Source organism: Mobula birostris, chromosome 9 (genome assembly GCF_030028105.1).
Source record: "Mobula birostris isolate sMobBir1 chromosome 9, sMobBir1.hap1, whole genome shotgun sequence".
NCBI lineage: Eukaryota > Metazoa > Chordata > Chondrichthyes > Myliobatiformes > Myliobatidae > Mobula > Mobula birostris.
In genome coordinates, this window is record NC_092378.1 from 111,124,992 (window position 1) to 111,197,080 (window position 72,089).

A 72,089-nucleotide genomic window follows, 5' to 3' on the forward strand; every position below is an offset into this window, starting at 1 on the left:
CAGGAAGGGGCAGACGAGCCATCCCCCTCGGCAAATACATGGCTACTCCGTAGGGAGTTAAGTACACCATGTTCCTGGGAGTTCACATCACCGATGACCTTACCCGGTCCCTTAATATTACCTCTCTGAACAAGAAGACACAGCAGCGCCTCTACTTCCAAAGAAGATTGTGGCAAGCAAGCTTTCCCCACCCCAACCCCAACCGCCCATTTTAATTGAATTTTATAGGAGCACCATTGAGAGCGTACTGATAAGTTGCATCTCCATCTGGTATGGGAGCAGTTGAGCATCAGACCAGAAGTCCCTACAAAGGACTGTGAGAACAGCTCAGAGGATCATTGGAGTCTCCCTACCATCCATCAGGACATTTATCAGGAGCACTGCATCCGCAGGGCCTTAGTATTATTAAGGATCCCACCCATCCATCCAGCATCCTCTTTGACTTTCTACCATCAGGCAGAAGACTCCGATGCACAAAAACAAGAACGGTTAGAATGAGAAAGTTATTTCCTCCAGGCCGTCAGAGTTCTGAACTCCCTGACACGTTGTATTCGAAGTGACACTGGCTAATCTGTTCTGTACCTTACTATATTTAATATTAATACACTTTAGCTCACTATTTATGCACAATTCATCTGTAGATTTTATCCTTACCTTCATAAGTTATCATGTACTATGTGTGTTATGTGTACTACTGTGCTTTACATCCTGTTTCAAAGAGATGTCTTTTTTCTATACATATTATATGGTAATAATATGTATATAGTTAAATGACAAGAAACAACACGTTTGCGTTAAAAAAACAACTTCATATTTGGTGCACAGGGGTACAAACTGGTTTCTTATTTGAACTAAAGAATGAAACCATGCATTGCAAGTATTATCAGATATCCCAATTCCTGAACAATTACTGCATCATAATATCAATGTCCTGTATGACCAACATTGTTAAAAACGTTACCATCTTTTAATATTATAGGCTCCAGCTTTTGGACCGCTGAAACAGAGTTATAGCCCCATCTAGTGGAATCCAAAATCTATGACTACAGAAGTAGAAAATTCCTCCCAATTGTTGAGATGGCCAAATACACCGGTTTTCAACTTCATTACAAATCTTACTTCCTAGTCACTGGTTTCATTGTTGCAACCATCATAAACCGAACCAAGTTGTTTTTCCATCTGTAAGTATCTAATTCTAATGTTCCAGGCATATTGTGTGTGATGACTGTTTGGTGATACACTTGTCCTTTTCTTGCCTTCAATGTTATGCATTCCATTTAGAACTTACACCTTGATACAAAATTTAATTTTATTAAGCATGACTAGCATGTCCATTAGCAATAAAAAAAAGGCATTTTAGTCCATTAATATCTCAGAGTGATATAGTTTTATTACACTGGGGTACCCTCAGGTTGTTTCTTCAAGTCCAAATTTTTAAAATAGTCCTTTGGAAAGTGTCGAATTCTCTGCAGGTCAATCATGGGCTCCTCTCCTGTAGGTTCCTCCACTTTCTCTCTCTGAGCCAGTATCATGGCACGGAGCAAAGGAGGATAAGGGACATAGCGGATAGTCACCTCAGGAGTTGGGGTGAAGCTCTTGAAAGCTTCTTCCTCGTGTTTCGGTATCAAACGCCAATCATGGTACATGACTTTGTCCATTTCTTTAACGGTGTTCTCAGTCTTCCCTAGATGTGAGAGAACAAGAGATTTAACCCGCTTCACTGAACACAAGAATCTTAATAGGATTAAGTTACTCAAACCCAAAAATTAAACACCTACTCTATCAGCTGCAATATTAAAGTATATTAACTTAATTCTTCATGTTTTCTGAAATGCTGCTTTTGTCCTTTAAGAAAGTTACTGTTTTGATGACTTTACACTTTTCTATCCAACAAATAACTCCGATCAAAATAGAAACATGGAATAGCAGAGCACAGGAACAGGCCATTCAGCCCACACCAGCTAAAAAACAGATTTTTAAAACTTCCAAACACTAATCCCTCCTACCTACACAACATCCATCTTCCTCCATCTGCCTCACATTCACGCGCCTATCCAAACGTCTCTTAAATGCCTCTAATATATTTGCCTCTACCACCATATCAAGCAGCACATTCTAGGCATCACCACTCACCAAGTTAAAAAAAAACTTACCCCTCACATCCTCTTTGAACCTACCCCTTCTCACCTTCAATGTATGCCCTCTGGTATTAGACATTTCAAACCTGGGAAACAGATACCCTTTGTCTACTCTATGGATGCCTCTCATAACCTTGTAAATCTGTATCAGATTTCCCCTCAGCCTCTGGTGCTCCAGGGAAAACTACCCAAGTTTATCCAACCTCTCATGATAGCACATGCCCTCCAAACCAGGCAGCATCCTGGTAAACCTCTTCTGCATCCTCTCCAAAGCCTCAACATCCTTCCTATAGTGGGTCAACCAGAACTGAAGTTTGTAAGGTTACAACATGACCTTGTGACTTTTGAACTCAATACAGCAACTAATAAAAGCAAGCATTCCATCAGCCTTCTTAATCACCTTATCAACCTGCAGAGCCACTTTCAAGAAGCTATGAACTTCGATCCCAAGATCTCTCTGTTCAGCAACACAGTCAAGGATCTTGCTCTAAACAGTGTACTGTCTCCTGTCATTTGCTCTACCAAGCTGCAATACCTCACATTTATGTTAAACTCAATCTACCATTTCTTTGCCCATATCTGCAACTGATCTGTATTGTGCTGTATTCATTGCCAGTCTTCTACACTATCCATAACTCCACCAACTGTGGTATCATCGCAAACTTACTAACCCACCCTTCTCCATTTTCATCCAGGTTATTTATATTCATCACAAATAGTACAAGTCCCAGCACAGATCCCTGCAGAACACCACTGATTACAGACTTGCAGCTTAAATAAGTCCCTTCAACCACTACCCTCTATGGGCAAGCCAGTTCTGAACAAAAACAGCCAATTTGCCATGGACCCCATGCATCCTGATCTTCTGAGTTAGCCTCCCATGAGAGACTTGGTCAAATGCCTTACTAAAATCCATGTGGACTACATCCACTGCCCTACCCTCATCAGTCTCGCTCATCGCTTTGTCAAATAACTCAATCAAGTTGGTCAGATACGACCCGCCCCGATCAAAGCCAAGCTGGCTCTCCCTAATTAGGCTAAGGGTTTCCAACTGCTCATACCTTATCCCCAAGAATTTCCTCCGGCAATTTCCCTGCAACTGACGTGAGGCTCACCAATTTCCCCTCATTCCCTTCTTACGTATAGGTAGAACATTAGGCACTCATCTGTCCTTTGGGACCTCGCCTGTGGCTAGACAGGACAGGACCTCGCTCTCCCTTATGTATCTTTTGCATAAATTCCTCACTCTGTCCATCCGCTCTATATGCATCTTCCTGTACAGTTGTAGATTAATGTGGTTTTAGAGTTCTCATTAAAATGCAACAAAATTTTACCTCTGAATGTTAACACTCCCCATGCTTTTCCATGGTCCATATCCTGTAGGGAGAAACATAAACTTAATTGCAGTAACCGCAACAGTTTTAATTCTTTACTATTAGAATATCTTTGTGATCATTTGCAAGGCACCAGGCAGTAAGAGTTATGTCAGTGGGAATATTAATTAAAAACTAGGAAATAAAATCCAACAAGGTAGAGATTAGCAGGAATAAGTGCCGTCAATCACCCTTTTCACTTTCTATAATTTACTCTCAGGTTCCGATTGTTTTATTCAATATAATATCTATCCTCCAAGCTTGCATGCACATAACATGAAAACTAACCTAAAACTTACAGTAAAAAGTGTGATTTGGATTTCAGTTGAAATACCATCTCGGTAACGACTAAATCTTGGAGATCCATTCTGAAGAAACACTACTGACCCAAGACATCAACTTTTCTGCGCAGCTACTGTCTGATCTGTAAAATCCACCCACAGTAGTCTATTTCTGTTTTAATACTTTATTGTATCCTTTTATAAATAATAGCAGGAAATACTTGGTAAGTTAGGCATTATGTGCAGAAGGTGATAGACAGTAATGTTCTTCCATTGCAACATCCAGCATTTTTCCTGAATAGGGTCACTTTAAACATTTTTTAAAATGGAAGTAAAATACACTGCCTGTACATTTTGACAAAATGGTTATTCTTGAAGTATGTAACATTTTATTTTCACATCAGTACAGAAAACGCTTCAGGGAGATCTTCTCTGCTAAGAGTTCATTCCATTATCATTGTTAGTCACAGTGTGTAGATTTTCTGACTATATATTGAAACAAATTCAATGACATTGCCGCATAATAGTTTTTCAGACAGAAATCTGAGGAAGCAAGGTTTCCAGTCACTGGAAATGGACAAACTGAATGTGAGAGGTATGCTACATCAAATCTATCATCTATATGCTGACGTATTTGTTGACTTACGTTATTGTGTGCAAATACATCAATATATAAATGGGAGAATTGATAAAACATTCCCTTTCAGATCCTTTTTTGCTGCTGTACCTTGAAAAGATGTTTACAATTACATAAGTCAGTGTTTCAAGATTGAGCTAATGTTGAAAAATAATTAATTTACAAAAATGACTTTACTTCATCAATCATGATAATCAATACTGCAAGATCCTTGCTGGGAAAGGTTTGTAGATATGGGCTCTCAGGTAGAAATCTTGGTCAGCATGGAACCAACGGATACTGTTATGTTCTGTGTAACTTCATGACTATCACTATACAAAGGGGATGGGTGAAGATGAAGGGGAACGATCAACACCACCAGTGCTATTGTACTAATTCTCAAGCTCAGATTCTGTTAGCATGGAATTTACAGGAAACAACCACCTTGGCCTATGTGGATACAGACACTTGGGCATTGCAACTCCAAGACAAACAATGAAGGAAAAAAGTCTGGGTCTCTCTCTAGAGAAAGCTGAGGAATAACTTAAGAATTCATGAAATTGTGAAACCCTTTTAAGAATGGACAATGCAAATTTCTATTTGCAAGGCTGGGAAAGGAGGAAAAGTATAATCGAAACACACCCAAAGACAATAGTCAGAAAATCTAATGAAATGCATAAGAAAATTATCTACTCATGCTAGTGAAAAAATTAAACCTGCAGCTGAAACAAAGGAACAATAAGTTAAACTGATAGATTTACATGTTGTAGATGGGAGGTGATTTCTACTAAATGTGTTGACATGTGCTTAGTGTATCAAAATGTTCATTTTTGCACAGTGTATCGTACATATTCTATGTATTAAACAACTTTTACCCTGTTCAAAATCTTATTGTTATGGTTTAACTAGTGAAAACATAAAATGTGTTTGTCCATGTTTGCACCCTTACAGGTAGACAGCAAAAACAATTAGATCATTGAGACACAGTTCAAGTTGTTCAGAAGGGAATTTATGTCAGGTCCTTGTCAGAAACCATCATTCAGTTTGCAGATACTGAGAAAATACTTCAGCTTCTAACAAATGTTGTGGTTGGCAATGTATTGCCATGTTAATAATAACCACTGCAAAACCAGGAAGGAATGAGTGGTTCTTTTAAAATGCACAATTACTGTACATCATTTCAACAAGGTTAAGCAGTTAATAATGTAAATGAACAAAGGTGCGAATACCTCGACTCAGTTTTATCCCCCCGGTTCAGTCCCTTCCTACCTACAACTGCGACATTTCACATGCTCTTGATCTTATCAATGATTTCAAGTTTTTGGCCCCGATCATCTCATTTTCTCTATGGATTTCCAGTCCCTATACACCTCCATCCCCCATCAGGAAGGCCTCAAAGCTCACTTTCTTTCGGTTCCCCTCCACCACCACTCTCCTCCATCTGGCGGAACTGGCCCTCACTCTCAATAATTTCACCTTCGGCTCCACCCACTTCCTTCACACAAAAGGTGTAGCTACAGGTACTGGCATGGTCCCAGCTATGTCTGCCTTTTTGTCGGCCACGTGGAACAATCTATGTTCCAAGCCTGCACTGGTATCACTCCCCAACTTTCCAACGCTTCCTGCATCCATACTGAGCTTATCAACTTTATCAACTTTGCCTTCAACTTCCACCCTGCTCCTACACCTTCTCCCTCACTACCATTCAGGGCCCCAAACAGTCCTTCCAGGTTGAGGCAACACTTCACCTGTGAGTTTGTTGGAGTCATCTACAGTATCCAGTGCTCCCAGTGTGGCCTCCTGTATATTGGTGAGATACAATGTAGATTTGGAGACTGTTTCGCTGAGCACCTAAGCTCAGTCCATCAAAAAAGCGGGATCTCCCAGTGGCCACATTTTAATTCCACTTCCCATTTCAACATGCCAGTCCATGGCTTCCTCCACTACTGCGATGAGACCACACTCAGGTTGGAGGAGCAACGCCTTATATTCTGTCTGGGAAGCCCCAACTAGATGACATGAATATTGATTTTTTGAACTTCTAGTAATTGCTCCTCACTACTCTCCTTCACCATTCCTCATTCCCCTCCCCTTAGCTGCCCATCACCTCTCTTTGGTACTCCTCCCTCATTTCTTTCGTCCATGGCCTTCTGTCCTCTCCTATCAGATTCCCCCTTCTCCAGCCCTTTATCTCTTTCACCAATCGACTTCCCAGCTTTACTTCACCCCTCTCCCTGTTTTTCCTATCACCTACTACCTTGTACTTCTTCGTCCTCTCCCCCCACCTTCTTACTCTGATTTCTCATCTTTTTTTCTCCAGTCCTGATGAAGGGTCTCAGCCTGAAACGTCAACTGTTTACTTTTTTTCCATATAGATGCTGCCTGCCCTGCTGAGTTCCTCGAACATTTTGTGTGTATTGCAAAGATGTGAATACTGTAAACTTACAGCAAAGTAGATCTATACATACTCTATGTCCTGCATGTAAACCAATCTTTTGGACTTTGACCATTTATCTGCTTGAAGCAAATGACAGGAACTTAATTATGTCTTAGGACATCAATTTTGCATTTCAACCATGCACATGCTTTATGTTGAAACCTAGGGATTGGTATTGAATTTTGGTGGTTCTTCTGGTGACGTCTCTCTCATACTTGTCTGCAACTCACTATGGTCCAGGTTCCCATGCTCTCTTTAAACTAACTGGATTCACCCTATAATTTATTAGAATACCACAAAACATCTCAAAAAGGTGAAATGAAAATGTGTTGTGGTATAATTAGGAATAATATCCAATAATTTAGAAAAACTCTTCTTGTCCCACGCCAAAGTGTTGAGTATTCCACATTGTCAAATTGTTATTGCATAAAAATAACTTCTGCTTCTTTCAGTTTTTATTCCTCTGCGACACATTTGTTGTTCAACAGGATTTACAAGTGTTAAAATGTGTTATCATTTCCTGAAACAAATATTGTAACACCTCCTATTGAATATAAAAGAAAACATCCCAAAATAGAAACATTATAAGCACATAGGAAAGATCGAAGAGTACAACCAAACAGAAGATAGATGTCCTGTTATTGGTTTGTCAATATAGTAGCACTGTCAGAAAACACAAGCAAAATCAAACAAAAACTAACATTGTGTCAAAGGAGGAAATTGCAGGACAACTGACCAACAGCTGCTTAATGGTAAGTCTTTGGGAATGCAGATGTTAAAGGTTGCAGAGGTTAAATTCTAGATGATTGATAAACTAAATACAAATGGTGAAATGAAAGCTGTAGACATCAGTCATATTGGCCTCACAAAGGAAACGTAGAAGGAAAAGGCCATTTAGCAATCAAATATAGGTTAAGAATTTTACGATTAAGATAATTTAAACCGGGGTGGGGGAGAGAGGGAGTCAATGAAATGGATCAAATTGTTCACCAAGGTTGTGAACTGTCTGGTTCTGAAGATCATTTATCATGATTTTGCCAAGAGCATGTAGAGATGAAACAGAAGACAAGGTCTCTTGAGCAGGAGGAGGAATAATTATACAAGATTCCTGATTACATTCAGATGGATAAGAGTGAACACTCTTTCTCTCAGCTGGACAGCGAGAGCTACCAAGACATTTAGTATGAAGGGGTAAGGTGCCATTTAATCATCGTAGTTGAAGTCATTTGGACTTAGATTCAAGCTGTTTCTACATTGTGGCATGGGAAGAAAATGTATTGAAGGTACTCAGATGGAATTCTAGAAATAATAGCTGTTGATTTGTACAATATATTTGCATGTTTATTAGGAAAAGCACCCAGATAGAGGTGCTATGGCAGCTTTGTTGAGATGTTAGGTATTGGTAACAAACCTGAAAGGTTCAGCATCCAAGGTAAGGGATGCCTAAAGGTCAACAGCTCACTGAGAAATAAATTGAGTGAAGGAAGGGAACCAGCAAAAACAACTGAAAGGTATCAATAATTAGTGAGGATGAAAGTTCCTGCCTGCTGTTCTTCATGGTAAACTCCATTATCATTTGGTGCCTCTCCCCCTTCCCTTTCCTCCATGGTCTTCTACCCTTTCCTATCAAATTCGCCCTTCTCCAGCCCTTTATCTCTTTCACTAATCAATTTCCCAGCTCTTTACTTCACCCCTCCCCCTCCTGGTTTCACCCATCACCCTGTACTTCCTCCCCCCCCCCACCGTCTTACTCTAACTTATCTTATTTTTCATAGTCCTGATGAAGGATCTCAGCCTGAAACTTCGACTGTTTAGTCTTTTCTATAGATGCCACCTGGCCTGCTGAGTTCCTCCAGCATTTTGTGTGCTTCTCATGTTGTGCATCATCTTTAATTTCCAAGTGAATCTTTGGGAGTAATAAATTGTTTTGATAGAGCAGAGCAGGCTCCATAATGGCCCAATTGACTAGACATTTACAATTCCAATTATTTGACCCAAACCCAAATACCTGACTCTTGATTGAACCGAAGTCACAGGCTTCGGACAGAATTGCAACCAGCAGACCAGGGCAAAGCTAGACTGAGCCGAGGAAACAGTAATAAAAATAGGGTAACTGGAAAAGGGAGGCAGGTGAGTCAAAGTAAATGGAGTAATAAATATATATACTAAATTTACTTTGAATCCCATGGAGCATGTGGAAACTTTCCTATATCCAGGCAGTTCTTCTTTCTTTCTTTTTTTTTTCCCAAGTAGGGGTATATATTGGGAGGAAGGGTTAAGGGGAGAAGGGAGGGTAGATATTATCATTCTATGTAATCATTTCGAAAACTCAATAAAAATTATATTAAAAAAAAGTAAACAGAGATGTGGGTGAATGAAGATGAATGATGTAATCAATAGACAATAGGTGCAGGGGTAGGCCATTCGGCCCTTCGAGCCAGCACCACCATTCACTGATATCATGGCTGATCATCCACTATCAGTATCCAGTTCCTGCCTTATCCCCATAACCTTTGATTCCACTATCTTTAAGAACTCTATCCATCTCTTTTTTGAAAGCATCCAGAGACTTGGCCTCCACAGCCTTCTGGGGCAGAGCATTCCATATATCCACCACTCTCTGGGTGAAAAAGTTTTTCCTCAATTCCGTTCTAAATGGCCTATCCCTGTAGGAGTAGGAGGGAAAGAGAATGGAGGTAAACGGATTGCAACAGGCAAGGTAGGGGTTACGGGGGTGGCACGAAAGAGAGTGGAAAGGTTGACTTGTGCAATGTAATTAACTTTTAGTTTGTTTTTGATGCAGTAGCTGGGCTTATCATGAACCTGGAGACGCAGGGAGCGGAGGAAGGGATGGGAATGAGAGGACAGAAGATCAGAGGCAAGGGTTCGAGGTAGGGGAGGGGTCAGAAGCAAGGGTGAGAGCGAAGGCGGAGTAGGGATCAGCTGACCTGAGCGGTGTAATCCACCTTGACCTTGTTGATGGCCCAGTAGCAGGGCTCGTCGTAAGCATGGAGCCAGGACTTTTTCGTGACGAGGCGGCCGATGCCGAAGAGGGGCAGGCGATTGAGGATCTGGAAGAGGCGACTTTCGGTGCGGATGTCACGGTGCGCTAGCACCGGCAGCTTCTTGCCGCTGTACGGCCGCCTCATGTTCTCGTAGTCCAGGGCGTAGCGCTCACTGTCCCGCGGCTGCGACTTGAGCGCCCAGTACTCGCGCACTTTGCGGGCCATAGCAGCGATGGCGCGGACTTTCTTCTTACGGGCCATGGCTCGGCGATGTGGCTGGCAGCTTTCGCCAAATCCGCCGCCACCTTCCTACCAGCACCCGGACTCTGAAAAAGGGAACACCCGGCGCCTCTTGTAACACTTAAACCTGTCCTCCCACCCCAACACCTTCTGTAGAATAGTTCCGCCCCAGGTGCTGTGTTCTCGCGTCCTGGCGGGGATTTATCTGGGGCAGAAACAACTGCAAGGGGACATAAGATAATCGGAGGAGGTGCTAGCCGTAAGGTCCCAGTAACTTGTTTTGCAAATCAGTAAGTTTATCGCTGATCTATACTTTCCTCTGCAGTTATTCTGTGCTAGTTCCCCGTAGCTTTCAATTCCCTAAATGTTATCCCTGTCTCCATCCTTGTATATCTAATGATCTGCCTCCACAACCCACTGGGGTTGCGAACTCCAGCGATTCACCAGCATCTACAAAAATAAATTTCAAACATCTGTTCTAAATGACCAGTCCCTTGCGACTATGACCCTAGTTCGCGACTGTCCTAGTGAAAACATCTGAACCCTGCCTCATATTACTCAACATGGTCATCCTCTCATTACTCTAAAGTGCAAGGAATACAGTCGTAACTTTCTTGGTTATTCTTATTTTAGGATTAGCTTGATTAATCTATTTTGGACTGCTTTCAATGCTATTATCCAAATTATTTTAGGTTAAAGGAAAGATTGTGCAATACTCCAGGTGTGGACTCATCTTGTGCAATTGAAAAAAACCTTCCCTATTTCTAAATTCCAACCCTTTCCAAATAAATGGCTCTATTTTATTTGCCTTCTTAATTACATGCCTGCAAAATATTTCGTGATTCATGCACTTGAATACGTATATCTCTCTGTTCTTCGTTCAGAAGTTGCAATGTCAGTCTGCCCTGTGGGTACAAACAGAAGTGCCTGCCAGAAAATTCTGAACACAACCGAAGTTGCTTGAATGCCTTTGTAGGGCAGGAATGTCCAAAATGTGGAGAAATGGTTAGGATTGAAAACAGGTCAGGCAGCATCTCTGAAAATATAGAAACAGAGTTAAAATGCCATAACGTTAAACAAAACCTAAAACAATACAGCACAGGGGGAGGCTCCTCATCCCACCATGTCTGGAGTGACCATGATGCCAATCTAAACTAATCCCATCTACCTGCATCTGGTGAGTATCCCTCTTTTACCTGCTTGCTCATGTACCTGTCTAAATGCCTCTTAAATTTGCTATCTGTTCCTTACGTATTCCCTGGCAGAGTTTTTCCAACACCTAATGCTTGCCTCACAAATTTTCACCTTAAACTTAGTATTTGATATTTCCATCCTGTGAAGAAGACTCAGTCTAACCTATCTAATTTTATGTACTTCTGTCTGGTCACCCCACAACTTTCACTGTTCCGGAGAAAATTTGTAGTTAACATACTCCATTCCAAACCTCTTCTGCTCCATCCTCCACACCTATGTTTACTGCACAGTACTCCAAATATGTCCTGGTGAAAGTTTTACACACCTGCAACATGACCTCCCAACTTTTATACTCAATGCACCAACCAATGAAGACAAGTTTGTCACACACCTTCTTTACCAGTCTGCCCACTTGTGTTCCCACTTTCATGGAGCTTTGGACTTGCATCTTAAGATTTCAGTGTATATCGTTGTTCCTAAGGATCATTCCCTTTACTACATGATGGTCCATGGCCTTCTGTATTGCACGATAAGGCCACACTCAAGTTGGACTTCTGTCTGGTAGCCTCCAACTTGATTGTGTGAACATTGATTTCTCAAACTTCTGGTAATTTCACCCTTCTGTCTTTTTTCCATTTTCCATTCTGGTTCCCCTCTCACCTCTTTCTCTTCACGCCTGCCCATCCTCCTTCCATTTTTTCCGTGGTCCACTGTCCTCTCCTTTCAGATTCCTTCCTTCCTCAGCCCTTCACTTCTTTCACCTATCACCTCTCGGTTTCTTACTTCATCCCCATCCACCCTCTTCCCCCTCTTTGTTTCATCCATCATCTACCACCTGGTACACCTACTCCCCAACCTTCTTATCCTGCCTCCTTCTCCTTCCTTTCCAGTCCTGAAGTCCTGATGAACATCGACTGTTGACTTCACTCTATAGATGCTGCTTGACCTGCTGAGTCCCTCCAGAACTTGCTGTGTGTTTCTCATTTCCAGCATCTTCAGAATCTCTTGTGCTTACGTTTCACTTACTATGTACTTTCTTCTTGCATTTGACCTCCCAAAACTGTAGCTGCCATTTCTCTGCCCAAATTTTCAACTGATCCATAGGTTGCTGCACTTCTGTCAAATATTTTAAACAAAGAGATGAGTTCATCTGGGTTTCTATACCTGCAATTTTGATTTGGTTTAGGTTTGCAGGATTTGCGTTGGTACTGATGGACCTCTGCAGTACCTTGAAGTGCCCACTAGTCTTAGTGTCAGGTACAAAAGGGAGGACAGCTATCACAATTGCCCAGTAGACCACGACCCTTATGTCAGGTTTGAAGTCATGATCTGCAAGCACTCTTTTCATCAGGTGGCCAAAGACCACTAGTGCACTGAAGATGCTGGCCAATTTCATTCGATATCTGCCTTTTCCGATCTCAGACTCCTGAGTTATAGAAACAGCTCCTCATTTTCCATGGTTTATTTATTGTTACAGTCTACTTATTGTCAGAAGACGGTTTGTATAGCAGGGGCAGACTGATTTAAGGAGCTTTGCTTTGTGGATGTTAAGTTCGAAACCCGTTCTCAGTGAACAGGTGTACAAGGACATGGATTTCACCTTCCTATCTGTGTATTTGCAAGCTTCATCCAGAGGGCCAGTGCCTCCCAGGAGCTTCTGATAGTTCCTAACTGAAATATATTTCATCTTGGTAGAGGGTTGGGTTCATCCTTGACAGGGGAATGATTGGAAAATGTGCGGGAGTAGTAACAGCAGACAAGATTGGATGCCTGAGAAAGGAGGGCCGCAGATGGAATGGTAAGTGCGGGAGCAGCAGTGTTTGTGAAAGAGCTGAGGGAGGACGGGAGCGATTGGCATCCATTAACCTCTCCAAAGATTTGTTTTCTTCACCATTTGCACAGAGTGGCTCTAGGGTGTACAATTTGCAAAAGTTGTTGCTCAGACTATTGTGACAGCCCTTCTCTAACTTGTGAACTCAACAAGCAAAGATCAGGGGAGTAGGTGCATGACTCCACTACTGACTGCTGTTTCCATCGTGCCTTAGAATTATCTGAATATCACTGGTCCTTTATTTGCTGGGTCTAAGTCCTGGAACTCCCTCTTCAACAACACGATGAAAATAGCTTCATCAGAAGGACTGCTATGTTTTAAGAAGGAAACCCAGCACCACCTTGTCAAAGAGAATTAGAGATGTTCTGGGCGGTCATCCCAGAAATGAATAAAATACATCCATATTCAACAATAGGAGATTTTGTCTGTGTTCTTGTCAGCTGATATCAGGATGGTATCTAATCTCCAAAGGTGATATTGTTTAGTTGTGTGAAGTGTTTGGTTCATCCTCTCTTGCTACATGAGCCTTTCATCAGAGATCTTCTTTGCCTCTATCTTGAAGTGTGATAATGGTAGCAGACAACTCAATTGCGGATGCTGCTGTATTAAATAAACCTTTAGCTTTCTCAGTACATCACAGTTCACAGGGTCACAGTTTGAGGATAAAGGGGAAGCCTTTTAGGACCGAGATTAGGAAAAACTTCTTCACACAGAGAGCGGTGAATCTGTGGAATTCTCTGCCACAGGAAACAGTTGAGGCCAGTTCATTGGCTATATTTAAGAGGGAGTTAGATATGGCCCTTGTGGCTAAAGGGATCAGGGGGTATGGAGGGAAGGCTGGTACAGGATTCTGAGTTGGATGATCAGCCATGATCATACTGAATGGCAGTGCAGGCTCGAAGGGCCGAATGGCCTACTCCACCTATTTTCTATGTTTCTATGTTTCTATCTCTCATTAATAGGAAACATCCTAAATTATATTCTACGTGGCTGGAGGCAAGCTGTAGAAATTTGCCTTAAAAAGTAGATGCACTTTGAATACTCCTCTCTGTGTACCACTTCTCAAGTGCTAGGGATAAGCTCTGAGTCACAGTTATTGATTTAGAAAGCAATTTTAAAAGTGCTATTTTTAACATGCCAAGACTACCATCAATTTCAGAGTCTTGATAGTTAAATTTGTTTATTAGTAATCTGCTTGTCCTCATGATCCCAAGTTAACATTAAGAATATTAATAGAAATCAATATTACAGCTTTGCGCACTTCAGAATATTTATTTTTATATAACCAAGTTGTCTGATTCAATGAAATTGATCCAGTGTGTTTGAAAAACTTTTGACAACGGTTGTTTTCATTACTCTAATGAAAGTGAATCACATTTTGAGAGCAATTTTCATTTTAATGGCTGACTGAAACTGAAAGGAATTCTGGCAGGAATAGAAACAAACCTGTCTGATTTTCCTTCCACTGAAACTAATCCAGTTTTAGTTTCCATTTAATGCTGGGTTAATGTTACAGTCATTGTGACATCTCTGTGAAGTGGCACATAGGCTTCCCCACCTTCCCTTGGTGTGGAATCATGAAAGGACATCCCTCACACCCTCACACAGTCTTGGCTGCACATTTGTTTCCAGCACACCTGGCAATGATGAGGGAGAGAATGGAATTTGGAAATCCACATGTTAATACCCAATAAATCCTACTCCATGATCAATTACCACAAACCTCACAATTACACTCTTAAGAGTCATAGAGCAATACCACACAAGTACAGGCCTTTTGTCCCTATGAGCCTTTGCTGGTCAAAGTGCCCACCCAACATCCCAATTTCCTGCATTTGGCCCATATCCTTCTAAGCCCCACAGAGGGCTTATGATTATTTTAGTTCAACTTAATGATATTTTTTTCTGATATTGAGGTAGATGCTTTAACTATGGATGTACAAACATACATTTGAGCAGCTCACTGAATACCTGAGAGAACCAGGATACCAGGGTTGGTATCCATGGAGAATTGTCCCTTTAGAGACCTCCCTGGCTGAAGTACTTGGCTGTAGCACTAGATGATCTCAGTGCTGCCCTTGCACGAGCAACTTGTCTATGTCAATTCTGTTTTATTCTAGCCTATCCAGGTTTCTCCAAGACCTTGGGAGCACTCTCCTCTCCCAGCTGCCTTCTCCAGCATAGCAGCTAGCCTCCCCAGCGTCGAGGACACCTTCAAAAGGCGATGCCTCTGAAAGGTGGCATCCATCATTAAGGGCCCCCATCACCCAGGACATGCCCTCTTCTCATTGCTCCCATCAGGAAGGAGCTACAGAAACCTGAAGACACGCACCCTGTGCTAAAGGAACAGCTTCTTCCCCATCATCAGGTTTCTGAATGAACACTGAACACTACCTCAGTGTGGTTTTTCCTTTCTTTTTGTACTAGGTATTTAATTTAATTGTATTTGTATAAACATGAGGAAGTCTGCAGATGCACACAAAATGCTGGAGGAGCTCAGCGGGTCAGACAGCATCCATGGAAATGAGTAAGCAGTTGACGTTTCGAGCGGAGACCCTGCTTCAGTACGGGAAAGGAAGGGGGAAAACGCCAAAGGAAAAAGTTGGATGGAGGGGAAGGAGGATAGCTCGAAGGTGATAGGTGAAGCCAGGTGCGTTGGAAAGATAAATGGCTGGAGAAGAAGAAATCAGATAGGAGAGGACAGTGGACCATAGGAGAAAGAGGAGGAGGAGGGGACCCAGGGGAGGTGATAGGTAGATGAGAAGAGGTAAGAGCCCAGAGGGGGGAGTAGAAGAGGAGCGATGGAGGGAATTTTTTGTAACAGGAAGGAGAAATTGATATGCCATCAGGTTAGAGCTTACCCAGATGGAATATAAGGTGTTACTCCTCACCTTGAGAGTGGCCTCAGAGAATGGGAATTGGAGTTAAAATGTTTGACCACCAGGAAGTTCTGCTTTTGATCTCAACCGCATCTCCCCCGTTTCCTGAACATCTGCTCTCACCCTATCTTTCTGCCGCCTTAATAGAAATAGAGTTTCTCATCCTTACCTACCACCCCACCAGCTTCTGCATCCAACACATAATTCTCCGCAACTTCCACCATCTTCAAAAGGATCCTACCACCAAACATCTTTACCCCCACCCCCACCCCCGCGTTCCACAGGGATCGGTCTCTCTATGATTCCCTTGTTCATTTGTCCCTCCCCACTCCTGGCACTTAACCCTGCAAGTGGCCCATTCACCTCCATTCAGTACTCCCAAGTGAGGAAATACTTTACCTGCGAATCTGCTAGGGTCATCCAGTGTGTCTGGTGCTCCTGATGTGGCCTCCTCTATTTTGTTCAGGCCCATCGTAAATTGGGGGACTGCTTCATTGAGCATCCCTGCTCCATCCTCAAAGTGGAATTTCCCTGTGGCCAAACTTTTTATTTCCCATTCCCATTCCATTCTCCAATATGTTTGTCCATGACCTCCACTTGTGCCAAGATGAAGCCACCCTCAGTGTGGAGGAGCAACACCTTATATTCCATCTGGATAACCTCCAACCTGGAGGCACTGGTATCAATTTCTCCTTCCGGTAAAAAAATGATCCCCTCACTCCCTCCCCTCTTCTTCTCATCTGCCTAATGGTCCCCTCCTCCTTCCCATTCTTCCACTCTCCTCTCCTATCGGGTTCCTTCTGTTCCAGCCCTTTATAGAAACATAGAAAACCTACAGCACAATACAGGCCCTTCGGCCCACAAAGTTGTGCTGAACATGTCACTACCTTAGAAATTACTAGGCTTACCCATAGCCCTCTATTTTTCTAAGCTCCATGTACCTATCCAAAAGTCTCTTAAAAGACCCTATCGTATTCACCTCCACCACTGTTGCCGGCAGTCCATTTCACGCACTCACCACTCTCTGCGTTAAAAAACTTGCCCCTGACATCTCCTCTGTACCTGCTCCCCAGCACCTTAAACCTGTGTCCTCTTGTGCCAACCATTTCAGCCCTGGGAAAAAGCGTCTGACCATCCACAGGATCAATGCCTCTCATCATCTTGTGCACCTCTATCAGGTCACCTCTCATCCTCTTTTATCTTTCCTACCCATCTGGCTTCACCTTTCACCTTCTAGCTATCCTCCTCCTCACCACATCTTTTTATTTTGGCATCTTGCCCCTTCCTTTCCAGTCCTGAGGAAGGGTCTCAGCCCAAAGCATCAACTTTTTGTTCATTTCCACAGTTGCTGCCTGACCTGCTGAGTTCTTGCAGCATTTTCATAATTATGTATTGCAATGTACTGCCACTACAAAACAACGAATTTCACGATGTATGCCATTGATGTTAAACCTGATTCTGTTTCTGATCAGGTTCCTGAAGTCACAGCTGCATGGCTCAGTGCCAGCATGTGAGGTGAACAGAACAGTATATGCTGGAAATGACAAAGCACAAAAAAATTACAGGGCTATTTCACTGTGATCTTTAAATATGTGATCCTTTTATAACCCATGTTAGGCTGAAACAGAACATTGTTTTAGTGTAATTGAAAATTCATAAACGTGCTTCATATTTGTTACTTACAAGGGTGCTGTTAACTAGTGAAATACACACCATTACACAAAGTTCTTAGGAAAATATTGTCTACGTTGGCATTGTAAGTGGAATGTAGGGGGAGTTGTGTATAACTCCTGGGATTTTAAAAGCTCCCTCAATCTTTATTAGCTATTCTTCTACCTCTTCCATTCTAAATATTTACACAGATAAATGCGTAATTACTATCCTTTCTGCTTAAGTGCTTTCCCTTGGGTGAGAGTGCTGTTTTGTGGAGAGACCATTTTTCAGTGATCTCTCACTGATAATCAGGAACAAATTTAAGGACAAAAAGATTGGTGTGAAACACCCTTCCCAGTGGTAGCATTTAACAACCAAGCTGTCAGTGCATATGTATCCTAGCAACAGACATACTCCTAGGATACTCTTAGATTGAGAGTGCAGTTACATACACTTTAACAGACGGTAGGTAGGTCCTTTGGGGGAAGAAAACATGCTGAGAAACTTGGGTGGATTGAATTTGGAGCAGAGATATCGCAGAATTGGCTTCCACTGAAATTGTGGCCAGAAATGCCTTGCCCTATGTAGTACACAAGGTTTACTGAAAACCTCAGGGAATTTCATAGCCAAATCCTTTATCACAGCTGCATAGTTCATTCCTTTTATAAAGTTTTATAAGGTACAGTCATTTTGGAGCTGAAGTGAATTCACACGATGATAAATGAAATCTTTCATGCTAACTCAAGCTTGCCTCCATTACGTTGATGCTTTTGTTCCACTACTTGTTTAGCAACAGGCAATCCAGCAGGCCACTTGACCCAAAAAGTTCTCAATAGCACTTATGGTCCATTTGAAGCTCATCCCTTTTCATCTACATCATTCTGCATCAATAACCAGTCCTCATCTCTTCAAATATTTATCTCAGCATTGATAGCTCTCTATATTTTCAACACTCTGAATGAAGACCTTTTTCTCCCTCTCTCTTATTCAGCCATGAAATTCCATTTAAGGCAAATTGTACAGTTAAATTTTTATAATTTGATTGCTGCATTTTTCTTTCCATATTTTTCATATCTTTCCTTATAACATAGAAAGAGGCCATTCAGCTCATTAGTGCCAGTTCAAAGAGTAATCCTATTTCAAACCTCTCCCCACCGCCATTACTAATTTCCCTGTAACTTATTCTTCTAGGCAGGCAATAACATGTGGAGTTCTCTCATCATTAGAGCATATGGTGGGGCTTGGCTCATGCTCTATTTCATCGGAATGCATTTCATTCATTGGACCACGATGTACGAGTCTGCAAAGAAAGGGGAGAGAAGAGTACGCGACATAATCCTCATCCTGATGCGAGTGGCTGCATCAAGTGTTGTTGTATTCATTTTATGCCTTTGACTGTGAGGCTAAACACAGCTCCAATGCCATATTTAAGTCACTGACAACACCACTGTCATTGGTTGAGTCAAAGGTGGTGGCGAATCAGCATGTAGGAGGGAGTTTGAAAACCTGGCTGAGTGGTGCTGCAGCAGCAGCCTCTCACTCAATACCAGCAAGGTCAAGGAGATGATTGTTGACTTCAGGAGGAAGAAGCCAGAGGTCCATGAACCAGTCCTCTTTGGGGGCTCAGGGGTGTAGAAGGTCAGTGGCTTCAAATCCCTCAGTGTTATCATTTCAGAGGACCCGTCCTCGGGCAGTTGTCCGGAAAAGCCTGCAAAGAGTAATGAATACGGCCCAGTCCATCACTGGTGAAGCCCCACCATTGAGCACACCTACACAGAGTGATCTCGCAGGAAAACAGCATCCGTCATCGAGGCCACCCACCATCCAGGCCATGCTCTCATCACGCTGCTGCCATCAGGATGAAGGTACAGGTGCCTCGGATGAGCACCGCCAGGTCCAGGAACAGATATTACTCCTCAACCATCAGGCCCTTGAACCGGGGGGATAGCTTCACTTGCCCCATCACTGAACTGTTCCCACAACTTATGGACTCACTTTCAAGGACTCTTCATCTCATGTTTTTGATATTTATTGTTTAGTTATTATTATTTCTCTTTTTCTCTATCATTTTGTATTTGCACATTGATTCTTTGTCCACCTTGTTAGGTATAGTGTTTCATTGCTTTCATTGTGTTTCTTGTAATTACTGCAAAAAAAAGATCTCAAGTTGTATATGGTGACATATATGTACATTGATAATAAGTCTACTTTGAACTTTGAACCCTGAGTACACAAATACTAGTGCATTCTACCTGTCCCTGCTGTTGCAAAAGATGGTGGAGAAACAGGTTGCGGGGGAAGGGGATAGAGGAGTACCCTCGGGATCTAACAATAAAGGCAGACCATTTTTAGAAGAGAGGCAGATCCTGTATGGCTGTGCAAATATGCTTCATAATGAGTTGTCTGTCACTGGTTGTAGTGAGCTATTCCAGGTGGTCTTGTAAAGTAGAATGTGAGAGTTTATTTTATGAAATCTGGCTCTCTTAGCTGATTGTTTGAACTAAAGTAAATTGATTTACTGTTGAAAGGCTGGAGAGGGTTGCTCTGTCTGTGTTGGAGACAAGGCTTTAGAAGGCAGCTTATTAAAACCTTACATCAGGAGTGTATTATGGACTGTGAAGTCATGGCACGCAGCACCACATTGCTGGAAGTTAAAGTTGATGATGTTGTTTTCAACATCCCCCAGAATCTTTCCTCATTCTCCTCTTTATGGTTCTGCATTTCTTAAGAACCTTAAAATCTATCACTGTAACTCTCCAAATTATCTGCGCTTTTCTAATCACCCCAAATTAATTTACTATACAATTAACAACAATGGTCAGCTACTATGTGGATTGGTACTAAATTTCATGTGGTATTGTTCCAGTGAAGAATTTCCGCCTTTAATTGTAGTGTGTACTGTAAATGCAATTGACTATTATTGAGTCACTCATTGTCTGGCCACTTCTAAACCGTGACTATTACTGACCGTCTGACTGTTACCCAGGTGTTGCTGAATGTGAATGCAAACTGCTTTATTATCTGAGGAGCTGTGAACGGAACTGAAGACTAATAGTATTAAGTGTCTTTATTTCCTACTTGAAGATAAATTGAAGGCTATTGATGAACCAGATTAGTGTCAGTCTTCAGGATTCACCCCCTTTGGGAAAAGCAGTTCCTCCTCATTTCCGTCCTAACTCTACTCTCCTGAATCTTGAGGTTATGTCCCCTAGTTCTAGTCCCACCTACCACTGGAAACAACTTTCCTGCCTCTATCTTACTTATCCCTTCCATAATTTTATATGCTTCTTTCAGATCTCCTCTCATTTTTCTGAATTCCAGTGAGTACAGTCGCAGGCAACTCAATCTGTCCTCATAGTCTAACCCCCTCATCTCTGGAATCAACGTGGTGAACTTCCTGTGCAGTGCCTCCAAACCCAGTATCAGAATTGCATGCAGTACTCCAGGTGCAGCCTCACCAGTATCCTATACAGTTGCAGCATAACCTCCCTGCTCTTAAGTTCAATCTAGCAATGAAGGCCAGCATTCTATTTGCCTTCTTGATAGCCTGCTGCACCTGCAAACCAATGTTTTGCATTTCATGCATAGATACAGTGAAGTCCAAGGTTCCAAGGTTGTCAAGCTGAGGAGTGGCAGTGGGGACAAGCTCCCACTACCTAAGAGTGCTCCTCACGGCATGCGCCTCAAATAGCCTCTGACAACCAAGTCCAACTCCTGGCCTTCTCGTGTGGCTTAGCCTCTAAGCCTGGCGGAACTGTTTCTACTGACAGGAGAAGGGGCGAAGGCGGGTCCTGGTGCCTTAAAACCGGTGCTTTGGGTAGGTGGAGCTCGTCAGCCTGGGAAGGCACTCCATCTAAGAGAGGGAAACTCTGATATTAAATCTCCACTGCCTTGTGGCCATACCCACTCATGGGAAAGGCTTCGAGAGTAAACCCTGAGGACAAATCCGGAGCTGGAGTCCCTAAGGCAGTCTGACGTTGCCTTCAATCTCGTTCCGGCAACTCCTGCGTCGACACTGGTGCCAAGCTGTATTGGCCCTTGCCCTTCCCTTGGACAACATCGGTGTCATGGAGAGGGGAGACTTGCAGCATGGGCAACTGCTGGTCTTCCATACAACCTTGCCCAGGCCCGCGCCCTGGAGAAGACACTCCAGCGTCGCCTCACCGCGACGGCACAACACGGAAAGCAGCAGTCTACCGGTTGTTGCTGTGGCCGAGACTGTCACTCCCGTGTGGGCCTCTACAGCCACAACAGATGCTGCTCTACCAACACAGACTGAAGCAAGACTTTCCAGGCGCAGATCCATGGTCTCGCAAGACTAACAGATGCCACCACCACCACAGTGAAGTCCAAAACCTGTCATTTTAAGTGTAAGATAAATACAACACAGATTTCAGGAAAGCTATTGTTACCATGGAGTGAGAAGAATGTGGAAGTTGCTACTGCATGGGACAATTAAAAATGAATTTATTTTCTGTAATACATAGAATTAACGTGACAGGAACAAGACTGACAGGCCTGTGATAGGTCCCACGTAACTATCTTTCCATTCCATGTCATTTAACCCAGTAAGAATACCCTTTTATTTATTATTCATTCCTCTCATATTTACATATCTAGCTCTCCAATGAATTATTTAGGCCATCAATCTGAATTATTTCCCTCTACACAGATGCAAACCAACCCGTTGAATATTTCCAGCATTTTCTGTTTTCATTCAAGAATTTCAAAGATTCTTAAGCTAAAGTAGAAGTAGTATACATACACAAAGATGTGTTTGAGTATTCTTTATAATGAGATGTCTTACACTGAAAAGAGCTTGATGGTGGAAACATTGTAGAGATACAGCATGGAAACACTCCTTTGCTGCATCAAGTCAATTCCAACTATCAAAACCCATTTGCCCTAATCCTACGCTAATCCCAGTTTTTTTAAAGCTCACTCCACTTTTTTTATCAGCTCCTCCCTCATTCTACTATTCTCAGACACACTTGGAGCAATTTGCAATGGCCAATTAACCCACCCACCCTTGGTATATGAGAGGAAACTGGAGTACCAGGAAGAAACCCATGTTGTCACAATGAGAACATGCAAACTGTAATTAATTCAGTGAGAAGGTATTTGAGGGAGTGTAGTTGTTTATAACTTGAAAGAATGTGGAAGAATGCTTGGTTAAAATGTGGCCAACAGTGAAAGTGGCAGTTATAAATTGAGTTTTCCATTGAGATATCTGTGTCCCAAACTCTGCCTTTTGCAATGCACTTTCTCTGTAACTATAACACTGTAATCTGTTGTTGCTTTCTTGTGTACTCTCAAGTGACTGATCTGTCCAGGTGGTTTATTAACTAAAGAGTTTCACTGTCTTGTACATGTGAAATTAATAAACTCATTAGAATTATTAATGTCCCGGCTCCTTTTTAAGTGATGAAATATTAAATATAACTGAAAAAACATCAGCTTCTGCAGTTGAACAGAAAATACAATCATTATGAAGTTCTTAGTTTTGCCCAACAAAAAGTTTGAAGAAAAGATTAAAAGCTGCTGCTGGTTGGAAGGGAATAGAGCTTCAGGTACAATGGGTATAAACAAGTGAAAACTTCACAGAGGTACCAAGTGCTGCAGAATACGGACAACAAAATACTGAGCTCTTTTCCAATGACGTGACCTTCATCTCTCTCAGCAATTGAAAACTTAGATAAATTCAATGAGCTGTTAATAACTCTGTTCTAACTTTGGAGAAGGGAGGAACAGAAAAGATACAGAAGAGAGAGTTTGGGGCATAGGGGCCCCAATGGAAAATCCAAATAAGGGGCAAGAGCCATGACAAGTGATATCATGGATTGTGATGTCAGGAGTTCACCTTTATCATTCAAGTGTGTTATAACAGCAGGATAGAAGCTGACAAGCCTCGTGTAACATGTTCTCAAGCTTTCGTATCAACAGTGTGATGGAAGGGGGAGAAGAGACAATGACTGGAGTCTTTGATTATTTTGTAGACAGAGTAAGGGAAAGGAAGGGTGTTCTTGTGACAAAGTGGATTGTGTTGCCAACTCTGCAATTCTTTGTAACCTTTGGCAGCGCAGTTGTCATTACAAGCTCCGATACATCTGGATAGGATGCTTTCCATGGTACATCTGTAAAATTTGGAGAGGAGGGGGACGTGCCAAATTTCCTTAGCCTTTTGAGGCAGCAGATGCGCCGGTATGTCTTCTTGGTCATAGCATCTCTGTAGACAGGCTATGTTATACTAACCTGCAAATTACTGTGTATTTTAAAGTCCAAGTTATTCTATAATTTATAAGGTGTATGTATTTAGGATGTTGGAAAATGTTAGTCCCCAAAAATGTGAGGAATGTTTGTCCCTCTACAAAGTTTTGTTCTCCTCCAGGGTATATAAGTGCCCCAACTTTCCCATGCCACAGAATTAGCCCCACACCTGCCCTCGCTGCCTGTTAATCCAGTTTATTGTTAGTATGAATACTTCAAAACATAAAAGACGAATTGTTGTTAAATTTAGCAAGATACAGAGGGAATTGTAACCTGCTTTTCTGAACAACCCCATTCTCTGCTTGGGTTGAACCAAGCATTGTCACCAATGAATCTTGCTTTTTGGTCTGAACAGAACTGCAATAATTCAGGTCTATACTGCAGAATAAACCTCGATCAGCACGGTAGCGTAGCGGTTAGTGCAACACTACGACAGCTCAGGATGTTCCGCAGTTTGCAGTTCAATTCTGGCACCCTCCTGTAAGGAGTCTGTGGAATGCACGCGGTTTCCCCGGGTGCTCTGGTTTCCCCCCACAGTCTAAAGACCTTCCGGGTTCATTGTAAGTTGTCCCGTGATTGGTTTAGGGTTAATCGGGTTGGTTGGGAGTTGCTGGGGAGGCGTGGCTCAAAGGACCAGAAGGGCCTTCTCCATGCTGTGTTGCTAAATAAATAAATAGATAGATAAATAAATAAATAGGCAGATAGATAAATAGATAAATAAATAAAGTAAATAAGTAAGTAAAATAAGGTGCTGTACAGGTGAATCATCTCAGCCCAGAAAAGAACAATATTACCCCACTTCCTGGCATCTTAGCATGTGTTGGAAATACAATTCTAAATTTTCTATTGTATTTACGTTTGTGCTAACGTCTTCTCTGGCAGAAAACTTCCTTAACTAATGTCATCGAGTGACACAACACCCAAACTTTGTGTCCACATTGATTGTCAACATCGCTTTTCTGATGGCTAGTTCGTAGAACAATGTGTTTTTACCATATAAGAACAGAAGAACCTGGGACACTCAGCAACTCAGGTAGTATCTGTAGAAGCAGAAATAGAGTTAGTGTTCCAAGTCATTGAACAGGAAAAGCAAGAAAGCCCTGCTTTTATGAAAATTGTTAGCCCTAAATCATGCTTTTTAGAAAGCTCAGGTTTTAAACAAATTGATCATTGAAGACTTTTAAAAATACTAAAATATTGTTTGGACTTTTTGCCATCTCAAGGGACACAGTCAGGCATGAAGCACCTGCATCAGAGAAACTAAGTGTCTATGGACAAGAAAAGTCAGCAGCAAGTCTACACAGTGAGCTAGGTATAGTAATAATTCAGTTTATATTCTTGAAAAATTCAGCTAAGTGGCACCAGATGGGCCATGCCATTTTCTTGCAGCTAGCACTGGGCAGGAGCTGGAGAAACCTGAAGTCATACATCGCTGGTTGAAGAACATCTTCCCTTTAACCATTTAGCTGTTGAAACAAATGGTAAAACTCTTATAATTTGGCAACACTATAACCATTTGATAACTTTGCACTAAGGTTTCCTATTTTTTAGTCTAATTCTGTTTTATCTTGTAAAAATTGTGTATACTTTTTTTTTGCTTGTGAATGCTGCTTATATAATGCTACGTTACTGTAATGCTGCTGCAAGTAAGTTTTTCATTGCATGCATGTACATATGATAAACTTGATTTTGACTCTTACTTTTGATTTAGAGCATAGCTTTCTACTGCATATTATCTCTTCCGGTGACCCAACTACCAGAATTTACAAGTAATTAAGCACTGCATTCTTTTCATGTACATATATCTTTTCTAAAGTAGAACTGTCTGCTGTACTCCAGATGTGAGCTGCCCAGATTTAATTTAGTTCCCATCTGCTTCCTTGTGTTCCAGCCCTCTGGATACAAAGCCCAGCATTACATTAAATGTTTTGATCATTGTTTTGCAAGCTCTATATAGCATTCTAACAATCTGTATATATATATATATAATATAAACAGACCTCTAATTCTCTTTGGATCACCACCATTAATATTTGAGAAAATATTGTGTTCTGACAGATAATGCAAAGTTAACCATTTCAAGTTTAAAAAGAACAGTTAGATTTATTTAATTAATGCATAATAAGTTCTTCTAATTTAATGCTCCCAGGTGTATTGCACACAATGCATCTTTTTTTATATATATCATTGACAAACCTAGACTTTCTGTAACGTTACTGGTAAATAGTTTCAGTTTACTGTGGACAGACTTTTGCTTCACTGCATGAGCAGCAGCTTCATCAAAATGGCAAACGTGGAGTAGCTATTTTGCACTTCTCCCTTTTGACACTTCTTCAGCCGTCCCTCGGGATAGAGGATGGCTGACTTCCACTCCATTTTGTGAGGATTAGGATGGCCAACGGGGACACTGTGGGGCCTATTAGCCGCACTTTGACATCATAATGAACCCAATTATATTATGGTGACAATCCGATAAATGGAAATGGAACACTGGAAAGAAAGCTAAATCTCGCACATTTATTACAGCTAAATCTATTATGACCTACTCCTAGCTAGTTTTAGGATGTGCTATTGCAGTAACCTGCCCGGAACAAACTCTAGAAATTCTCTGGCATTCAGATATGAGCTAGTGTACTTACCCAAACTAAATGAAAGTTATAATACTCCATTAAAACTACCCTGCTTGGTTACACACAAAAAGATGGAGGAATCCAACTGGTCAGGCAGCATCCATGGAGGGAAATGGACAGTCGACATTTTGGGTTGACACCCTTCATCAGGAATAGTCATAGTCATACTTTATTGATCCCGGGGAAATTGGTTTTTGTTACATTTGCACCATAACTGTCTTGTCTCCCTTTCTCTTCACCATTTACACCTCGGACTTCAACTACTGCACAGACTCTTGTCATCTTCAGAAGTCGCCCTCTTTTTAGCGTTCAGGATGTTCTGAATGAAAAATAGAAGGGAGATAGCCAATGTAAAAAAAAAAGTGGAGGGAAGGGATGGAACAAGATTTAGCAGGTGATGTGGATCTGGGTGAGAGACCGGGGTGTCCGGGGGGCGGGGGGGGTGGTGTTGCTGTAGTTGAGAGGCAGATGGATGAGGTCTACTTGAATAATCACTCCATTTTTGTAATCCTTCGCTTCATTACAGCTGCTAATGAGTCACACTCATGTTATGAGTGTGACTCATTAGCAGCTGTAATGAAGCCTTAAATCCTTTTTTGATCCATTAATTGATAGTATTACCAACTCCTGCTTACCTCTTGATATGTTCTGTTTCATCATTGAATTCATCTCCCCCTTGTAGTGTCTTTTGATTCTTTTGTGCTGCTGCTCATTAAGACAAATAACAAGAACAAAGCTATCAATCACACAAAATAAAATCCTTTCCTTAATATTGGCAGCACCCAACAAAATAATAATGGCTAGAACAACCAAAGACATTCCTCACAGTACATACCAGTTCTTGAAGTTGGACTTTTATGTACATTAAATTCCACCAGTTATTAACTATTTACGTATATGACATTATGCTGCCAAAAACTGGTAGTAAATCTGTATATTAGTTACACAGTTCCAAAACTTAAGCACACGTAAATGTATGCATCTCTTTAGTTCTCTCTATGAGAAAATCTACTTACTAAACTAATATAACACCCCAACAATATCTGTCCGTTTCTGATTATTTCCATAAATTATTTATCCAAAATATTATGCTTAACTAATCTCACATTCCATACTGCTATTATTACTTTCATAAAGTCCTGAATTCCAAGTGTAGGGAGCAGGGAAAAAAGCTAAAGAGCAGGACCTCGGTGGTGGTAATCTCAGGGTTGCTCCCTGCGACATGAGGGTAGGAATAGGATGATATGAAAGATGAATCTATGGCTGAAGAATTGAAACAGGGGGCAGTGTTGCAGATTTGAGAATTATTGCAATCTCTTCTGGGAAAGGTACCTGTACAAAAGGGACATATTACACTTGAACACGTGAGGGACCAATGTCCTTGCAGGCATGTTTGCTAGCACTGCTGGGGCGAGTTTTATACGAGGTTGACAGGGGTATGGGAACCAGAGTGATATGTCAGATAATGGAGTTGGTGTAAAGGTGGATGCAATATTTAGAGAGGCTGTGAAGATTCAAGAGATTGTTTAACATCATTTCCTGTACACAAGTATGAAGAAGAAGAAGAAAGCCTTAACTCCGAGTGGAGTCATCGGGACGCCGTCATGACAGTGTTTTTTTTAGCAGGTTTTCTTATTCTTACAAGGCCGAGTTGCTAGCTCGATGCTCAACCCAGCACAGATGGAAAGCGTGCCTGGGGAGCTGGCTGGATTCGAACTCAGGAGCCATCGTTCCAAAATCCGGCACTGATGCCACTATGCCACCAGCCAGCGTACACAAGTATAAAGGAGAACAAAATAATTGCTAAACCAGATCTGATGCAGCACAAAAAAAAACACAATAAGATAAAGAGCACAATAATAATAATAATACTATAAATATAAATATATAAGATGACTTGTATACTTAGATTAATTGTATGTCCATAAGGTGATGCTATGCCCAGAAGTGTCTGTTCATAATGTGACTGATGGGAAATGATAAAATAGTAGTGGTTGAACGTGTGAAGGGATTGGTTAATGGGTGGAGGTGTTGATCAGCCATACTGGTAGGAGAATGTAACTGCTTTGAGTCTGATAACCCTGGCATGGATGCTCCATAGCTTCCTTCCTGATGGGAGTGAGACAGATAGTCCATGGGTAGGTGGGACTGGTAGATCCTTAGCATCTAAATTAAGGATCTCACATGTAGGACATGCCCTCTTCTCATTACTATCATCAATGATGAGGTACAAGAATTTGAATACACACACTCAATGTTTTAAGAGCAGCTTCTTTACATCTGTCATCAGATTTCTGAACAGTCCAGCCATGAATACTACCTCACTATTTTGCTCCCTTTTGTGCACTGTTTAGTTATTTTGCACAGTGCTGTCTTTGTCAACGTGGAGCGGACGTGGAGGGAGCAAAGGATGTTGGGAGTAGTGAGGCTGGAGCGATGCGGGAGGAGTGTGGGAGAAGAAGTGCCAGGGGTGGCAGGGTTGGTGGCGTGGGTGCAGGCACTAGGCAAGTTCATTTGAATCCAAACAAATGGCTGTTTGATCATTACAGAGTGTCTCTCTGGTGTTTTCTGCTCCTTCCCCTCTCCCTGCCCCCTTTTCCAACTATGATTCCCCTCTCTCTGCCCCCTTCCCTCCAGTGTTGAGGACAATTGTTGCCGTTTATCCTCAGTGGTAGTAGTTTGTTGGTCAGGAAGTGTATCAGATTCAGATTTACATGTAGATTTAGTTATCCCATGTATGTGCAAACATACGGTAAAATATGCCTTGTGTTAACAACCAATACACTCAAGAATGTGCTGGGGGCAGCCCACAAGTGTTGTCTCACATTCCTGTGCCAACATAGCATGCTCATCATACAGGGCAGCACAACACAGAACACAACAAAACAGAAAACACCAAGCAACAAAGCAACCACAGTGAAACAAGTCCTGTTCCTCCTCTGGCCATTGGGCCTCAACTTCTGGACTTCAATCGACCTCCAAGTTTCAAGCTGGATCTACAATCGACCTTCGGGCTTCAATCTTTGATATCAAACCAGGACTTGCAGAAGATGATGAATGAGAACATTGGATGAGGGCCCACACTCTAAGCTTCGAACGCTGGACTCCACGGGACCCCAATAACTAGGTCTCAAATTTCATTCTTGTTGATGACAGGACCCTGAATGTCCTCGCTGGTCTGACCATGCCTTCATCACTGGCTTTTGAATGCGGAGTGGAGGCTTAGATTCCAGCTTGTCCTCTAATTCTCTCACATCTCTGTCCCTAAACCCTAACCTGACCCCTAACTCCCTTCTCTATCACCAAAACCATACCTACAAACCTAAAATAAAGCTAAAGGATAACTAAGTCTAGGCAATGGCCTCAACAGAAATGGCAGCTCGGTGCCATCTTGAAAAAAATGTTTTGATTGGAACAGTTGCATAGCTAAGTCTGAGCAACAATATGTGTGCTTAATCACTAAGAAACTGAATCATCAGAGTTTATGGCAACAAACAATCTGCTGGAGGAATTTAGTAGGTTGAGCAGCATTTGTAGGGGGAAAGAAAGTGAGATGATCTTGGTTGAAACCCCACATTGGGACTGAGGTTTGAGAGGAGTCTTTATGCCAGGGTTCGACCTGAACCAAAAAGTAATCTTCCTCCCCATTGATGCTGCTGAATGCTTTTAGCAGATTTTTTTTGTTGCTTCGGCCACCAGCATCTGTGGCCCCTTGTGTTTCCAGTGTTTATAGTAATAGTCAGCATAATATGTTTGACGGGAACTAATATAACATGAGTTTGGGGAATTTCAATCTACTTCCCAGAAGATGTGGAATCACAGAATGAAACTTCCTCTAATCTAAGTGACGCTGTCACTCAGAAAAGTCAGAAAAATAGCTGATGAGGTGAAAACTGCTTGCACCTGTGCAGCAATCGTTGCTCTTACAAGGTTAAAGACTATACAAACAGAAATGCAGCATGCTTCATATTGCTGTTGGCAAGGAATACATGTTGCTGAAATGTATGGCTAAAATAGGAAAACTTTCCATTCCTCACAGTATCTACCTTCCCTGTGGTTAAAACTTCACAAACTATTTATTATTATGTAAGGGGGTTTCGTCTCTTATGTTACTGTGTAGGCTAATTAAAATGGCTTCTTTGTTATGTTATACTTGGGAATGCTTCTTTGTTATGTTAAACGCTGAGGAAGTCCTTCCCGCTAGCAGTTTGTTGAATCACGTTACTGATAAGAAGGTGTTGTGAACCAATTTGGGATAGTTGTTATGTTTTTGGTGTATTTGTAAGATATTGTATGCACGGGGTTTTGGGGCAGAAGGTGGGAGAGAGAGACAGAGAATAGACCAGGTGCTGTGAGTCCGCTAACAGGGTCGGACCCCGAGCGAGGCATTCGGTGAGGAGGGGAGACGGAGACAGACTCGTGGGGAGCATCTGGTCGACCACTGTTATTGGTCCCAGGCGGCCGGTCGAGGTGGTCCGAGGGGTCGCAGGGTGAAGAAGAAGGGTCCCGAGCTCCAACTGTTTGTGCACGAAGAGATTGAACTTTGATAAGTGTGGCGCCTTTTATTTTCCTTTTATATTTTATTCTCTACTAATTATATAGTTCCAGTAATATCTATTTAACTATTTAACATATTACTATTTAACTATTTATTACTATTTTTCTATTACCATACTATTAACAGTTATTATTTCCATGACTATTACTATTTACTATTTACTAATAGTAGTATTACTATTACTGTTTCTATTACTATCTATTATTTATGGTGCAACTGTAACGAAAACCAATTTCCTCCAGGATCAATAAAGTATGACTATGACAATGACTATAAACTGTAAATCATTTAATCGTATCTGGTGTATTGTCTGTTATTTGAGTGGGGTGGGGTACATCACACAGCATCCACACAAACTAATTACCCAGATTGGCGGGGCCGAGGGCTGTTTCCCTAGACGACAACGAGCTGAGCGACTCTGAGGGTGGCCGGGGGGCTACAATTATTTCTGGGATATCAGTGCATCATTGTTAATGGTTATTATTGCAGGGAAGCATTAAGTCAGGTCCTAAAGGGTAATTTTACCTTATTGTAAAATTTTGGAAGCATCATACCATATGGATGCTGACAGAGATAACTTTTATATCAATACAGTATAGATAAGTTAAAATCATCTTGCATTGCACAATTTGGAATTTACAAAAACTTTGAAAGTTTCCCCACAATGACCACTAGGATATTTGTGGCTACAGTTATTCTGTGATTTGTGAAATTGCCATTTGGTTTCACGGTGGAACTGGTAGAAGTGCTGAAACAGCTGTTACTATATGCTTGCTTTCAAGAAGTGAGGCCCAGAAGAGATTTAAGCAGCTGTTAGCTTCAAGACACTTGAAGAAACCAGATGTATGACAACTTCATATCCTGAGTCTGAAACTGGAACTGCTTCAACTTCATCTATGGATTCTCTAACCTTTTGGCTATTTTTACTGCTATCAGGTAAACTGAATTATCATTTGTTTATTTTGTTAAACTATTATTTGGAGACAATTGAGGACAAAGACTGCTATGAGAAATATTTTTACTTATATAATATTATTAAGTGTACTGCATTTAAAGTTCTAAAAGAAACATGTAAGTAATAACTAAGGAAAGAAGAGTGCATTTCACAGAAAATCTAGGCAGGAATTTTACCACAGTTCGCAACTATAATGGAGGAATCCACAGAGATGTGGATAAATGAGTGTTCCTGAATTCTGACCTGAAATATGGGGAATGAAAAGTAACATATTGACCATGATTTTTCAGAGGACTGAAATGGCTGAATCTTTTTGGAGAATCCAACAATGCATCGTTCTGTAAAAATGTCAAGGTATAATTAGGAAGGCAATAGGCTGAACTGGAAGAAATAAAAAAAAATCATCTTAGCATGCTGGCAGGATTACCATTTTCAGTTTCCATGCATTCACCAATATTTTTCTCTAAATAGTTAAGTACTGTATGTTCCACAGAGACAGTCAGATATGCAGGTGAGTGTTCTGAAATGAAGGGTTTATCAACATACTGCCCCTTACTTTTGACTTTTTTTGTTTTTGCTTTAATTAGGATTCATTATGTATACTTTAATTGTGTATACTTTCCCCAAGCTACCTTTGTTTCTTAACTGTTTCATTATGTATTGCTGCTTATGCTAAACAGCTTAAATTCACGGAAATGCACTTAATTTCATCAGTGAGATTCCCAACAGCACTAGAATATCTTATTTTTTTATTTGGGATCAGATTTCAGTGGTTAAATTATACAACTAAGGATTGTAACAACTAACAATTGTAAGATTTAAGGATTGAAGGGCGCCCATTCAGAACAGAGATGTGAAGAAATTTTTTTAGTCAGAGGGTGGTGAACCTATGGAATTTGTTGCCACGGGCGGCAGTGGAGGCCAAGTCATAGGGTGTGTTTAAAGGAAGAGATTGATAGGTATCTGAGTAGCCAGGGCATCAAAGGTTATGGTGAGAAGGCGGGGGAGTGGGACTAAATGGGAAAATGGAGCAGCTCCATAATAAAATGGTGGAGCAGACGCGATGGGCCGAATGGCTGACTTCTGCTCCTTCCTCTTATGGTCTAACTAACTGGACAGAATCTATGACCTCAAAATCAAAGTCCAATCTGTTGTATTCAAGAGACGTTTTTTTGTTGTTGAAAGCACTGCTGTTAGAAAGCAATGTGAAACACATGCAGGTGGGTGCAAGATCAGGAAGGAAAAATATCTATAGAGTTACAAAATCTAATGCTTAATAATATGCGTTTGTCACACAGCTCCTCTTGTCTATTCCACCATTCAATGAGATTGTACTTGATCTGTATCCATTCCACCATTCTTGTCTGGAAAGAAAATCCATCACTAACAGAGTTAACATAAGTAATTGGACTAATATGCCCTGCTTGTTGTTGGTGAATTTCACACTTCTACCACCCTTTGAATGATGAAGAATTCCCAAATTTGACATCGAAGTCTGTCATCCTACATCTCAATACAGCCAAACAACTCTCAATTTTGAAACAATATTGCATCCACATTCTTGCAGGTCCTTTTATTCTACCCTTAGTGTTTAAAGTGCACTTTATTCTGCCTGCAATTCTGATTTCTTTGCCCAGTATTCTGAAAACTCTTTGAAGTTCAAATGAATTTGAAAACTGCCATGAGTCTGCATGCTGTCCATTTATGAATTAGGTTTTTTATGAGTGGGAAGAAAGCTTCCTCTGTCTGCCAGCTGTAAGGTTTCCTCCCAAATAATATGAGCATGTCTCCCTGCAGTAAGTTTAACAAAACTGGGTCTGAAATGCTTTGTACTGACGCCAGGTCAAAATACTAAAATAAGGAAAATCCAACCAGCAAACTCCAACCCAAAAAAAGCATTTTTGAGAAATTTCTATTAGTCCTTATGCTGCTGAATCTGAAAATCAGCTATGTCTTATCTAGCTAGCTCTTTAATTTTATTTCGTGTCAATGCTCGCTTAAGGAATTCGAATCTTGGTTGAAAAGTAAATATGTTTGAAAAAAGATGATATTTATCAAATTGCAACTATTGGAGAGAGAGCTGTATTTGTTATATAGCATTTAATCATCTGTCTGAAAGCCAAAGACAGATTAATGTTCTGAGAACTTTATGAGTACTTTGCTTAAAATGTTCAGATTTCTTGCCTGGCTTTTAACTGGGCCATAGGCAAAGTATAGAATGCAAACACTTTATGTTTGGCTGTTTTAATTGAAGAGCTTCATTTGCAGCAGCCACATGCTGACCAAAACAATTGGTGAAAAAAATTGTTTATTGGCTTCAGGCAGGTTCAAATCAAAAGGTCCAGAAACCATTCCCAGCAGCAAAGGCAGTTATAGACAGGAGAGATCAAAGTGAGGTTGAGTAGATCGGAAAGAAGGAAGTGAGGATGGGGTAGGAGTCATATGAGGTAACACTGGTGAAAACTTATGCACCCTGTGCTATTACCCTTATTTATCTTAACTGAACTCAATAAAATGTTTTGATTTAAAGAAGGGAATCCACATCCATCACAACATTTGTGTACTTGGTCCAATATTCAATTCTGTCGAAATGGAATTAAAAATTAATTGTGGCATTCAAGGGGAGGTAAATGTTATTTTATCTGTTTTGTATGCCCAGTTTCATTCCCATTGTCAATGGGAGTGGGGATTATGATCTGATGCAGGGGCAGCTTAATTTTAATATACATTGAAAATATTGGATTATTTGTGGTTTAAATTAAATACTGCAATTTAAGCCACAAAGATACAATATTTTGCACTAGGCAAGGGACTTCTAAAGCTAGGATATGGAGCAATAAATTGACCAGCAGAGGCACTCAACAGGACAAATAACACCGACAGAGGCAGAAGGATAGCTGATATTTTGGATCAAGATCAGGATGTGTTAGGATGTAACTATGTTTGTGATTTTGATCCAGTGCATGCCACAACTGTGAAGGGACATAACAGACTGAAAACGAGAAGTATTTTGGACCTGGCCAGTATGATTAAGTGCAGCACAGGCCACTCCATATCGTACATCGTGTATGGTTGTTACTGTGGACTTGGAGGGAAAGGCTGGCCACGGGATAGTACAGACTGGTAAGGAAGATTACTGTCCTTTAACTTTATAACTGCAGTCACTAGGAATCTGGATTTGTTATCTTTGGATTTAGTCATCAGAATTATTTATGGAATCAAAACCAAATACTTACACTGACAGTGTAAGTAATCTGACAAAAACAGCATTGTACATGAACATCCAGCCTCATGGATCACCAAATGCTTGCCACATACCTAACTACCACTAGTACCTCCTCCTAGATGGTTCACCCTTCCAAAATCAATACTGCCTACAAGCACTTCAGTGTCAGCACTGGCTCTGCTGGTAGTGGTGTCACCACTAACTCAGAAGGGTCTATGTTAAAGACCCTTCAGTGCCTTCAGCATAAAACAAGGTCTTGTCTGCTGAAGAAAGGATCTGAAAGATCCTATGGATCTTTTACTCTATGCACTATTTGTTCTTCTCACTACTTCAAGATTGAGCAGGAGAGTTATCCCCAGTACCTTGAATAACACTTATCCCATAAAGAACATAACATAATAAATAAATAACAGATTATTACACATGGGAGCTTGCTGTCTACCAATATTGAGGAACAGAAATGTAATCAGATTAAGGAAATGTGTAAAAATAATAGGGTTGTTGTCATGGGGGAGTTCAACTTCCCAAATATAAACTGGGACTTTCTTAGTGCAAGGGATTTAGATGGGGCAGATTTTGTTAAGTGTATCCAGGAGGGTTTCTTAAATCAATATGTGGGCAGTCCAACAAGAGGAGGGGCTGTACGAGACTTGGTGTTGGGTAATGAGCCTGGCCAGGTGATGGACCTTTCAGTGGGTGAGCAGTTAGGGGACAGTGACCACAGCTCCTTAACTTTCAGGATAGCTACTGTAGTTACGGTCCTTGCGGGAGAGTTTTAAACTGGAGTAGGGCAAATGACTCCAATTAAGCAGGAACTAAGAAGAGTTAATTAAGAACACCTTTTTTTTCTGGCAAGTGGAAGGTGTCGAAAGATCAATTGCACAGAGTTCAGGAAAGTTATGTTCCTGTCAGAAGAAAGGACAGGGATGGAAAGACAAGAGAACCTTGGATATGCAGAGAGATGATGAAATTTACAAAAAGAAAAAAAAAGAAAAGTATGTAAAACTTTGGAAGTTAGGATCAAACAAAGCACACGAGGAGTATAAAGAAGCCAGAAAAGAACTAAAGAAAGGAATCAGGAAAGCCAGGAGGGCCATGAAAAGTCCTTGGCAAGTAGGATCAAGGCATTCTATACATACATCAAGAGCAAGAGGATAACTAAGAAGAGGGTAAGATAATTCAACAATAAAGGGAGGAACATTTGCTTGGATGCAGAGAATGTGAGTGAGGTGCGTAATGAGTACTTTGCTTCAGTATTTACCAAGGAAAAGGATATGGAGGACTAGGGGATCAGTTCTGAGTGTATAAATTCGTTAGGGCGTTTAGGGGTCAAGGAGGAGGAAGTGTTGGGCCTCCTAATGAGTAAAAGGTGAACAAGTCCCCCAGCCTGATGGGATTTACTCCAGGTTATTGAAGGAAGCCTTGACCAATATCTTCGTGTCCTCTCTAGGCACCAGAGGACTGGTGAGTGGCTAATGTTGTACCTCTATTTAAGAAGTAATAAGGAAAAATCCTGGAAACTATAGACCAGTGAGTCTCACGTCAGTTGTAGGGAAATTGCTGGAGGATATTCTTAGGGATAGGCTATATGAGCATTTGAAACCCTTGACCTATCTAGGGAGAGCCAGTATGGTTTTGTTTGGGGCAGGTCGGGTCTTACCAACCTGATTGAGTTTTTTGACAAGTTAACGAGAGAGATTGATGAAGGTAGGGTACTGGATGTTGTCTACATGGATTTTAGTAGGGCACTAGACAAAGTCCTTCCTAGGAGGCTAATCCAGAAAATTAAGAAGTATGGGTTCCGTGGCAAATTGGCTGTTTAGATTCAGAACTGGCTTGTGCATAGAAGACTGAGGGTAATGGTTGAAGGGAGTTATTTGAGTTGGAGGTCTATTCCACAGGGATCTGTGCTGGGATCTGTGCTATTTGTGATGTACATAAATGACCTGGATGAAAATGTAGATGGGTGGGTTAGTAAGTTTGCAGATAATAGTAAGATTGGTGAAGTTGTGGATAGTGTAGAAAGCTGGCAAAGCATACAGCACGATATAAATCAGTTGCAGATATGGACAGAGAAATGGCAGATGGAGTAGACAACATCCACTACCCTATCTTCATAAATGTGAGGTGTTGCATCTTGGTAGGGCAAATGCAAGGAGACGGTACACTGTTAGGGGCAATACCTTTAACAGTTTTGCTGAGCAGAGAGATCTTGAGATCCAAGTTCATAGGTCCTTGGAAGTGCCTACACAGGTCGATATGGTGGTTGAGAAGTGTTATGGAATGCTTGCTGTTATTAGTCGAGGCACTGAGTTCAAAAGTCAAGAGGTTAGACCAAGATTTTTACTCCTCATGTATATGAAGGATGTAAGTAATAAAGTCAATTCAATTCAATCTGGAGTCGTTGTGGCTATCCCTTGAGGTCGAGGATGATGGTCTTCGTTCTGAAGAAGTGGCCCACAGAGCGAAGACGCCTGTGTGTGTATTTGTTTAACGTGTTCTTGATGTTGCACTCCAAGAAGCACACGATACTTCACAAATCAACCAACTAATTCCAATGGCATGGAAACCATGACGATTGGAGCTGATGGATTTGTTGCAGCTTTCATCCGCCTTCACAGCCGTTGAGTTCAAAGTAACTTCGTCCGCCTGTTCCACCGTTGAGGTCTTGGTTGGATTGTTCTTTGCCAGGGACTTCACCCTCGACCTTACCGCCATGGGTGACCCTACCAGGAGCATAGCTCCAGACGGCATCGCTGTCAGCATCACAGGACCACACAAGCTTCTCCACCACGACAAGGTGACAATCCACGGAGAAGAATCTGGAGTAGTGCATACAGCATTAGTCACCCAGTATAGGAAGGATGATGGGGTTTTGGAGAGGGCACAGAAGAGGTTTACCAGGATGCTGCCTAATTTAGAGGGCATGTACTATCACGAGAGGCTGGATCAATTTAGGTTGTTTTCTCCGGAGTGCCGGAGGCTGAGGAGAGATCTGATAGAGGTTTACAAGATTATGAGAGGCATAGATAGAGTAGACAGGGAGTATCTGTTTCCCAGGGTTGAAATGTCTAATTCCAGAGGGCATGCAGTGAAGGTGAGAGGGGGTAGGTTCAAAGGGGATGTGAGGGGTAAGTTTTTTACTCAGAGAGTGGTGGATGCCTGGAATATGCTGCATGGTATGGTGGTAAAGGCAAGTACATTAGAGGTTTTTAAGAGACGTTTACATTGGCACATGATAGGAAGATGGAGGGATATGGACATTGTGTAGCTAGGTGGGATTAGTGTTTGGGGGCTTTTAATTTGCTTTTTAGCTAGTTCAGCAGAACATTGTGGGTTGAAGGGCCTGTTTCTGTGCTGTACTGTTCCGTGTCCTATGTTCTAATATGATGTTTTATTCTGATGTACCACAGTTGAAACGTACTTATTTTGATATATTTGTCTTCTATTTTGAGTGGACATTCTGCCCATGGAGAAATAGACTCCACACATCTGAACAGAGTTGACAATAGTCATGTGACCCATGGTACATCTAATATTTGGAAGGAAAATAATTTGTCATGTTTGGCATTAATACAGGACATTGGTTGGTTGGCATCCGTCTGTCTCGAAGGATAAAGGATGATGATGATTATCATCACAAGCCTGGGCGGAAGGTATGGAGATCCTGAGATGCCCAGTCATCAAGATCCCCCTCTCAGTTTCACCAGAGTAGCCCAAAGGAAAGCTGCGAAACAGTACGTTTGACACCAGCTTGGCTGCAGAAGCTGCTGGAAGGATGTTCAATGACGTCCAGCTGCCTTAGGGATTTGCTGTCTAGGTTTACTCCCGTAGCCTTCGTCTCTCCCGATGCTGCCCACAAGGCAGTGCGCCTAGTTACCCCTAGCTGGAGATGTGGTTCATGAGCACCAGGGCACGTCCAGACACCAGTGGGCCTGCGTGCTATGTGTGTAGGGGCCAGACCTCCTCCCTGTCCCCTGTAGTTCAGCCTAAGTCCAAAAGGAGTTCAGTTTCCATGTGTCCCCAGCGAGGAGACACTACTTGAGGCTTGCTGTTGGAGATGCTATGTACTGGCAGGGAGACACTTACACGTTCAGCTCTCCTTTTCGCAAGACTGCCAGCCAGTAGTGGAAGCTGAAGTGAGAGCAACAGGCACTACCCACTACACTACCACACTAGATGAGTCACAACAACCATTTTGACATTTTAATAAAGGATGTTAGTTTCCCCATAAAACCAGAAGAGATCATGGGGGTGGTCTGTAATCCCCCAGCACATTCACTATTTCTTTAAAAGGAGTGATCAGTGATATCATACCCTCAGTAACCTTTGTGACCTGAACAGACACTGTGGAGGCTACAGCTGAACACTCGGGATTGGACTCCCCTCCCATCTGCTGCCTGCTCAGTTCTCGGCAATGTAAGACATGGCATCCACTCAGTGTCAGACCCAGACAAAATGGACCAGCCTGACCTGCTCTCCAGAAATCGACCTGGGGCTAGGCAGTAGCAACCTGCATTGCAGCAAAGAACAGCCAAGGAACAATGGACTAGACTGGGCCAGAATACCAGGGATCAGCCTGAGCATTTAAGATTATGTCAAATGTTATTCTAATGGTGTACTGCCTCCTCACACCTTTACTTCCCTGTACCTCTTCAACATTCTCTCTCACACTTCCCCATCATCATCCCTTGATACTCTTTTACTATTACCCTACACTGAGAGATAATTTATAATGGTCTGTTAACTTACCAGCAAGAGCTCGGGAGAAAACCAAAGCACCTGGAGAAAACCCATGTAGTCATGGAGAGAGCATCTAAACTCCGTGTGGGTCTGGATCAAATCTGGGTTCCTAAAGCCGTGTGGCAGACTTTTATGAGAAATAAAAATCGATACTGGCAAGCCTTTGTGAAATTCGAGGCTTCTGTGAACCAATAATTGTATTTCATAAACTTCTTAATTTGTAATTTCCACATCCACCATGGATGGTGGGGGCTGTGCTCACCCTTGGACATAGGGTACCATCAGGTCTATTCCACATCAAGGACAGTCTCCCTGGGCGATCGTTGTACTGCCCCCTCCTTCCTTCTCTTATGTCCAGTTTACTCCTCCCTACCTCCATTTTCTACACCTGTCTCTCATGATTTACTCTCATCTTTGTGGCAGTAAGGAGAAATACCTTTCTATTTGGTCATTGTAAAAATGGCAAAGAACCTGCCACCTATGAAGCACACAGGTTGTGTTGCAATGCTCTTAATAGTACTGATTACTTATCGTGAGGATTTCCGAAGTTTCAGATATTTGAATGTTTTAATGTTCACACTATATACTGCATGCATTATTATGCATCAGAAGTGCCTGAAATCAATTTTAGAAACATAGAAACATAGAAAACCTACAGCACAGTACAGGTCCTTCGGCCCACAATGCTATGCCAAATATGTACTTACTTTAGAAATTACCTAGGGATACCCTTAACCCTCTATTTTTCTAAGTTCCATATACCTATCCAAGAATCGCTTAAAAGACCCACTGTATCTGTAAATTTTTACGCCATTCTCTGAACTTTCAGCAATGTGGCAACTTTCCCCATCCTAACTTTTAATCCAGAAAGAAATGTTCAAAAGGAGGTTGAAAGCAGGGTATAATAACTAAACAATTTTATGTGTGTTCTTAAAATCATCAGCACTGTTACCCTATTCCCTCCCATTCCTCAGGGATCAGCTGTTCCAAAAATGGTCCAAGGTGACCTTTTTTTTTCTCCCAGCAATAAAAGTGAAAATACATAATTTCTTTCAAAAATAATATTTTACTTGTTACCAGAAAAATTTGTATTGAGACAGTTACTGCTGGCAAAACTAATTCATTTAAGTTAATCTTGACACTTCGTTGAAATTCAGCTGGAATTTCAACCCTGTCTTCTTCTGATATAGTATGATTTTCAGCTTAAAAATAACATCAAATTAATGTTTAAAGTAAACACTGAACTTCAGAATTTCCTCATGACCCAGCAACTTAAAACACTTCATTACTGATTCATAGAGAACATATGAATATATGAAATAGGAACAGTAGTAGGCTATCCTGCTCCATAATGCTATATGACAATCAATAAAATGAAACTTTCAGACAGCTCAACTTTCCTGCGCCTTAATTTACTTTGTACCAGAACTCTATGTATTAATTTTGAATAACTCAGACAATGAGAATCCATACGATCCCATGTGGAGAATTCAGCGTAGCCCTCAGTGATGAAACATCTCACTTCAGTTTTAAGTGACCGTTCCAATTTCTGGTTTCTTCACTTAAGGTAAACAGCCTTTAAAAATCACTAATTGGCTGTGAATAAGAATGTGATGGTATTCCCATGCATTTGCTAGCTTTGTTCTTTGAAAAAGCAAAATGTACTGGGTTGGGATATGCCCTCAAAGAAGCGTTGGCAAACTGCTGCAGTGCATCTGATAGATGCAGAAATGGAGCACCGTAGTTGTGGGAGTCATTTTTTTTATGTGGTGAATGGATGGCCAATCAAACAATGTGTAATGACAACTGTGTTGGAAAATTATTGGAGTTGCAGGGAGTATTGCATCACACTCCTGACTTGTACCTTGTAGATAGTAGAATGTTTCTAGGAAGCCGAGATCTGCTGCTAAATACAACTCTTCCAACCTCTTCCTAAAGCCACAACATTTAAAGTTGGTCAAATTGAGTCTGTGGTCAACGATGGCCCTTAGAACGTTGGTGGTGGTGAAATTGTTGTGTTGAATGGCATGGTTTCTAAAGGTCTTCACTACTTCTGTCACTAATGCAGGGCTTCTATGTGATCTACTGGAACAACTCCAGGTTCTCAATAGAATCTCAAATCCCTCTCTAATTTGAAAGTCATATTAGAGGAAACAATTGGGCATCTTCAAGGAAACTTTGGGTAGATCCTTTAATCTTTTCCTCTGTCCATCTGATAATATTTTCCCATTTCATAATAGGAAATAAAGTCCCTATTATGCGACTCTGACTTCAGGCAAGTGAATGGCGTGGTCTGCTCAACAGGGAGTGATACTGGGTCGGGGAGAGGACAATAATGTTGATTCATTTGTCCTTCCAATGAATTGAGAAGATTTTTCAAAAACAGTAGTAGTATTTTTTTTTGTGGTTTTAGATGGTCCATGCTTCAGAGACATGCAGAAAAGCCAGGATCACTGCTGCCAGATAGACAAGGAGTTTTGTATCAGTTTGAAGTTTTGATCTTCAGTCTTTTCCATATTTGTCAAAATCTATGCTGAGACATTGAAGGCAAAGATGTCTGCAAGTAAATATGAAATACCCCACATTTTATTATTTGCTTTGTCTGAGAGTTCTTCTGCTTAATGCTTGTGTGAGGACGTTGACTGAGATCAGTATTTGTCAATACTGGTACTCTTGCACTGGGGTTCACACAGATGAATATGGATTTTAAGGTACTAATCTAATTTCACTCAGAGGGGAATGAAAGTGTTGAGGAACAAAACGTCACTTCTCATTTGCTTCCATGGGCAGATACTAGCATTTGCGGAAAGAAATAATTTAGAGTGTCTCTAATAATGCACTTTGCCACCTCCCCCCACCCCCATGTTAACTGAGTGCCCAGAAAATTACTTACTTTCTCACTCACTCATTTATTCCTTCTTTTCTTTTAAGGTGCTGCTTTGCTCATGACTGCTGTTATGAGAGAGTAGAACAGGCTGGTTGTCAGCCCAAGTTTGATCATTATGACTGGCATTGCCAAAATGGGACACCTGGATGTGGTGAGTATTTCAGAAAGAAGTGGTTCTTAACATCTCCAGAAAACATCATCAGGAGGCAAGGACGGGTGAGGCTTGAAGTATGCAGTGCACCTGGAAGTTAAGAACTAAGCAAAGCCAGTCCAGACACGTGTGGAAATTTTGGCTTTCTAGTGAACCCATTATTCAATAGTTGGTGTGGGCAATATTTTTGGGAGCCTCCATTGACCTGTACCAAAACAGCTGATGAATAGTCAGGAGAAGCCCAAGACAGAGAAGGTAACATGTATCTGCTGAAAACAGCTGTGGGCACATTACACACCTAGCCCGTTTCGTTCAAGAAATGTCATATTCAGCTGAGCTACTTCTGATCATTGATTCACTAGGTTGTTCAAGTAAGAAGGGACCAGTGTTCCCCAATGGTCACATTGGAAGAAACTGGAAGAAATCATACCAATAGGAGTAAAAAAAATAGTGATTAGAAAAAAACTTGATTATCAACAAACAAGACGCATACAGTGTATTCATTTAGTATAATAAATAAGACAGAGTTAAAATGTGTTCCATATTTCAGTATTAATAAGCAAAATGTGCTAATGAATATTTCACTCTGAGAACAGAAACATTTTGACATCCTGAATGCTGGTGCATGACCTTACCTTACTGCCTGTTATGCCGCTGGCGTTCTGGGTAGCAATGAAGGTCCTCCATCTCTGGAGGTGCTCAGGGCTTCCTTCATCATTTCAGTAGCTTCCTCTTGGTTTTCACTACTGTCAGTCACACAAGTCCTGGGTGGAGACTCAGGAATACCGTCTCACTCAGATGTAGAAGGATTCCTCATTGCTGATTCTGTAACAGTTTTATTTTACCAGTCAGGATTGTTAGCCCTGAGCTGAAACCCTGAACCTGGAGATCCGATGGATCACTTTTAGTCTGACCTCTACCCTTGGACCTTTTTGGCATGGGTGACCCTACCAAGATCAAAAGCATAAAGTGAAAATAGCTCTTCGGGTCTTTGACGCACGCGAACCTCCAAACCCAATGACAAGTTTGAGATCCTCTTGCAGTTGGTGTCTGACCAGTTCAGCTTATTTTTTCTCTGATTTTCTGGTGACTAAAGTCACAATGGCTTCTGTACCATTCTGTACTTCAGTATACTTGTCCTGTGCAGCAAGCTTTGGCAGCATTTGCAGGTCTTCTATTTGGTAATTAAAATTATTCTTTTTAAATCTGAATTATAACTAATATTTTAGAAATAGATGCAACTATTCGGGAATTGAAAATTCTCTGCAGATTTTACTTGTTACATACACCTGTTAGGGCACATTCTCCAGTTACCTTATAAGGTTACCGTAGCCTTCAGCCAGAAGCAGATGTCATCAGGTGGTTCCCAACCTTCACAGAGTGTTTTGACCCTTAACCGCGACACTCTCCAGTTGGTGGGCCAGCAGTGGTGGCCAAATCACTGCCCATCTGCTCCTGGCTTCCAGCTCCCCTCCTCTTGCCTACTCCAAATCCAACAAGAGGCTCGTTCTGCCTCTTCTCCCATCCTACGAGCTGCTTGTTTTTTGCTCCTTTCATCCAGGCCCAGATCTGACAACAACCGCCATGCTGATTTGGCTGGGAAACCTCTGCAGCCGATCTCCACAGGGAACAACCATGCCTGCCATCCCTTGTCTTTACACTCCTGCACTAAGGGCTGGTACTTCAAGGCCTTTCTCTCATGGGCCTCTTCCCATCCCTCCTCCTACAGCACAGTCATCTCAATCAGAATTATTTTCTTGTCTTCGGTTGACCACAGCACAATTTCCGGGCATGGGGTTGTGTGCATCACATCCGGGATCTGCAACCTCCTTCCCACATCGACCCTCATTTCTCAGGACCTGGCCGTTAGCAGCAGATTGGGCTTTGGTTGTTTGGTTACGAAAGGCCTGGCCCCCTCTTTGATGAAGGTGATGGCCTTCCTCAAATTTGTGCTAGCCGTCCTCTTCTTGCATCTCTCCCGCTCTAGTGTGTCAGCAAAAGCCAGGAGCACCTTATCACGGCGCCACCTATACTATCCTTGAGTTAGAGCTGTTTTACACTCAGACGGTATATGAGCCAGTGTCCCCTTTTGACCACAGTGCTTACAGTTCGTTTCCTCTCTCATCCCCCATGTGTACAGATGTAATGGTGAAGGAAGGGTGTCATAATCTGAATTATAATTAATATTTTAGAAATGGATGCAACTATTTGGGAATTGGGAATCTCTGCAGATTTTAAAATATTTAGCATTGGATCAGAGTTGACAAGACACAAAATGGATGGGCTTTATTATTAATGAGAGTGGGCCAATGTGTTTGAAGGGGAGGGATGATAAAAACACTTGGAATCTAATATCCAGTGGTATTCAACTCCTTTCTTAGTTCTTGCGACTGATCTTATAATTTGGATGCTATTAGTGGCTGCGCTGCACAGAGGCACAGTTAGAACATCAAGATAAAACACTGAGAATTGTTTTGGCTCATTAAGTTTATTGTGGAGAACATGATGAGTATTGAACAGGGCATTCAGTACCCAAAAGAAAGCAGCATAAACATATTCATACTGGGGTGGTGTCCTCTAATGAGCATAACACTTGGAAGTTATTGCTGAGAATTCCCAATTGTTTGAACAATGCAATATTTTCAAAAATGATATTTTTTGCACACTTCCTACTAGCTGAATTTGCAGGCAATTTAACCGTAAAATAATTATTTTAAAATCTTAAATTGCAAGCATTCTTAAGAACATACATGCTTCATTAATTTATTTCTTCTAAACTTCTTGTTATTGAACATAAAGTACTAATGGTATAAAAGGAACTGGTTTGTAGAAGCTACAGCACCAAACAGTTAAATTAATATTAAAAGATATATTCACTGACCCAAAATACTCCAGAATTATTTTTGGTTTTGTATTTAATGTTTATTCTACAAGCCAGTTTACAGAGGTCCATTACATTCACATCTATTAGTGAAATATTCTAAACTCGCTTTTATTTCTTGTACAAGATTTGAAAGAACAAAGAAATATGGATTTAATATTAATTTTAGTAACCATTAAATTCTTTGACCTGTAATCAAGAACACATGCTGATCTCTAAGTATGTAAGAAAATAAAAGTTATGTCTTGTACACCCATGTTTGTTCTGCAGATTAACTGATATGGATAAAGTTTAAAGTGGGGGTCATAAAATAAAAATGTCCTATAGAAATTAAGTAGTTATTTTCCAGGCAGAGATATTGAGTGCTTGAGATCAGATTACCCAGCTGAGTCTCTCCATTATTTTGCTTTCTTGCCAGAAAGCGAGATCCCACTTGGAATGTTTGAATTATTACAGCTCAGACTGAGTGCTGGGCAAGCAAGTATAGAACCAATCTTTCCACTGGAAGTTAATGCTCCATTCTTCAAAGTAAGCTTCTTTTTAATGAGATTGCTGGAAATGAAACCCTGTTGCTTCCTTTTGTCTCTCTGCAGAACAATTATGGAGGCACCATTTTAATAACTTCTACCTTGAAAGCATCAGACTGAAACACAGCACCGCTTAATCAGCCATTTACATATGAGTCTTATTACTTGTATTTTAACTTTTTTCAACATCCATTTCCCCTAACTACTGAGTGAACAGCAATATATTGATGTCTCTTTCAACCAATCTAATTCCCAAATCCTTTGTTTCATGTTAGATTTTATAAGATCTCTTAATATAAATTGTTGAAGTTAATCTTGAACCGAGCTTGCGAAATACACCAATCAGATCATTTTAAAAATGATAACTCATAATAATTTTAATTATATTTGATCTCATTTGTAAGATAGTGCTTGTCAAAGTAAATAAATGGTATCAAATATCTAATTACTGAATTATGCACCGAGGTGCATTGCATTTACCATTTCCAAAGGTGCAGTCTAACACAGTAAGAGAGTTTCTTCTACTTTAAGAAAAATGGTGCCTAAAACTTGCAGAACACCCAATTTTTTGTGTAAACAGGTATTGTGTGAAGTACCCATGACCAGATGGGTGACCTGAAAGGAAGCCAAAAACTGGTGAAAGACCTGGTTAACTTCCATTAAGGTGATTTAAACCTTGAATCGTGCACAAGCATTTTACTGGCACATTTCCTGACAGCAAGTGACTGCGGAGTTTTCAACCACTGCATTTTTGACATGCTGAGTAATAAGAAACAAGGTGGCTCTTAATAAACCCTATCCATGGCAGCCACAGTATAGAGCACAAAGGAGAGGTGAGAGAAACATGACACCCCCCTCTGTAATTCCTGGCACCATCTATGGATTTATGGGCTTCTTTGGTGCAAGATAACAACTCTCTAAGGAAACAGTAGTTGCAGTGTCTTGTCCTGGGATCCAAGATACTTTGCATTTGCTATGAATGCAAAGCCCATGTGATAGGCTGCACCATTAATGGACAACCTCTGCAGGTAAACATGAAAGCACTATCACATGCCGGGTGATGGCATTAAATGTGTATCAAATATTGGGTGTAGATCAAGCACACCAAGGTGAATTATCCCTGACAGTACCCGAGCAAACTTCCTGTTGATCGTGAAATGAACTGGAAATAATCACAAGTGTAATCTGCTATGCAGAAAACAGCATGAATCACAAATTACAATGGGTTCATCTTATAGACATATAAGTCTTAAACATTCATGCTAGAATTAATTTATCTTCCACCCACAGCCAAGGCAAATTCATAGATAAGTTGTTGAATCAAATGAAGAAGCAAAACAAGTTGCATTTCGGAGCATATTACCCTTATCCAGAACATCCCAAAATATTGGCTGAGCTATGATTGTTGGCTTGGTAATCAGAATAACCACAGTGATCACATCAGTTCTGTGAGATTGCTTACACCTACCCAACCAACAGGAGGCAATTGTGTTTAATACCTCAACAGATAATTATCACATCTTTGACATTGCAGCACTCCATATTTACTGCACTAATGAACTGGTCTGAGTCGTGCACTCAAACCTTTGAGTGAGATTTGAATACAAAGTTTGCTGAGACTATCATCAACGAAGTTTAGAACATAAATTATCTAGCATTCAAGTATTCATCTTTTAACTTTTTTTTTGACTCCAGGAAGACTGTATAACAATTGTCAGAAGATAACTTGTGACTGTGATGTACGATTGTCAAAATGTTTGAAGAAGGCGGCATATCAGAGCCGATTTGCACTGTGGCCCAATTTCTTTTGCGGGAAAAGAAGACCAAGTTGTGAGAAATATCGGGGCATATTCTGAAATGTTAATCTTATATCAGCACAAAACTAGCTTTCATTTGGTTTTGTGTTCAAGGAATCAGCAATATAATGCTAAAAATGATTTAACAAGGGCTTTAGACAAGAGCAATTCAAAATTGTAGTCAAGCTGCCACTAACAATCCAAAATTTAAATTTAATCAATGGCAAATCACAAGCTGCATTGCCAAGATATGCTTCTTTTATATAAGTTTAACGGAAGGAGTACAGGGTTGCAGATTCTGGCCCATCCCTGTGAAATTGATTATGAAGTCAGAGTGTACTTGAACTTTTAAATTCCAGCATTTAACACATCCAAAGAAAGGGAGGGCATCTTTGCAGAAATGAAGTATCCTTAACATAGCAAAATATTTCAAGCCATGATTATAATTCTACATTTCAAGATATTGAAACTGACAATGAAAATCTTGGGTTTAAAAGGGAAAAGAGAGAGATGGATTTAGGAAGAGCATTGGCCCAGGCAGCTGAAGCTGGGATCACTGGATGAGCAATGATTATCATCAGGGATTGAAGCATCATGAAGATCTCAGAGGGTTAAGAACTGTAGATCATCAGAAATGGTCAGCATCTCTTCTGGGTTTAAGGATAGTTAGACAGGTTACCTGGGCTTTGGGAAACAAAACAGCAGAAGGGAGATAAGGTCTTTGGGTAAAGGAAATGAGCTTTGTTTTCAAGCATTGCTTGTTGCCTGTGGCTGAAAACAAGCAGCAGTGTTTCCTCCTAGCATTTCCAAGATAGCTAGTTTTCCATCCTGGGATCAGACTCGAACTATTGGCAACCTATCTCTCCTTCTGGATTTGAATCTCCCCTAAGATATACTCCCTCATCATGTGATCAGTCTCACTGCCCAGTGATCAGGCCTTCCTCTATGCAGAGTGTCTCCTGCAGTTAGAACATATCCTGTTGATTACTCGACACTATCCAATCCCCCGCATCATTAGAAAAACTCCAGGAGATCTTGATCCCTTGTCGTATAGCTCAACAACACCCTAATAATCTGCCCACCATTTTTCTCAACCACATGGCATTCATCCATCCTCTCATTTCTCTACTCCAGCAGCAGGCCATCTGCATCCTACTAGCATGTGACCTTTACTGCAATGTTCCCCATTTATACCACAGAGACTGATCTATCTACCTCCAAGTGAGAAATCAATTTGAAAAAAAAATACAAGCCCTATGAGTTTATTAGCAGATTCCAGCTTAGCCCATTGTCCACACCCTCTCTGCTTGTTTGGAAACTCAAAAATCATGCTCCTGGAAGGATTGGGATCTATAGATTCTGCCAGCACATCATAAATAAATGTGTTTTAATATTTCTTGATGCTAAGTAGTTCAAGTCAGTAGCCTGAAGGAGTAATGCAGGAACAATAGAAAAAAAAACAAGAGCTGAAGATTAAGTTAATAAATGGTATGAACCATAGAAGGCAACTAATGCCTGGACTCGAAATATGGGAGAAACAAGAGTGATTGATGACTTGAGTGTGATGGTGGGAACGGCCTGCCAGGTAACGTAAGCTGGAGTAATGGGCTATGTGATTTGTACAAGACCATTATGCCCTTTTATGCTGAATGACTTGTATATCATAATCAAAGATACAATTAGAACAAAAACTTATTAGGAAAACAAATCTTAAATGTCAATCTATTTTGTTCAGATTGTAAAAGGATCACAGAACTGGAATGCTGCCTGTCTGTTCTTTCTCTTAAATACTACTTAGTTGTAATTATTTTCTCTGTTCCAATGCACTTTCAGATGTCAAGCTATAATGTGACTCAACAGCCATATTTTGTTCTGCAAAATAAATTTACCCATGATTTACTATTGAACATGTAATCTGAGCTAAATTGCGGAGAGAAGTGTACAAAACAAAGTTATTTGCTCTGGATTATTTTTGGAGCTGTTTCAAATAAGAAAAAGCTATTGTGATAAAATTAGAGTGGGTGAACACATATGATCAATGTTTGAGAATGTAGTGTACATATGAGAATGGGACACTATATTTATAGTTCTCCTATTATGTCCCTCATTAAGTTTTCAAGTTCTGGTGATAGTGTTTATTTAGTTTTAATTATTATCTGGGAGCAATAATTGTTATAAAATGTGTATATTTTCCATAATCATTTGGGAATTGGACATTTCATGAATTGCTGGCACTGATTCAGTTTACTGGTTTTCCTTTACCACACCACTGTAGAAACTTGCCTAGTTTTTTTTTTAAATATTCCCATTCCCATAGCATGGAACACATGTAAACAAAGGGCAAAAAATTTGCCCCATAGACTCAGTAACACTGAGATTGGTGTCTTTAATTGTTTTTCAAGGTATTTGTCCATGAGCATTTGTGTTTTTCCTTTAATAGTTAATGTTTCCAGTTTTTATTTTTATCTTCGTAGGTAGCAATCCTTGTCCAATCAGATTTACCATTCCAAGTCATAAGAAAATGTGTAAATTAATATAAGAAAATGTGTAAATTATCACAGAGCTGATGAATGGAAACATAAAAAAATCCTGCAATCTGAAATAAATATAGAGAATGACAAGAACACTCCACAGATCAATTAGCATCTGTTGGAAGAGTTAGTATTAAGATCAACATTTATTGTTTGTGCCTAATTGTCCTTGAGAAGATGATGTGGAGCAATTGCCTGGAATTGCTGCGATTTTTTGTGTGAAGGTGATCACAGAGTGTTGCTGGTGAGGGATTTCCAGCATGTATGGCCAGAAGTGATGAAAGTGGTGGAGATGTGTTTTCAGGGCAGGGGGTACATAGTTTGGAGAGGAACCAAATAGATTTCGATACAGATAAATGTGAAATGATGCATTTTGGAATGTCCAACTAGCGTTGGACTTAAACTATGAATGGTAGGGTACTAGAGAGTTTAATGGAACAGAGGGACATAGAAGTGAAAGTGCATGGTTCACTGAAGGCAACATCACAGGTAAACAGGGTCATGTAAAAGATGTTAGATCAATTACCTTCATTTATCAGGGCGCTGTGTATAGGAATTGGGACATTATGTTGCAATTGCAAAAGTTGAGGCCACAGTTGAATTACCAAGTACAGTTTTGGTCACCTTGATATAAAAAATATACGGTTAAACTGGAAAGGAAGCAGAAAAGATTTAAGTGGAATCTCCAGGACTAGAAGGTATAAATTAGAGAAAGAAGTTGGCTTGGCTAGGTTTTTATTCCTTGCAGTGTAAGAGAATAAGTGGTGACCTTACAGAGTGTTATAAAATCACAAAGTGTATAGATAAGGTGGATGATAACAGTCTTTTCCAAAGGTAGAGGGTTCAAAACTAGGAGCATATTTTTAGGGTGAGAGAGGAAATATTTGTAAGAGACTGGAGGAGCAATTTTTTCATGCAGAGTATGGTGAGTAAATGGAATATACTGCCAGAGGAAGTGGTTGAGGCAAGTACAATAGTATCATTAAGAAACACTTGGATAGGTACATGCAGGGGCAGGGTTTAGAGGGATATTAGCCAAACACAGGAAATTGGGACTAGATGGACACTATAGTTAGCATGCTCTCCCTTTAGGCCAAAGTACCCCTATTAGCGTTGTATTACTCTATAACTCTAAGGTGATGTCGCCACGTAGTATGTATCCTTAGAGTCACAGGAGACCATAGATGATGGAAAGTAGAGCAACACACAAAGTGCTGGAGGAATTCAACAGCATCAATGAAGGAAAATGAACTGTTGAATTGGATCCAGACCGCCCTTTTGTTAACTGGATAGACTGGGCAATTTTCCATATTTTCTAATTAATATAAATAATCAGAGACTGGATTCCTGAGGATTCTATCTGCTGGCACTATAGCTAATTATGAACACCATTATGTGCATTAGCTTAAATTACTGCCTCACTTAGAGTTTACTATGCTGGTTAATTGGGAGGAAATCCTTAACTCATTGAATAATTTGATAAAAACAACTAGAAATTGGAATGGCTCAGTATCTTGGCACGGCTGAAAGTAAATCTTATGATACTGTAAATGCAGGCAGTAAAAGCCGTACCTACATTTATAGCCTTGATGTTTAAGAGGAGTATTGCAGATTGTTGGAGGCATCGGCAGTGCAGATGCCCTGAGCAGGTCAAATGCTGCCTACAGATCACTGGCCTTCTACCCTCTTCCTTCTTGTTTCTGGGTCTAGCTTTCCATTGCTGGGTTTGTTGCCTCTCCCAGTGCTAGTGGGCAGAACACTTTGACATGGTGAGGGCTGGTGCCATGCTCACCGGTTGTCAAAGCTGTCATTGTTGATGAATCTAGAAACTAATGTCTGCAAACCAGGGAAACTGGAAATAAAACAGAAAATGTTGTAGATATCAAACAAGTAAGGCAGCATTTGGTAAATTGGTTTAATTATTGTCACATGTACTGAGGTACAGTGAAAATCTTTGCTTTTATGCCATTCCATACAAATCATACATCACATCAGTGAATTAAGGTAGTCTAACAAAATGCAGAATGAAGTGTTACAGTTCTAGAGAAAGCAGTTCAGATAGTCAATAATAAGCCAAGTTATTACAAGGTCAAGTGTCCATCTTATTGTATTAAAAGACCATTCAATAGTCTTATAACAGTGGGATAGAAGATATTTTTGACCCCAGTGGTACGTGCTTTCAGGCAATTGTATCTTCTACCAATGGAAAGGGAGAGAACAGCGAATGTCTGGGCTGGATGGGGTCTTCAATTCTGTTGGATGCTTCACTGAGGCAGCAAGAAGTGGAGGGGAGGCTAGTTTCCATGATTTACAACGACGGGGAATAAAGTTGAGTTAATTCAGGTGATTACTTTTCATCAGCATCTCTTTGAAATTCATTAACTTTCAATGCTGATTGAATTCTATCAAAAAAACTAAAATTTTAAAGCATTGCCGATTAGTTTAAAAATAGACTAAAAAACAAAATTCACTCATATGAAAATCACTAAAAATGTTAACAATAATTTAATGAAACAGACATAAAAAGCTCTGCTTACATTTTTCCTGCTGTTGGTTCTCCCACTTATTTCAATACATTAAACTAGAGCTGGTCCTACGGGCAAGTTTCCAAGGTTGAGCTGGAAAATTTGTGTAACTGTGCGCTGTGCTGACATTCAACTGCACAGAGGGCTGTGCTGCAACCTCTTCCTGGCACTTATAGGATCATCTTCCAGTAGACCTAGTGGGTCTTGGTGGAAGACTAGTCTCATTAGCTGCAGGATGCTCTTCCTGCAAATTTGCAGCCAGATGATAGAAACATAGAAAACCTACAGCACAATACAGGCCCTTCGGCCCACAAAGCTGTGCCGAATATGTCCTTACCTTAGAAATTACCCAGGGTTACCCATAACCCTCTATTTTTCTGAGCTCGATGTACCTGTCCAGGAATCTTTTAACAGACCCCATCGCATCTGCCTCCACCACCGTCACTGGCAGCCCATTCCACGCACTCACCACTCTCTGCATAAAAAACTTACCCCTGACATCTCCTCTGTACCTACTTCCAGGCACCTTAAAACTGTGTCCTCTCATGCTAGCCATTTCAGCCCTGGGAAAAAGCCTGAACTATCCACAGGATCAATGCCTCTTATCATCTTATACACCTCTATCAGGTCACCTCTCATCCTCCGCCGCTCCAAGGAGAAAAGGCTGAGTTCACTCAACCTATTCTCATATGACATACTCCCCAATCCAGGCAACATTGTTGTAAATCTCCTCTGCACCTTTTCTATAGTTTCCACATCCTTCCTGTAGGGAGGCAACCAGAACTGACCACCAAGTGGGGTCTGACCAGGGTCCTATATAGCTGCAACATTATTTCTCGTCTCCTAAACTCAATCCCATGATTGGTGAAGGCTAATGAACCATACGCTTTCTTAACCACAGAATTAACCTGCACAGCAGCTTTGAGTGTCCTATGGACTTGGACCCCAAGATCCCTCTGATCCTCCACACTACCAAGAGTCTTACCATTAATACTATATTCTGCCATCATATTTGACCTACCAAAATGAACCATCTCACAATTATCTGGGTTGAACTCCATCTGCCACTTCTCAGCCCAGTTTTGCATCCTATCAATGTCCCACTGTAACCTCTGATAGCCCTCCACACTGTTCGCAACACCTCCAACCTTTGTGTCATCAGCAAATTTACTAACCAATCCCTCCACTTCCTCATCCAGGTCATTTATAAAAATCATGAAGAGTAAGGGTCCCAGAGCAGACCCCTGAGGCACACCACTGGTGACCACCCTCCATGCAGAATATGACCTGTATACAACCACTCTTTGCCTTCTGTGGGCAAGCCAGTTCTGGATCCACAAAGCAATGTCCCTTGGATCCCATGCCTCCTTACTTTTTCAATAAGCCTTGCATGGGGTACCTTATCAAATGCCTTGCTGAAATCCATATACACTACATCTACTGCTCTATCTTCATCAATGTGTTTAGTCACATCCTCAAAAAATTCAATCAGGCTCATAAGGCACGATCTGCCCTTGACAAAGCCATGCTGACTATTCCTAATCACATTATGCCTCTCCAAATGTTCACAAATCCTGCTTCTCAGGATCTTCTCCATCAACTTATCAACCACTGAAGTAAGACTCACTGGTGTATAATTTCCTGGGCTATCTCTACTCCCTTTCTTGAATAATAGAACAACATCCACAACCCTCCAATCCTCTGGAACCTCTCCCATTCTCATTGATACAGCAAAGATCATTGTCAGAGGCTCAGCAATCTCCTCCCTCGCTTCCCACAGTAGCCTAGGGTACATCTTGTCTGGTCCCGGTGACTTATCCAACTTGATACTTTCCAAAAGCTCCAGCATATCCTCTTTCTTAATATCCACGTGCTCAAGCTTTTCAGACTGGTGAGCTGTTTGACAAGAAAGCCCTTTGCACAAAGGTGTAGCAGGATGACAGACAATGTATTAGGAGGGGGAAAGGGATCTCCAGAGGAGATGATGTTATGGTTGAGCTGCTTAGCTACCTCAGTATGGTGCAGAGAAAATTCCATAACAGAGAGAGAGAGAGAGATTGTAACTGGAGGGTTCCAGTGGGTGAAGGAGCAGGGACATACGCAGCTAGGTTAGAAAAACTGAGATTGAGAGAGAATACAGCACTGGAGCTGGTAAAATTAAGTATGGCCAGTCAGAGTGTGGAACATTCTCATTCTTCCTGGCCCTTGAGCATTGCTGTAAATGCCCCTTTTTGCCTTCTTTTATTTGCTGGATTCCCAGAACAAAGGAAACACACGCAGAATGAAGATCAAAATAAAAATCTTATCCAAATTCTGCCATTCAGCCATCGTAGGTCTCTTACCTATTGATTCATCTCCTGAGGGCAGGTTAGTCCCTGTTACGTGCAAAATTAGGTAGCTTGGTCAACTCCAAAATTTCAACTTCTTATCCAAATCGTACCAGGTATTTTTGAGAACTGAAAACAGATCTTTCTAAATTTAGAGCTTAGATGTTTACACAAATTCCATGCAAATCACAGAAAAATAACAAGTAGTTTATTGAAAAATGAATAATTAAGAAAAATGCTTTAAACTCCGTCTGAAGCTATTAACCTGGAGGCCAATTACATACATACTATTGTGTAATTATGGCGCTGCTTACAGAACAATGGGATTAAAGGTCATAGGGATGAACAATTATAGAATCAAAAAACAGTTTTAAAAGAACCATCTACATGGAAAAAACATTGTGTGCTTTGTACAATAGACCCACATACATATGGTGGAATGTAAAAGCATTTGGGCATTATTAAGTGTATGATAAAAATCTGATGTTCATCCTCAGAAAAGTTGTTCATCTCTATTTCTCAGCTTGCCTGAAAACGGGAGATGGAGTAATGAATGTGGATACTAATGTTAATATATACATCTTAATGAGAAGCTTGTGTAAAGTACATATCAGAATGTTCCTGTTGTAGTAATGGATTGAAGAGAAGCTGGTCAGGATATGCTCTTGAACTGAACTGAATCCTGTATCATATGACCAAAGCTCTGGATACAAAGTAACACTGCACTGCCAAACTGAACCAGCCCTGACAGCTATTAAGTAGCAAGACACAATCAATATGAAGAACTTCTCCCAATCTAAGCTCTCACTCCCAAATGCGCATCATTCACATGTTAACCACTCCAATTTTAGTCGGAATTGTCATTGTTCTTTTTTTGTTTCTGCTTTGCCTATTAAGTCATGGCCAAAGGGCTCCCTTCACTTTGCTTACGTTGCCTTAGAACCTTCCTTTGGCCCTTTTTACTTCTTTATCTCCTCATTGTGATTTGCCTGTGCCAGCATCTCCAGACATTAGTCAGAGAATCATAGAGAACTAGAGCACTACAACACAGAAACATGCACTTTGGCCCATCTAGTCCATGCCAACCTCGTCTTCTGCCTAGTCCCATCTATTTCCACCTGGGCCATAGCCCTCCATACTTCTCTCATCCACGTACTTAATGAAACTTCCCTTAAGTATCACAATTGAACCCACATCTACCACCTCTGTTGGCAGTTTGATTCACACTTGCACCACCCTCAGTGAAATAATTTTCTCTCAGATTCCTCCATAAATATTTCAGCTTTCACCCTAAACTTATGACCTCTGGCTCTAGTCTAATCCAACTTGAGTTGATGACACCCATCTCTACTTTGCCATCACCTATCTCAAATCCATCCAAATTAATTTAGCACAATTGTTCATTTCAAAACTGAGTTTGAACAAAACTGGTCAGGTTCGGGTGATTGAAGTTGCACGCCGTAGAGGTTATGAAACAGTGATAGTCCAGGGTCAAAGGATTGAACGGCATATTCAAAGGTTAATATCAGGAAATGTATACAGTATACAACCTGAAATGCATACTCTCCACAGACATCCAAGAAACAAGAGTCCCTTAAAATGAATGATAGAAACATCATAGCCCTGAAGTCTCCTTCCCCGTCCCTTTGCACAAGCAGTATCAAAAGCATCAACCTCGTCCCCCCTCCCCACCATGCAAGCAACAGCAGAAGCCCCCTAAAGAGTCCTTGATTTGGAGTCCATCAAAACTACAGTGCATAACCCAGCACTTTAATATCTCAGACAGGCTCTCTCTCACCATCAAGGGAGAGAGAGCTCACTCCCGTAACAACAAGACTGGAGACCAGCAACTTGCTGTCCAATGTTACAATCTTCCACATTGCTTCTTCAAGTACCTCCCCCCACCCTGTCTTGAGGACTGACAGGCTCTGGCTCTTCATCAAAGGAGAGAGAGGAGGATCGCTTGAGTTGAGTGGACGAGCTCTGACAGCAGCTCACGATTAGCAAACTCACCACTTGCTGTTCGGTGTTCCACTCTCGATGTTCCAGTCTCCCACGACACTTCAGTTGGCAAAATTGGGGAGAAACTGAGTCATCCATGGGGCCACTCCACCCTCTCAAACCTGAGGGTGCATGTCTTCCTGGAGATAGTGAAGCACAGTAGGTCCGAAAACTCATCGCTTGCGAAGAACCATAGTTTGACATGTAGATCAAGAACTCCAACAGAACCCAAACCACCCTGAAAAGGAAAGAAAGACATAAGAGAAGAAAAATAAGATGTTTCATGGACAAACTGAAAGAAGTCACCTAGGTCTTCAAATTCCACTGGCGCATCTTTCCTTGCTCCTCCCATTTCTACTTTGATATTGAGGTGGTATTTAATCAAACATGGCTCTTGTTTGGATGAATTAAGAGAAAATATTCCAGTAGATTGGTGCTATAGATAACATGGCACCAACTGTCTCATCCTTGGGATATTTCTAGAAAAGTTCCTCAATCTTTTAGCTCGATAATATTCAGCAATTTCATTCATGATTAGTGTTCTGGTGCACTTGTCTACATGAAGAAAGAACAAGATAATGTTCTGATAAATAACAAATAACTCTCATACGAAACAAGTTCACTATCAGCCACCAAGCATGGATTTAATAGGTCTAGAGTCTTCTTTAGGATAGCAAATTTCTAGGATCAACTGACTCAAAAGGACCACCCACATACTTACCACAACTACAACACCAATTCACAAACACGAGAGAATCTGTAGATGCTAGAAATCCAAGCAACACACACAAAATGCTGGAGGAACTCAGCAGGCCAGGCAGCATCTGTGGAAAAATGTACCAGACCTGCCGTAGGGCCTCAACCCGAAACTTGGACTGTATGTTTTTCAGTCGATGCTGCCTGGCCTGCTGAGTTCCTCCAGCACTTTGTGTGTGTTTCAACAGCAATTCTGAGATTTTTATGATTGCCCCCTGTATCTCCAGCATACTTAAATAGTCACAGTTTATCTGGATGTGTATCTTCATTGACTGACAAGATACTCAACTACTTGTGCACTTGATCAATCAGCTTGAATAGCAAATCACACTTCCACCACTGTCATCTGTACCAACCTCACAGTGCATTACCAGCTTTGGTCATACTCCACAGAATTGTGCCCCTCACTGCTTTGAACATGAAAGCCCTGGGATTCCTGTCTTTTTCCTCCAGACCATACATTGTCAAAGGATCAAAATCCTAGAGCTACTTGCCTAATTTTCCTGTAGGAATACCTTTGCTGTACTACGTCAATAGCTTAATGCAATCACTTGGCTTAGACAGAGTCATAGCACCAGACAGCAAACCTCTTACCTCCCACACTTTATCTATAGCAGGGGTTCCCAGCTTGGGGTCCACGGACCTTTCGATTAATGGTAGGGGACCACGGCATAAAAAAAGTTGGGAACCCTTTGATCGATAGCATCTTCTTTTGGATACCCCATCATCATCATCATCATCAGATGTCATGCCCAGTTTGAGCTCTGACTGCCATGGCCCACACACTCCTGTTTCGGGTCAAGTGGATCAATTCATTGGTATTCATTTCCAGTTCTCTGGCTGCTGTCTCCATCATCATTTGTCTTTGTCTACCTCTTGCTTTCTTCCTTTCAATCTTTCCCATAATTACCATGCATTCTAACTCCTCTTTCCTAATCACATGTCCAATGAAGTTACGTTGCCTTTTCATGATCTCATACATTATTTCTCTTTTTGTGTTTGCTGTGTTCATGACATCCTTATTAGATATTCGTTTCGTCCATGATATTCTTTGCATCCTCCTCAAAAATCACATCTCTGCTGCTACAATTCATTTCCTCATGTTACTAGATATTGTCCAACATTCTGAGCCATAACTGGATAAATGTAACATTTCAGTACTCTGAGGCGGGTTGTCACGCCTAGTTTAGTATTGGTCAGTATACTCTTCATTCTCGTAAAGGTGTCTTTTGCCATCCCTATTCTTCTTTTGATGTCCATGTCACACCTGCCATCTGATGTCACCCAGCTTCCTAAGTAGCAAAAGTTCTGTACTTGTTTTATGTCTTCCCCATTTATTCTCAGCCTGCAGATAGGATTCTCCTTCTTTTTGGATATCACCATACATTCTGTCTTTTTGCAATTGATAGATAGACCCATGTTTGCACTTTCTTCAGCAATTATATCAATTAAGTTTTGTAGTTCTTCCTCTGTACTTGCAATTAGCACAGTGTCATCTGCATATCTGAAATTATTGATGTTTTCACCGCCAACTTTGATTCCCAAGATGTCTCTTATCTTTTGTGATACTGTTTCACTGTACACATTAAATAAATCAGGAGAGAAAACACACCTTTGTCTAACGCCTCTCATGATTTTCATAAACTGACTCACTTCTCCATCTATTCTTACAGCGGCAGTTTGTTCCCAGTACAGATTTCTGATTAGGCGGAGGTCTTTTGAACCTAGATCTAGAGTTTTCTGTAATATTTCAAATAACTTATTGTGCTTCACTTTATCAAATGCTTTTGTGTAGTCAATAAAACAAACAAACAAATCTTTTTGCACTTGAATAGCTCGTTCTGATAGTATCCTTAACATCAATATTGCGTTTCTTGTACTTTTGTCTTTCACAAAACCACATTGTTCTTTACCTATTTCAGCTTGTATCTTACTTTTAGCTCTTGTCAAAAAAATTCTTAGAAGTATCTTGGTGATATGACTCATTAAACTTTTGGGCCTATGTAATTCACATTCTATTGCTCCAGGTTTCTTAGGAAGAGTGATAAATACACTCCCTCCACACTAATCCTAATCTTACTATAAAACCTGCCGATAAGGGGGTGCTGTTGTAGTCTGGCGCACTGAATTCTACCTTGCAGAGGCACAGTGACAACTCGCGGATACCTCCTCTTATTTACCCCTCGATCGTGACCCCACTAAGGAGCACCAGGCCATTGTCTCCCACACCATCACCGACTTTATCCGCTCAGGGGATCTCCCATCCACTGCTACCAACCTTATTGTTCCTACACCTCGCACTTCCCGTTTCTACCTCCCACCCAAGATCCACAAACCTGCCTGTCCTGGCCGACCTATTGTCTCAGCTTGCTCCTGCCCCACCGAACTCGTTTCTGCATACCTCGACACGGTTTTATCCCCCCTTGTTCAATAACTTCCTACCTATGTTCGTGACACTTCTCACGCTCTTAAACTTTTCGATGATTTTAAGTTCCCTGGCCCCCACCGCTTTATTTTCACCATGGATGTCCAGTCCCTATATACTTTCATGCCCCATCAGGAAGGTCTCAAAGCTCTCCGCTTCTTTTTGGATTCCAGACCTAATCAGTTCCCCTCTACCACCACTCTGCTCTGTCTAATGGAATTAGTCCTTACTCTTAATAATTTCTCCTTTGGCTCCTCCCACTTCCTCCAAACTAAAGGTGTAGCTATGGGCACCCACATGGGTCCTAACTATAAGTCCTGATGAAGGGTCTCGGCCTGAAACGTCGACTGCACCTCTTCCTACAGATGCTGCCTGGCCTGCTGCGTTCACCAGCAACTTTGATGTGTGTTGCTTGAATTTCCAGCATCTGCAGAATTCCTGTTGTTTGGGTCCTAACTATGCCTGCCTTTTTGTTGGCTTTGTGGAACAATCTACGTTCCAAACCTATTCTGGTACCTGTCCCCCACTTTTCCTTTGCTACATCGACGACTGCATTGGTGCTGCTTCCTGCATGCATGCTGAGCTCGTTGACTTCATTAACTTTGCCTCCAACTTTCACTCTGCCCTCAAGTTTACCTGGTCTATTTCCAACACCTCCCTCCCTTTTCTAGATCTTTCTGTCTCTATCTCTGGAGACAGTTTATCTACTGATGTCTACTATAAGCCTACTGACTCTCACAGCTATCTGGACTATTCCTCTTCTCACCCTGTCTCTTGTAAAAAATGCCATCCCCTTCTCGCAATTCCTCCCTCTCCGCTGCATCTGCTCTCAGGATGAGGCTTTTCATTCCAGAATGAGGGAGATGTCCTCCTTTTTTAAAGAAAGGGGCTTCCCTTCCTCCACCATCAACTCTGCTCTCAAACGCATCTGCCCCATTTCACGCACATCTGCTCTCACTCCATCCTCCTGCCACCCCACTAGGAATAGGGTTCCCCTGGTCCTCACCTACCACCCCACCAGCCTCCAGGTCCAACATATTATTCTCTGTAACTTCTACCACCTCCAACGGGATCCCACCACTAAGCACATCTTTCCCTCCCCCACTCTTTGCTTTCCGCAGGGATCGCTCCCTACGTGATTCCCTTGTCCATTCATCCCCCCCATCCCTCCCCACTGATCTCCCTCCTGGCACTTATCCTTGTAAGCAGAACAAGTGCTACACATGCCCTTACACTTCCTCCCTTACCACCATTCAGGGCCCCAGACAGTCCTTCCAGGTGAGGCGACACTTCACCTGTGAGTCAGCTGGGGTGATGTACTGTGTCCGGTGCTCCCGATGTGGCCTTCTATATATTGACGAGACCCAACGCAGACTGGGAGATCGTTTTGCTGAACACCTACACTCTGTCTGCCAGAGAAAGCAAGATCTCCCAGTGGCCACACATTTTAATTCCACGTCCCATTCCCATTTTGATATGTCTATCCATGGCCTCCTCTACTGTAAAGATGAAGCCACACTCAGTTTGGAGGAACAACACCTTATATTCCATCTGGGTAGCCTCCAACCTGATGGCATGAACATTGACTTCTCTAACTTCTGCTAATGCCCCATCTCCCCCTCGTACCCCATCCATTATTTATTTATATACACACATTCTTTCTTTCTCTCTCCTTTTTCTCCCTCTGTCCCTCTGACTATACCCCTTGCCCATCCTCTGGGTTTTTACCCCCCTTCCCCTTTTCCTTCTCCCTGGGCTTCCTGTCCCATGATCCTCTCATATCCCTTTTGCCAATCACCTGTCCAGCTCTTGGCTCCATCCCCCTCCTGCCTTCTCCTATCATTTTGGATCTCCCCCACCCCCTCCCACTTTCAAATCTCTTACTAGCTCTTCCTTCAGTTAGTCCTGACGAAGGGTCTCCGCTCGAAACGTTGGCTGTACCTCTTCCTAGAGATGATGCCTGGCCTGCTGCGTTCACCAGCAACTTTGATGTGTGTTGGTCACTTGTGTAGGTTACGGCGTCCAGTTAATGCAGAAGTGTAAATCAGGCTTAAGGAGTAACTCCACTTTCCCCAAAGCTCTGAAAGTCCCCAATCAGGCCCTCATCACCAGTTGCAGTTTAGAGTCATACCCAGGACAATTGGATCCCCTATCAATGGGAAAAAGAATCTTACCACATTATCTATATCTGTCATAATTTTGATTACCTCTGTTGGGGATTATACTAGAGTCACAAAATTATGGACAACAGAGAGTAATTAAAATGAGAACTAGTTTTAAGGAAATAAAAGCTGTTCCCAATTAAGCTTCAATTGATACTTTAAAGCCATTGAAACTAGTCACTGGATGTGGGACATTGTAATTCTGCACCATTGAAACTACACAGAGGAAAACAATAGGATGAATGCCCATATTAATTGGTGATCTGGGAGCCAGCCCTCAACACTGCAACAAAAGAGGCAGAGTTTCTGCTTGGAAGCTTTTAGACCAGCCACTGGTAATTGAATATTCAAATAGTTCTGCTCGTTGAAATGTATTCCTATTGTAAAGCAACACACACAAAATGCTGGAGGAACGCAGCAGGTCAGGCAGCATCTCTGGAAAGCATTCAGGGTGTTGGCCTGAAACGCTGACTGATTACTCTTTCCAATAGATACTCTCGGCCTGCTGAGTTCCACCAACATTTTGTGTGTGTTGTTTTGGATTTCCAGCATCTGCAGATTTTCTCATGTCCCATTGTAAATACGTAATTCACAAAGGTAGCTATTTACACTCAAAATGTTAAAGCAGGTAATTGTCGCCATTGAAAATGTCGTTAATGGTTTATTATTGTCTTTGTGTGCAAAAAATATGAAACATTGTGATGGGAAAGAGCTAGATTCCCCAGAAGATCTGCTGAGTTGAATAAAGACCTTTTATATCGCTCAGCTATAGCTTCTGTGTGGTTCAGATCAGCAGTCACAACAACCGCCATCAGATGATCTCCATCATGCCCCTCTCCAGGGAAAGCAAATGCAGCCTATTTAATCTCTTCTAAAATGCTCCCACGGAGGCTCAACCTTGTCAACAACGGCTATGGATGAATTGCTGATGAACAATATTTTTATTTTTTTAAAAATTGGGTTAAAATGCTTTTACACTTAGGACTGATTAAAATAATGTGGCGTTTAATATTTCTTTTTATCTGCATTTGACAGTCAATATTTTAGCAGCAACTAGAAACAGCAATAAACGATTGTTGATATTTTTCCTAAGCTACAAAAGGACTGAATGAAAATTCATAAAAAGGAAAATATAGCTATTAGAGCTTCAACTAGCATACAAAGGTAAATACAGCCCTTGCTTATGTAGGAAATTATTCCTACCATTTAACCTCCTCTGTGGCTGGGATACAGAAGCAGAAAATGGAAGAATTCCCATTTACTGAATTCAGCATTATCTTATTTTGACAAAGCTGCAGTGCAGTTTTGCGTCATTTACAGGTGTCAGCATATGGCTGAACTGCAAAATCAGTATAACATATTTCTATAAACACAAATTCTTGCATATAGTATGTGCGCAGAGGAAACCAATTATTTGCCACAAAACGAAATAATGCACGTCAGTAAGTACGTCCTTTATTTCTGTGGATTTTGCATTCACTGAGAACCATTTCTCCCGGGAATTATTGTTCCTGGGAAGTGTGCAAATGCTGAGCTCTTTGATGCTCACAGTTCTGTGGAAGCACACAAAAGATTTCACTTGTAACTTAGTTATCAAGGTTTAATTACAGTCTTCTTCAGACCTTTTTTTAATCACATTTGCTGGACAAAGTTGCACTGTCCTTCCAATTCATTGTCCCTATTTTGCAGATAGCATAATTGAAATGTGTAAAACTGTTCCCAGATCATAGACTTTTCCAGCATATTGGCTATATTAGTCATCCTAGAGAAGTGGGAATTTGCTTGCCAAGCTAAACAAAATGAATCCAACCAAGTTGTTATTTATGAAAGAGGTTGTCAGTCAAATGCATTATAAACCCATAGGTTCCCACTGTCTTTGTGTTCCCTTTTCCAGTAAGGAATTCCATTCTTCCAATTCCTACCTCCTGTGCATCTGCTCTGTCAATGCCATCTTTCATACTCATGCTTACTTCCTCACCCATGGACTCTCCTTCACCAAGATTGGAAGGACCCTCAATTAATGCTACTCTGCCTTCATCCCTTCCACCAACTACGGAACACAGCAACACTTCTTCCTCTCATGTCCACCTCATCAACCTCAGCATTCAATGAATTATCCTTTGGTTTATTGTTTCTCCTTATCCTTTCTATCAAAGTCTATCACCTATCACTTCTCTATATTAAACATCATCTGCCACTTGTTTGCCCATTCAGCCAATTTGTTTATGACCTTCTGCACTTCTCTACCAATATTCTCCTCACTTTTTACCACACTGCCAAGATTTGCTGGGAGAGAAGCTTGGAATTTTAACCCAGCAATACCATGTCCAAGTCTTTGAAATACCTGTATATAAAAAAGAGCAATGTTTCTTTCTCTCTCTCCCCCCTCTGTAAATCTGTGTCTGTTTCTCACTGTCTCATTCTCCCCCTCATTTCTCTCTCTCTTAATTTCTCTCATTATTTAGTGAACTTATGTATAGTATGTTAATTTTCTTCATGCTTCATACCTATAATGTCTATATTGATTCTATCCCCAGACAGAGGTCTATAAAGCACACTGCTCAGGTCAACTCATTGTTTCTGCCTGCTCTTGTTCTACTCAACTCATTTCTTCATACCTGGACAATATCTTGGCTCCTCTCATCCAGTCCCTCTCCACTTGCATCCAAGACAATTCTCATACCCTCCTCCATTTTGATAGCTTTCCTTTTCCTGTTCTCAAGTGGTTCATCTTTATCATAGATGTCCAGTCTCTATACACCTACATCCCTAGCAAGATCTTAGTACACTCTTTATCTTTCTTGAGCAAAGATGCAACCAGCTCCTCTCCAGTAACACTCATCTGCTTGTCCTTACACTCAACAATTGCTCTTTCAATTTCTCACACCTTCTTAGATCTTCGTTGAAGTCAAAGGCATTGGCACAGACCTTAACTATGTTTGTCTTTTTGTTGGCTCCACGGAATATTTCCTGTTCCAAGTCTATTCTGGCACACCTTTACTCTCAACTCTTATCTTGTAACATTGCTCCATCATTGTTGCTTCTGGCACTCATGCAGATCTCCTCATTTTCATCAAGTTTGCTACTAACTTCCATCCTGTCCTCAAATTTTCTCCTACATCTTTTCCATATCAGGATCTCTCTGAGGCCATTTCAGAAAATAAATTTGCACTAATAACTTACATAAGCCCACTGACTCCCACAACCAATTTGACTGTATCTCCTTTTGCCCTGACTTCTCTAAGGATGTCATCCAATTTTTTCAGCTTCTCTCTCTTAGCCATATCTGTTCTTTAGATGAGGCATTCTGCTCTGGTGCTTCTGAAATGTCTTCCTTCTTCTGGAAACATGGCTGTTTGAACAGAATGTAGGACAATAATAAACCAACTCCAATTCCACCTGAAATGTCAACCTGCATTTTTTACCTCCACAAGTACTGCTTGACCCATTGAGTTCTTCCAATGGTCTCTTTCGTTAAACTGATCACACATATGTCCCAAAAAACAGTTTCTTTAAATGGTCAATTAATCCCATTGTCCAGCTTTGCAATCAGGCAATGGAACTGAAAATTACTCCAGTCTATCAGCTGTTAAATATATAATACAATCTTTATCTTCTTATTCACTTTGATAAAACAGTCCCAGTTTTAATGCTCATTCTTAGCTTAGACTATTTCTAGCTTCTCGCCAGTCCTGTACCACTGTCACTGCTACCATCAATCTGAAAAGTTGACACTTTCTTCCATGCATCATTCCCTCAAGCATTTTACTCTGCAGCACCTTTGAGTCAGAAGGCTAATGGTTTCAGAAAAAGGTTTAAGCAATCCAGTGTAGTACTGAGAAATGTCTGCCTTTCTCTCCTTTTAAATTATGGCATGAGATAATTTACATCAGGCCTTTACATAAAGAGTAGTCAGGACCTTGATTTATCATCCCGTCCAATGAACACAACTTTGATACCATCTAGAAGTTCTGCCCATTGGACGGGATGATAAATCAAAGTCCTGACTACTCTCTACATAAAGGCCTGATATAAATGATCTCAGGCTATAATTTAAAAGGCAAGAAAGGCAGACATTTCTATGATCCTGGCCAATACTTGATTCTTTCTGAACATTACCAAGAAATTATCTGACTAATGAAGAGACTATTTTGCTCTTTAAGGGAATTTACTGAGATAAAATGTTTCCCACTTCATATCCATTAGCCATACTTCATAGGTATCTCACTTTGCAAAAGGAAAGCATTGTATAAGCCCAAAGTTTTTCTTCTATTAAATATAAAACAAAGAACAGTACAGCCCAGTATGGGCCCTTCAGTCCATGATGTGCTGAATTTTTAACCTACTCTAAAATCAACGTAACCTTCCTCTCCCATGTGCCTTTATAAGAGACTCTTAAATGTTCCTCTTGCTTCTGACTCTACTACCAACCCCGGCAGTGTATTCCACATAGTAACCACTCTCTGTGTAAAAAATACTACTTCTGACCTCCCCTATACTTTCCTCCAATCACCTTAACATTATATCCTCTCATATTAGCCATTGTCGCTCTGGGAAAAAGGCACTGGCTGTACACTTTGTCTGTGCCTCTATCACTTATATATCTCTGATTCTCCATTACTTCAAAGAGAAAAGACTTAGCTTGCTCAACCTATCCTCATTAGACTTACCCTATAATCCAGGTGATCCAGATAAATCTCCTCTGCACCCTCTCTAAAGCTTCCAATCTTTCCTATAATGAGATGACCAGAGCAGAATGCAATACTCCAAGTTTCGTCTAACCAATGTTTTATACAGCCACAACTGTACCCCATGGCTCTTGAACTTAATCCCCTGACGAAAGAAGGCCCACACACCATATGCCTTATTGACCACCCTATCAACGTGCATGGCAACTTTATGGATCTCCCTGATCTCTTCAAGATTTCTCTGTTCCACAAAACAAGCTCCTTCCAAGAACACTTCACTCTCTCCAAAGCCATTGGCCTCAGTTCATACACGTCTTTTTCTTGAACAAAGCTCCCTTCAATTCTTGCGGTAGCCTAATATACCATTTCAAATGGGGAAGTCTCCATTCAACCCAACTTGTGGCAATGTGGTTCCAGGCCCAATAACTAGTGCTCCTCATTCCAGTGCAGGATGATAAAAGTGGATGCTCCAGAAATTTGAAACCTTGGTATCTCTACATCATGGTTATTTTTACCAAGCAGCGTAGCGTAATGTAACATCGCTTTCCTTACAAGCATTGGTCCTCTTGAAATCAGTAGAACTAATGCACATCTCTGGCTCCATTCTGGTAGTGCAATGACCCTTGTTGACCTGTCATTGCCTCACAGGCTATTATCTTAAATTAGTGCTGAATGCAATAAATAATAATTAAAATGATAAACTGTTTCTGTTTCACTCCTGTTTATGCAGTCTTTCCAAAAGTTCACCTAGATAAACCAATTAGTTACACGGTCCAGTTGGCCTGGAAGATCCCACCCGACTGCTTAATCCAAGCTTAGATAATTGTTTTAACTAAAGGAGGAAGCTACAAAGAAATCAACCTCACTATTCCGAGACAAGTGAGCAAAAAAATCAAGCCAGGTTCACATTTCTCATCAATAAACATTGATTCATGTTAAAACTCTATGAAGAATTCACAGAGTCGTACTCTTTCTCTCTCAGAATAAATCCACTGAAAGTTGTGAAAATATCTCTTTATTCACATAACATAGAAATCTACAGCATATTACAGGTCCTTCGGCCTACAATGTTGTGCTGACCATGTAACCTACTTCAGGAACTGCCTAGAATTACCCTACCACATAGCCCTCTATTTTTCTAAACTCTATGTATCTATCTAAGAGTCTCTTAAAAGACCCTATTGTATCCGCCTCCACCACTGTCACCAGCAGTGCATTCCACTCATCCACTGTGTGAAAAACTTACCCCTGACATCCTCCTTGTACCTACTTCCAAGCAGCTTAAAACTATGCCCCCTTGTGTTAGCCATTTCAGCCCTGGGAAAAAGCCTCATGGTCAATGCCTCTCATCATCTTGTACACCTCTATCAGGTCACCTCTCATCCTCCATCACTCCAAGTAGAAAAGGTCAAGTTCACTCAACCTACTTTCATAAGGCATGCTCCCCAATCCAGGCAACATCCTTGTAAACCTCCTCTGCACTCTCTCTAAAGTATCCACATCCTTCCTGTAGTGAGGTGACCAGAACTGAACACGATACTCCAAGTAGGGTCTGACCAAGGTCTTATATAAATGTAGCATTACCTTATGCCTCTTGAACTCATAACTCAGAACACATAAGAGGGGAATCCATAATGTTTGCGGGCTGGCTTAACAGTTTGTTTCTGGGAGCACTTCCATGGACTGAAAAATCTGAATAATTTCCTACAACCTTCAGTTTCCTGAACCACTGTTTACAACCCTAACTTTCCCTCAGTAGCAGAACATTATGAAATATCTCTTGCACTAGCATGGATATACCTTGGATTCTGTTTTGTTTTGCACAGCCTCTTTCTTCACAGTCTTATGTAATTTCTGTATAAGTTATGTTTTATTGTCTGAAACGACATGCCAGAATCGCAATGCTGCTGCAAACAAGTTTTTCATTGTACCTCACTGTACTTCTATATGTGGCAATAATCTCAACTTGATTTTAATGTCAAAACTACATTACCAGACACAACCACCAGGGGCTGCTCAATCATTGCACTGAGAAGAGAAAGAATGCTTCAAGGTTCTGGAAGTTCAATCCTTCATTTCTCATTCTGTCATTCTCCACCTATTTCAAAAGTGTCATAGCTTTGATTTATGCTTTTCTGCTCTTCCTCGCCCTTGCTTTGGATTTTGCATATACAAATCTATCATAAAGTGACTTTGCAGTTTGGTGCACTGGAACTGCAGAGGTACGCAGTGGTAAAAGGCACTGGAAAGTCATTACTTGATGGGACTGCATTCTGTGGGACAAAAACAAGATGGCAAAATGATATGAGCTTGGCTGGGTGGTGGATATTGACGTTAGAGGAAACAGATTTAGAAGTACTTTGCCTTTGGCACTTTGGCATCAATATGGGTGATGCCAACAGGCTCAATAAACTGATTAGAAAGGCTGGCTCTGTTATAGGAGTCAAACTGGACACACTGGAGGCTGTGGCAGAACAAAGAACCCTACAGAAAATCCTGGCAATTCTGGACAATATTTCTCACCCTCTGTATGCCACCTTGGCTGAACAGAGGAGCACTTTCAGTATAGACTAAGATGACTGAGCTGCTCCAAAGAGATCATTCTCACCCCCGGCCATTAGGCTTCTTAATGAGTAAACCTTTAGCCTGGGAAGTGATGATTCCCTTTTGTTAGACTGTTTGCGGTAACTTATTTTTTACTCTTTCTACTTCTCTTCTAATATTATATCTGCGCATTGGTAATGCTACTGTGACATTGTAACTTCCTTTGGGATCAATAAAGTATCTATCTATTGTTGCCTGTGCAGGAACACAGGCGAGGTTAGCAAGTAGTAGAGAGGTGTACATCAAAATAAGTAATCATTCAAGGCCAGAAAATTAAAATTTTGAAACATTAATATCACTCTGACTTTGCTGTCAAATTTAGAAGCTGGTCTGGACCAATAATAATTTCTCTGTTCAGTGAAGAGTGGGAGAAGGCCAGGAAACAGAGTCTAAAGTAGATGTGTGTCAGAAGTACTTGTCTGTTCAATGGGGAAAGAGATTGAGGAATATCTTAAACACAAAGAATTTTGCAGATGCTGGAAATTCAAGCAACACACATCAAAGTTGCTGGTGAACGCAGCAGGCCAGGCAGCATCTCTAGGGAGAGGTACAGTCAACGTTTCGGACCGAGACCCTTCATCAGAACTAACTGAAGGAAGAGCTAGTAAGAGATTTGAAAGTGGGAGGGGGTGGGGGAGATCCAGAATGATAGGAGAAGACAGGAGGGGGAGGGATGGAGCCAAGAGCTGGACAGGTGATTGGCAAAAAGGATATGAGAGGATCATGGGACAGGAGGCCCAGGGAGAAGGAAAAGGGGAGGGGAGGAAAAAACCCAGAGGATGGGCAAGGGGTATAGTCAGAGGGACAGAGGGAGAAAAAGGAGAGAGAGAGAAAGAATGTGTGTATATAAATAAATAACGGATGTGGTACGAGGGGGAAGTGGGGCATTAGCGGAAGTTAGAGAAGTCAACGTTCATGCCATCAGGTTGGAGGCTACCCAGACGGAATATAAAGTGTTGTTCCTCCAACCTGAGTGTACACAGACAGAATACAAGGCGTTGTTCCTCCAACCTGAGGAATATCATATTCTGGATAAGACATTTAATTTATATAATAATGAACCAATAAATTAGCACTCTATGTAAACTATTAGTTGTAGATCAAACAAAATTAATTCACTTGGTAAATCATGTCTATTTTAATTAAGTTGAAAAAATAATTTATAGGAATTACTCTCATTAAAATCAAACAAATTCTGCAGAAAACTGCAGTGCGTAGAGGATGTTTACATGTGATTGTATGCATAAAAGCAGTCTGGACCACGACAGGCACTATGCAGAGTCAAATACTTACCAGCATTTGCAGCCTAATTATAAGCTTTGATAATGGCTGCTGGAAAGGTAGTCCAACCTGCTTCTCATGGATGTCGCATGACTAGATGATAGAGGACTGTGTAATGACAGATTCTTCAGCTACTTTTAAAGCAGTGTAATATTTCGAACCTTCGCAGTCTTCAGGCTGTTAATTCCAGACCCCTACTACTTGCTGAGTGAAAAACAATTTCCTCAATATCACTCTAATCTTTCTACTAATTAATTTAAATCTCTGCTCCTTCCTTGACTCCTGACTATTATCTCTCCCTTCTAAGGAAGTGAGTCATTCTTATTCATATTGTCCATTTATCTCATGATATTACTTAACACATTCAAACCTCCACTTCGTCTCCTTTGTTCCAGGCGAAAACAACCCAATCCCAGCAAATCATTATCTTAATTACACTTTGCCAACCCTGGCAATATCCTCTGCACTCTTTTCAGTTCTATCACATCCTTTTTGGAGGCAGCATGGTAGCAGTCCGAGTA

General features: G+C 41.2%; 2 protein-coding genes across 2 annotated transcripts; one reads left to right on the forward strand and one right to left on the reverse strand.

Moving 5' to 3' along the window:
* Nucleotides 1-1,291: 1,291 nt before the first annotated feature.
* On the reverse strand, nucleotides 1,292-10,205 carry mrps34 (mitochondrial ribosomal protein S34). The gene is made up of 3 exons (XM_072268611.1): nucleotides 9,794-10,205; nucleotides 3,473-3,515; nucleotides 1,292-1,684 (listed from the first exon to the last, which is right to left on the reverse strand). Exons 1-3 carry the CDS (start codon nucleotides 10,109-10,111, stop codon nucleotides 1,392-1,394), a joined length of 654 nt encoding a protein of 217 aa, XP_072124712.1. The 5' UTR covers nucleotides 10,112-10,205; the 3' UTR covers nucleotides 1,292-1,391.
* Nucleotides 10,206-11,052: 847 nt separating this feature from the next.
* On the forward strand, nucleotides 11,053-50,157 carry pla2g10 (phospholipase A2 group X). Its single transcript, XM_072268612.1, has 5 exons — nucleotides 11,053-11,267; nucleotides 31,885-32,038; nucleotides 35,018-35,180; nucleotides 42,958-43,064; nucleotides 48,168-50,157. Exons 2-5 carry the CDS (start codon nucleotides 31,948-31,950, stop codon nucleotides 48,326-48,328), a joined length of 522 nt encoding a protein of 173 aa, XP_072124713.1. The 5' UTR covers nucleotides 11,053-11,267; nucleotides 31,885-31,947; the 3' UTR covers nucleotides 48,329-50,157.
* Nucleotides 50,158-72,089: the final 21,932 nt, after the last annotated feature.

Excerpts from the sequence above, each read along its gene's own strand:
- pla2g10 (XM_072268612.1), top strand. The coding sequence starts at position 31,948 with ATGACAACTTCATATCCTGAGTCTGAAACTGGAACTGCTTCAACTTCA. Across the intron at positions 32,039-35,017 it reads GCTATTTTTACTGCTATCAG|TGCATGCCACAACTGTGAAG; the intron begins GTAAACTGAATT and ends ATTTTGATCCAG. Across the intron at positions 35,181-42,957 it reads CCACGGGATAGTACAGACTG|GTGCTGCTTTGCTCATGACT; the intron begins GTAAGGAAGATT and ends TTTTCTTTTAAG.
- mrps34 (XM_072268611.1), bottom strand. The coding sequence starts at position 10,111 with ATGGCCCGTAAGAAGAAAGTCCGCGCCATCGCTGCTATGGCCCGCAAA. Across the intron at positions 3,516-9,793 it reads AGGTGGATTACACCGCTCAG|GATATGGACCATGGAAAAGC; the intron begins GTCAGCTGATCC and ends TTCTCCCTACAG. Across the intron at positions 1,685-3,472 it reads GGGAGTGTTAACATTCAGAG|GGAAGACTGAGAACACCGTT; the intron begins GTAAAATTTTGT and ends TCTCACATCTAG.